Here is a 69548-nt window from a genome sequence, read left to right as displayed (position 1 = left end):
ATATCCCTATGAATAACATAGTCGCATCTTCGGAGAAAGTTGACCTGTGATTACTGATGTTTTTCTGGGTCAGATGTAGAATAAGATTCTAACGTATTCACACTGCTGCTTAGGCTGTCTCCTTCCATGTCACCTTTAAAACTGGTGGAGAACCAAGCCCAGCACTAGGTAATGCTTTAATCTGAGAGTGCGTGGCAATGCCATCAGTTGTTTAAAGATGTAATATTATTCATAGACCATGAGCATATCAGTTTGGAAGATTGTTTGTTTTCATTGTTCGGTTTGGTTTTAATCACTAGGAGGGTGCGTAATATAATTTCTGTCATTACTGTATTTGAGGTTAATAATACTTTATTAAAAGGAAAAAAAAAAAGAGCATGTAAATTTTGAATCCTCTTAAATTGTACTCGGATGTTTCTCATTTCTGTCAACATGATAAAGGAGGATCGAAGCCATAACATAATCTTTCAGTTTGAGCTGCATTCACTTTTGAAGTTCTACTTGCATTGTGCAAATAATAATATTTATTATGCAAAACCTACCATGTAAAATATTTCAATTTGTGAATAAAATTGAGTCATAGTATGGATTATATGAAAGGTTTTAGGCGTGCTATTCTACACATTTTCATATGCTGTTTTCATGATCCTTGTTGTGAGCTTCTGTAATTATGTATGTATATATATATATATATATAAACAAATATTTTGGCAATAAATATTTCTGAAAAGAGATGAGTCATACTTTGTGACGGTCTTTCAGTCTTTCAACCAGTAGATGGCAGTAAAGGTGCCCAACTTAAAACAAGTTAATTGTGTGGCTTTGGTTAAGATAAGGTGAGATGATCCTTTATTAGTCTCACAAGTGTGAAATTTACTATTGTCACGGCAGAAAGTGGACCGTACAAGATAAACACAGCAAAAAATAATTCCATAGACAAAATGCAGACTATATTATATAAAGTTCAATAAACTTTTTTGGGCATAAGTATAAATTGTCTATAACTATTTGCCCCAGCCTTGCAGAAGCACAGATCATGGGGAATGTACTGAGGATGCATTTGTGAGCAGTCCAGTTCCAGCAGACCCAGTTCGTGGGGACAGCAAGTGCGGAGCTGAAGTGGAGCTCTGCTGAATTATATCAAACATCCACATGCACGTGTGGTACTTTTTGCCTGCAAGACCAAGGCTCAAGTTTTGTGTGGCTTTTTGTCGTAATTACCACTGGGTGGTAGTAACCTAATGGGTAACAAAGTCACCTATGAACCAGAGACCCAGGTTCAAACCCCACTTCCTACCATTTTGTCACTTAACCCTGAGCTGCTCCAGGGGGACTGTCCCTATAACTACTGATTATAAGTTCTCTGGATAAGGTAATCTGATAAATGCCCTTTTTGTTTATGGGTAATTCTAATTTTCTGAAAATTCTAAAACAAAGATCCCAGAATAATGTTTTATACTTTTTATCATGGTGAACTACTGAATGTAAGTCGCTCTGGGCGTCTCATAAAATGCGTAAATGTAAATGATTAGAATCTAACAAATATTTACAAATAATGATCCTTATTTACATGTCACGCACAAAGACCTGGACAACAGATGCTGCTATAAAGTCCACCGCTGTGAAGGAACGTTAAGCTTTTGACCTGTAAGGTCACATGGAGCCCGAAAGCGTCGCCACGCGACGCGGACGCGTCACCACACGTGCTGCACTGCGGCACCGGAGGTGGCACAGCGGCAGCGCGCAGGACACTCCAGCGAACAACGATTGGCCAGTTCCGCCGCTGTGGGCGCTTCAGCGTCTCTGATTGGTTCAGCCACCTGCTTTATAACTGGGAGGCGGGGCCGAACTACTGCCGTGCCTAGCAGCGGTGCGCCGAGCCGAATTTTCTTTTTTACTGCGACGTACAGCCGGCAACTTTAGTTTATATACCATTAGTTATTTACAAAAAATAATAGATATAGAATTCATAAATGTCGGGATAATTCACTAAACCCGAAATTGTTGTGTGTTTCTTATGAAGCAGCAGTTTTTTGTGATTTTATTTTTAACATTAGCCTGCTAGTGTTCATCTGTAGCATCGTAAACCGCGTGCCGTGTTTGCAGGGCATCTGCGTGTCGTCATGTTTTAGTTGCATGGCCGAAAGCAGCCCAGGTCCAGCAGACCCAGTTCGTGGGGACGGCAAGTCCTGAGCTGAAGAGGAGCTCTGCTGAATTACATCAAGCAGCCACATGCAAGTATGGCAAAAAAATTACATCCACATGGTTTACTTTTTGCCTGCAAAACCAAGCCTAAATATGATATATGTTTGAATCTATAATGTATGGCGTGTGCATTTTTGTCAAAATTATTTTTGTACTTTCTGTTTACGGATAATTCCTCAACTGTGGTTCATTTTTTTGTCTTTAATACCATTAAAATAAAACCACTCTTTTCTGAAAATCCTAAAACAAAGATCCCATAATACTGTTTTATTCTTTGGGTACAAAGGCAGGATAGTAAAAACATTATTCCAGGGACACAAGATATGCAATAGTTGAAGAATTACCCTTAAACTGTATTTCCGAACAAGACAAGAATATTGCCGTTTACGGTATTGCCTCTGCTGATAGTACCTCACAAAATCTAATTTTGGAAGACCTTGTCGTGTGTGTTCTTGTTCTCTCTAAGAAATGAGTCGACTCTGCTCAATCAACAATAATTTCCCATATGACAACAATGCTCTGGTCCTGGATATGGTTCTGAGTTCTCTGTGGGGAATGCCTCAACCCATTAACTGGGAAAATGTAGCCAGGCTGGTGCCGGGATTCACCCCCAAGGAGGTAAACTTTACATCTGTGCTTGAATTGTGGTGCATTTTAAACACAGAACCTATAATACTGCAGTATCCATGCCATATTAATCCAAATCACAATTCTGACCCTTTACCATTTTACTGGATACTCGTTGGTCTGACACAACTTACATGGACAGGGATGGTCTAATATCTTTTTAATGGCAATCTGTGTTTTCTTTGTCCAGTGTGCCCGGAGGTTTGAGGAACTGAAGAGCACGGGCGGTTTCCCCCTGCTGGATGATCAGTGCAACTCACTAACCACAGGTGGAAGCTCACTGTCTGAAACACTGTCCTCCTACATCAAGGCAACTTTGCTTGACAGCAGCGGAGAGGTGGTGGACACACGGACCAGTCAAAGCACCCTCTCAGTCTCAGGTGTGTATGAAGAATGGCCACAGTTCCCTGAAGTGCCCCAGCGGGTTTTTAATGATCGGCCAGTCCTCTTCTGAGCTGTGATTCTGCCTTTCCCTAAGGAAGGGGAACAGCAGCGGAGCATGAGAGCAGTGCCGCCCCAGAAGAAGGAGAGAAGGTTAAAGGCACAAGAGGGTACACTGCTGTAGCAAATTGCTTGTCCCAAAATATCAGGCATTTCTTTTACTATACATTGAAATCAATCTCCTTCTGCAGTCCCAATATGGTTATCCATGTCTGTGATGAAGCTAAGAACCTGAAACAAGACTTTGTGTGCCCCCGCGACGTGTTGGTGAAGGAGATGCGCTACTTCGCAGAGTACCTGTCTGTGGACGCCCAACGCTGGGACGAGGTGGACATCTCTGTGCACTGCGATGTTCAAATCTTTGACTGGCTGATGAATTATGTGAAGAGGCAGGCAGACGTGCAGGGTCATCACGAGAAACCCAGACTAGGTAAATACACGTAACCCAGCTCCTGTTTAACGTGGATGTGGCTGCACCCTTTTCAGATTTCTGTGGATGCTTGTTCCATGTTTGGCAGCAATGGTGATCACTGTTGACAGCTGTTGGTCTCAGATGATTGTGTGTGTTGTGTGTTTTTCGTTGTTTTTGTCATTTGTTGTGTGGTGTTTGTCGGTTACAGAACCCAGCAATGTGATCTCAATCCTGATCTCCTCCGAGTTCTTGAAGATGGATGCATTAGTAAGTGTAGGAATGGAGGCTGGGTGCTGGGTGACCAGCGTTCTGTGCATGCTGCATGATGGCTACATGTTCGTTTATTGATTATACTACTCTCATTTAATCACAGTATTTTCACCTTTAATAACACCAAAAAAAATGTCATTTTAAGCGCAATGATGTACTGGTTTTGTAGGTTGAGGAATGTGTCCAGTACTGTCACCAACACATGAGTGCCATTGTAGCAACACCATGCAACATGAACTGCATCAACAGTAACCTCACCACACGCATAGCAGACCTCTTCAACCACAATGAGGCAGATGAGATTAAGGACAAAAAGGACAAATTCAAAAGGTATTGAACAAAATATATTACTTTCAGTTTGTGCGCAGTACTTTTAGTGAACACACACTTAACAGTGACATGTAATTCCCAGCAAATTGTTCCAGAAGAAAATTGAGAGGCTTTTTGATCACGATTTTAACAACCCGGATTCTCCTGGGAATGCTGCTACTCTTTACAGGTGGGTTTGCCCTGGGTTTGTACCGTTGTTACGCATCTAGCTCACATTGTGTCCTCTTGGATCTAGATGTGGTCTCTGCTTTAAACTTCTAACCAAAGACACCGAAAGAAAGATCAGCTGTATTCCTGGCAAAATCAACGTCGACCCTCATGGAAACATCATGTACAGTCACACCAGGTAATTGGAATTTTCCCTCATCCCTCATGTCCCTCACTTCTTAACCCTTATTAAAATGTCTTTTTCATGTGTGTGTGTTTTAGGCATAAAAGCTGGGAGGTCCATGACTACCTGAGTGCTCTGTATGAAGAATTAAAGTCTTGGGTTCTGGTATACTGGAGGATCTGGGGAACAGTCAACCTCCTCATGTGCTCTTGCTGTCAACAGGTGGTTTTAACATGAGAGTTTTGTCTAATGAAAGTGATTGTTTTTGTCATTGTGATACACAACATGGCAGAGTCCTTAGCTGCTAGGCCACCACTGCCCCATTAGTTTCACATATCCACAAATAGTTTTGATGCTATTCTTTTAAATCAGGTAGTCAGAAATTTGGTTTGAATCAGGTAAACCGATTGCTCAGTATTATAGAGGTTAAAACTATACTGTCGTTTTTTTGCATTCATTGATTCAAATCTATTCCTACTTGTCTTCCCAATACTCAACACTTTATTAATTTTAAATTTAGCATTTATTTTTCCACTGCTGTTAGAGGAATTCTTAGAACAGGGTGTGAATACTGATTCCTGTGTCCTAACAGACATTTCTGTGCACGGAGTTGTCCCAGTGTAAATACCACCCTGAAGCTGTACAGTACCCAAGCTTTGGGACTGAGCAGGACTGGCATGGCACAGGACTTTATACCTGCTGTAACCAGAGGGTCTTGCGGTTTGACCCCACAGGCATGCCAAAGGTGCTCTCTTTTTCTTTCTCTCTTTTTCTCTCTTTTTAACTGGCTTAAAACATTTAACACTGGTAAATATCTCTGTTGTGTCTGATAGATTTGTATCAACACAACAGAAATATCCTAGTAACACCTCAGTGTCACCACTGTGGTAGGCATTGTCCCCACAGATAAATAATATCTAATAGGTGGCTAATAAATGAGTACGGCAGCAGATGGTCTGCAGAGTGTAACTCTACACCTGTGTGTCTGTAAGGAAGGTGAGGGTGGAAATGATCCAGGGGACTGAGGCTTTTCTGAGAGCACAATGCAAATTGCATGATTAAAACTAAGCAGGAAAAGCAGGATGTGATCATGGTCATTGTGACCAGCTACATCCATAAAAGGATGGTGCTGTGGATGGTGCAGTTTATCGGATGCATGCAGCTACCTTGCTACGAGCTCTTGTCACAATGAATGATGTCAGCATCCCCCAAACACAGCGTTTAAAAAAAAAAAAAAAAGACTCTCCTTGCATTATGTAGTAATTTCGGCTAGATCATATCCTGGATCAGCTCAGTGTCTCTTCATCTGTTCCACCAAACATGTAGTGAAAGTGATTTGTTTGACTTGTGGTGTGTGTTTTTGTAGGGGTGTAAGATGAGGGATCATGTTGTGCGTGCCATGGATGGCAGAGGCTGTGGAGATCAGGTGAACTCCGCACAAATCAAAGTCCTCAATGACCTGCTGCTGCACAGAGATGCTGTGTGTGTGAGCGGCGCTCCAGGGCCAGAGAGGTCAGACTGGTCAATGCTGTCATTGTCCTTTTTTTTCCAGGGACACCGTGTTCCCATCAGTCAGGGCTACTTTAATATTACTTTTCAAATAGTTTCATATTTGTCTAAACTTTCCTTAATAGGGCAGTTCGAGCATGGAGCTATTATTAATGTATAGAGCTGTCTTTTATTCATAATAAGTGCTGATATTAAAGTCACCTCTAGTGTTGACTGTGTCCCTCATGTGTTGTCATATTCAGTGGCAGCCCTGAGGAGCCACCTCCTGTTGGAGTGAAAATTGTGGATTGTAATATTCTGCTGGAGCCTGGGGTACTGGCCTCTCACAAACCAGGGGAAATCGCAGCTGTGGGTTTCTGTCACCTTTACTTGTGACAGTCTTACCTGTTATCATTTCCCAATTCAGTTTCATTCTTACAAACTGACCTGTTTTGTAGTTTTCTTTGTTGAAAAACTGGAGTCTACAGCTGGTAAGTGTCAAAAAGTACCATAACCAATTAATACGTCATTTATAATCATAATTATGTTGGTCACCTGCTATCATTTTTAACAGCGTCAGCAGTCACTTCTCTCTGAAGATGAGGATTACACCACCGGTTCAGAGGTTACTGAGGATGAGGTTGGGGATGAAGAGGAGGTTTCCAAGAAACAAGGTCACTTGCAATAGCAGATAATGCCCAGCAGGTGGCACTGCAAGTAATTTTCAGAAGAAAAAGACCTTTAGTTTGTGTTTTGTATGAATAAAATTTGTACTCTATGTTTAGCTGCAAAGAAAGCAAGGAAGTGCAGTAGACCTTTGAAAAGACAGGTGTCCTCGCCAAATATTCAGCGTAGAGAAAAGGCTACAGAGAAGGTATTTCTCCCCCACAAAACTGACCTCCTCAGTCTATTGTCAGAATCATTCCATTGTTTTTTATTTCTCAATGTTGTCAGGCTCTTTCCCGGGACTCAACACCATTTACGTAAGTTCACACACTACCTGCAGTTTGGTAATCATCTCACACAACAGATATGTGTATTCAACTGATAAAGAAATAAAGGCTGTGTCTATACAAAAATAATAAGGATAGACGTACACGTCCATTTGAAGTGATGATTTCTCCACAGAGTAAGTATTCAGAAGAGCAAATGGGACAGCTCACGATCAATGCGTTTCAACCAAGATGCTCAAAGAGAGGAAGGTAAATTTTGTAGCACATAACAGACAATGCCCTAGAAAAAGTAAAATGTGACTCAGCACATCTTTATCATGTAATAACAGTTCACAAAGGTAAAAATAAGATATTTGCTAAAATAGATACTTAGTTCTCCACGCATCTTTGTTTTGATGTCTCAACAGAGACTTTTCTTTTTTTATTTGTTGTCTAGACCAGAGGAGGATGGTTGAAATCATAGGCCATCTAACAAAGCTGAGGTTTGGTGATGTAGAACAGCACAGATTGAAGGATGTGAAAGAGGTAAATGCATCTGAAATCCTTTTAATACCCATGAATTTATTCCCATATGAGCATTTCCCCCTTCCAGTTCAACTATCACAATTTATTTTATGGACAAAAATATTATCTTTGCTGCAGATACTCATTTTATGCTGACTGGCTTGTAAGGTCTGCATTATTTGTGGTTGAACCAGTATGCAGGTGGGATATACAGCAGACTTGAAGCTCAGTTTAAGACCACTGCCCAGGGCGGGGGTAGACACAGCACATCTGACAAGGCCCTGAGGTACTTACTGTGCTTTTCTCATCATATTTCACTACTGGAAATAAGTAATTGTTGAGACTTTTATTACACTGGTTGTTTTCTGTCTCTCCATGTCTTAAGAGCAAAAGGGCGCTTTGGGCAGTCAAGGCCAACGTGAGAGCGGAAGAAAGGAGGCTGGAGGACTCTGCGAGCCGCTCAGTGAAGCATGGTCCATGAGTGCCTGTCACACTCTGCTTGTTCTCCACCCTTCTGTGCCCCTGTGTCTGAACCATCCATAGGCCCATCTTAATGCCATTTTCCTAAGATCCTAACCTTCTTGTATCTGCAGTAGTCAGTGCAACGGTGACCAGTGGTCCTGACTCAGGTGACGTCATGACTGGTCACCTTCACTGCATTTTGGTGTCTAAATCATGCCCATCATAACAGCGTGCGTGGTAACACATAAGAATGGTCAGCTGTCATGACTGAAATCTTCTCTTTATATTCTAAGCATGTTAGACCACCAACATTTTCTGTACCACTGGGACAACATTAGAAATAAAAGTTGTGATTGAAAGTGTGAAAGGTATGATCAAATGATCATAAATCTGTTAATGGCAATTGAGGTAATGTAGCAGGTCCTGCATTGACAAATAGTCTAACACACACAGATAATCCAATTCAATGTGCTGTACAGACATAAAACACAACAATAACAGTCCTACAATCATTTTTAAATAAATACACATTTAAATCTCAATAAAATCTAACTTTGATTGTTCCACAATCAGTAAAAGCCAATGAAAATAGGTGGGATTTCAAATAGAAAGGGAAGGAGCCTGCCTAATACAAGATAATCACATTTCCAGTAACTGTAAAGCTTATTGATTTTTTTAAGACTAGTAATAGCTCCCACTTGTCTATTTGATTTGCCTGTGGGCTGAAGTTTTGCCTACTGTATTTCAGTCACTATCACATGAATCCCACCTCACTTGGATTTTTATTTGAGTGGGAGGTCTGGCAGTCTGCTGAAATGGCAAATATTGGCAAGAGTCCAGTATAATGTCTCTAGAGTTCAGCTTTACATAGTAATTATGTAATTGCACAGTAACACATATAAAATATTAATACATGCGAAGGTCTCATTGTGCAATAAATCGGTTGCGCCCTAAACTTGAAAATCCAGGGCGTGTTTAGCAATGGTGTGTTCAGTGTAAATTAAACCTGATCCTGCCTCTCCACGGAGGTGCAGCGGTATCCTCTGCGCTTTACCGGAGGGGGAGGTCAAGCGCCATCAGCGTATATCTGGAGCAGGCTATGTTACCAATCTAGGCCTCCTTTGCATGTGTCTTAAAAAACTGGCTCACTTGCTACAGCACAACTGTAACTCAGCGCCGTAGACCTGGGACTGTTGAACTAGAAATGTACACTCTGCGGCAAAAAGAAAATGACCTCTGTTTCTAAACACCTGAGCAAAGATAAAGGTGAACAGTGTCTACATTTGGTTACATCCGGCATTTGGCCTTTGTCTATTGTTTATTGCCCGTGAAAGCTTTGCTTCATGCTTTTGTTAGTGTTGTCTGCCAAGTAACCGTGTTTCAAATCATTATTCACAGCTTCACATTACATTTGTTCTCTTTCATAAGTTGCTTACAGTAAAGTGACATCGTCATACTGCGCATCTCTCTCTGGATTTTGGGACCGCCCCTCACCCAGGTCCAAACTGGGTGGTAGTAGCCTAGTGGTGACACACTCGCCTATGAACCAGAAGACCCAGGTTCAAATCCCACTTACTACCATTGTGTCCCTGAGCAAGACACTTAACCCTAAGTTGCTCCAGGGGGGGACCTTCCCTGTAACCACTGATTGTAAGCTGCTCTGGATAAGGGCGTCTGATAAATTCTGTAAATGTAAACTTGCAGGATCTCCAACCACTAACATGGAGTTTTCTGTTCGTCCACTAGAGGACGCTGTTCGTTTGTTTTGTTTAGCAATCAATTTACAGTCCTGTGGATAAAGTTTTGAACCCCGATCCTCGTTTACTTTCACTTAGGGATGTGTATGTGTCTGCTGATATGCATATAACATGCACGGAGCACTTTTTTTTTTCTGAATAGATATTTTGTTTTTGATTTACTCACAGATAATACATCTTTCTAGCACTAGTGATTAAATATGCATTGTTTTGGCAAGCCTAGCATACAACATTCCTTGTTGTTTGCCACTGTATAATCAGTAGCCAGTAATGCACCTCAGGACGTACAGTGTTTTGCTATGTTGACGCCGCTGCCTGCAACAATACATGACATGTGCAGCTCCCAGCACAAAGCTTCTAGGTTTTGAGCTAGAAAAACATCACGTAGTGTGAAGCCACTGTAAGGTCAGCCCCCTACTGTGGTGTAATGATGTAATGATAATGTATGTAAATGACTGCCAAAACCAGACAGAACGAGATTTGACCAGTCCAATCCTGAATTCACTTCCTCACATTTATTCTTGTCTGTGTGTGATGTTTTTTTTTTTTTGTAATTAGATAACTTCCGTCAGCCATGGTGCAAAAAAAAAAAAAACTCACTTGTTCACTTTTTCAAAAAAAAAATACCTGCCTGGCAGTTTAAGGTGATACAGAATTATATGGTATATAATGCAACAAGCACACATATGTCAAAGATGCCACTAGATCTGTTCAGTCTCTTGGACAGTAATTAAAAACACTTTTTTTACAGCAAACTCCTTCCTCAAACCTGGCACCTTTCAAAAGTTCAGAGAACCCTGTTCAAAGTTCCAGGAAAGCAGATTGATCTGAATCATGGGGGTTGTGCTTTACACTTTCGCCACTCGTGTTGCAAAGGAACGAATGGGCCAAATCCAGTTTATCAGCAGCCATATGTATTCTTTTCTGTCATCAGCCACTTGTTCAGAGTTCAAAAAAAAAAAAAAAAAAAAAAACCTTGTAAAAAACGGGAATGTGCATCAGGCAACGCAGTATGGCGTATGTATTTAAGCCTGTACTAAAATGTTAACCTTGACACACCCTTTGACATTTTCAACCATAGTGCAAAACAATTGTGTATTGTTGTTTTATGCACATTTATAAAACATTAAGATATGTTTGCAGTAAAATCAGTGTTTATATATATATATATATATAAGTGACACAGTAATGCCACATTTTCTCAGGCTCTGCCCTACAGTACACGTTGCCTAGAGAAAGTCCAGTATTTTTCCATCAACTGGCGTAGCATCACGTGACAGGAGGAGGAAAAAACCCACTTAATATTTTTGCATACGACGCAACGGCACGTTCGAGTCGCTTAATCCACGAGCAAAAGTTACAATGAACCGAGATTGCGTTCGGTTCTACGCTCCTGCGCACCTTTGCGGCGGCCAACTCGGAAATAATCGGCCATCGATTCCCCTTTGTGCCTTTTCCCCCTCCTTGCCTCGTGCCATGCGCCCAACATGCCCTGTCTCAGCGCGACCACGCCCCTTCGTGGCTAGTGGAAAATTACCAGCTTACAATCACGCGACACGCGAAGGCAACTGTGCCCGCTAAAACACGCACAGAGCGGCATTGCAATCGCATGCACTCCTCGGGGGGGAAATCTCAGAAGTGCGCAAAACTGCGCGTTAAAATCGCTGTTTATATCTTTTTTTTTTTTTTTTTTTTTGCAAGAACGTTTCCGGCGCGTCGTTCGGCAAGCGCTAAGCCAATCGCGGCCACACTTGGCGTCCCGCCGCTCGGCTTCGGTACTGACGGCGCGGCGCGGCGCGGCTCGTCTGAGGGAGACGCGGACTCCATTCTGCCGATTCTGCTGGGAGTCCGCCTCCTCTTTCCGACCACGGGCGGAGCGAGCTCGCGTGGGCGCCCGAAAGAGTTGAACCTGACCGACGCGCCGGGCGCCCAATAGCGGCCGCGCAAGGGCGGGCCAGTTGGCCCCGCGACCAATGGGATCGCGAGGTGGGCGTGACACGGGGTCCAAACTTTCCGAGGCGCCATCGGCTGAAAACTAAACCGAGATGGAATCTCCCAGTCTGAACCGGTTTCAACCGGTTATGAGTTCGTTGCCTGTGAGGAGAAGAGGCGCAGGCTCGCAGTCTCTCAAACCGCCCCGCTGCAAAAAAGCCTGGTCTCAGTAAAGAAATGCTCCGCAAATCGGCCGCGCGGTACTTCGTTTCGTAAAATGAGCCGGAGTAAGAAGCTGCTCAGCCTGCCGTGATTACTGGTGCGGATACCACGTTGGTGTGTCTCCTCCAGCCATCGTTGCTCACCATAGTGGAGTAGTCTGTGGCTGACTTAGTGGGGGGGCTGTAATAACTGTTAGCAAACTGCGTCTAAATATTAACATTCGGGCTCTTGGCTAAAAAAAAAAAAAAGCCTCACTCCTTCAAAGCAGAAGCTTGGACTTTTTGGTAGGTAATGCTGGCTGGGTTGTTAACTTGACAATTTACCTCCGACCGTGTGTTTGTTTGGGCGTGTAGAGATTTTTTTTTGTATAATTTTACTTGCGGAGTTAACGACAGAAAGAAATCCGAAAGGAGCGCATCACGGAGTTACCGCAGGTAAGTAAACGCCCGAGAGGGTGCTGCGGGGTGTCTGGCGCCGTGAAGGGACGGTCGTGGGAGCCTCGAGTGAACTATACGTGAATAAATCTGCACCACGTCTGGAGAACGGTAGTTCGCTGGGCTTTGGTCGCGAACGGGTTAAATCGCGTCAGATAATCTACAACACGCGAGAAGAGTAAGAAAAAAAAATGGAATATCAAATGGAGACTTTGGTTTGTCCTTAACGAGTGCAAAAGACGCGGTATCGAAACGACCCCTGTGGTCGAGTTCATGTCTGCAGTCTTGGGTGCCTGTGTTAAAAAAAAAAAAAAAAAAAAAAACTGTTTTATAGAGACAGAAGGTTTACCCCCCCCCTCCCCTTTTGTACAATTTACAAATAACCGGGGCTGGTGCGAACTAGCTTAGCACAGCAGCCGGAGAGTGTCATTTGTTCGGGCCCTTCGGGGAAGATGGCTATTTAATTGTCGACATTTTTGCAGAGTGTCGCACAAACCTTGCGGCCGGTCTTTAAATGTTGTATTTGTAAATCCGTCGCCGTCCTTGGCAGCATGTGTGGTGGTGTTTTTAGTAAAGGGTCTCAACAGGTTTCGCTCATTTAGTCAGGTGCGCGGGTGATTGGAGCGCTTTCGCCAATTCTGCGTTTAGGAAATTATTATTCAACTCGCTTGTCTAGCTTTTTCTGTAGCTGTTTACCTCCGCGCTTGATTTGAACGCGTTCTTCGCTGGGTTTTGCATATCGACGAATGGGAAGGGAAGGAGACGTGCGTAGCACAAGTAGCTGCGGCCCCGCCTATCGCCCTTAGATGTAAACAGCGTGACGTCAGGGAAGACGCGGGGCTGCACGTGCTTCTGTTGCTGGGACAACATTTTATAATTGATTTAGTGCTGGGTAATGACAACTACTACGTTTAAATTCTACATATGGTCACAGTAAAATTAAATATTGCTATTGCCAGGGAAACAAAGTAAATAATTATGAATAATGTTGAGTAGAAGTATAGTTTGGCTGTTATACATGCCATAAAATAGGCATTATGATGCATGTATCATATTACCATTTCTTTAATATGCTCATTCAGACTTTACCAACCTCGAAGGACCCAATAGTAACAAGTCGGTCACATAAAGGTTGTTGATCCCTGTCGCGGTGGAGGTGTGGGTCAGTGGTTTGGAATGGTGTGCCTGATATTTTTATTTTTTTGCTCACATGACTTTGTCTGCTGGATATTTTCCCTGCCCTCATAGCCCCCCTCCCTGTCCTTGCAGAGCTCTATGCCAGCAATTATGACAATGTTAGCCGACCATGCAGCTCGACAGCTGCTGGACTTCAGCCAGAAACTGGATATTAACCTGCTGGATAATGTTGTGAATTGTCTTTACCACGGTGTTGGACCACAGGTAAGGGATGTTCATGCATATGTTTTAATGTGTAGAGGCATTGTGGTTTAACAAACCTCATATATTGACACATTTGTAAAATGTTCAAAGACATGCATCTGTTTTTGTGTTTTTTTTTTTTTTTTTTTTTGTATTTTAGCAAAGAATGGCACAGGAGGTTTTGACCCATTTGAAAGAGCATCCAGATGCCTGGACAAGAGTAGACACCATCTTGGAGTTCTCCCAGAACATGAACACCAAAGTAAGCCAAACACTGGGACACTCAGGTGGAGGGATGCCATTTCCCTACTTTGAGGAAGTCCTGTCAGACTTAACCAGCAGTACCAGCAAGAATATAGTCTCACCACTGAATGCTGGTCACCCACATTAAGTCTCTGTGGTATGAAAGGAGTGTTGTTTCTGTCTTTGTTCTTTTCATGGTATGGTCCATTTGGAGTGGTGACACTGAAGTAATCACTGATACTCCCCCTCACTACCCCTAAACCTATCTGTGCTACTCCCACACTATGAGACCCTCCTCTCTCAACATAAGGTCCAACTTGAAGTTGGCATGTGATCAACAGTTTACATTGAAATGCCTTAACAGGGTGCCTCATCTGTGAAGATGATGCAATGTCCTTACATTTAAACCTCTTAACCAACAGGCTCCTTTGCTCCAAATCTGACAGCTGATCTACGATTGAATGCTTAATGTCTACTTGGCTAAAGTACTACATTAATTTGGTCATGTTAAGATGGGCAAATTGAATGTAACCCATTTTCATTATTTTGTTTTAGTGTTTGTGTGCTGTTGTTGGGGTGGGGGCTACTTTATCTAGATACTTCAGTGTTTTGAAGACTTCCTCAAAGTAATGGTAAATCAGTTTGCCTTTTTTGTTTGCCTGTAAAATTGCTCTTAACACTGACAGTCATTACTAATGTTTGAGTTGATTTATCAACAGTATATATTATTTCAAACACATAAGTTGCCCAAAAGTGAGGTCATTAGAGGAACAGAAAGAAAGCAGAAAAGGTAAACACTTCTTAAATTTGTCTAAATTAATTTTATCTTAATTTAGAGGACAAAAAAAGAAGACAAAAGTGCACTAGATAAGCACTTGTGATCCCTTATTTGGCTCTTGATATATATATATATATATATTTTTTTTTTTTAATAGATTTTTTTTTTATATCACAATACTTAATTGAAGTTGTTAATATTTGATATTAATCATAATGTTCCATTATGTTGATTGCTTGTAATAGGAAGAAAAGGGGTGTGTCTTCCTGTGCACCTTGACACAGCTAGGCTTTGACGGCAGGCCTCCACAAGGTCTACCCTTTTGATTCCCTTTGACTGAATTCTGTTCATCAATTTCTATTGCATTTGTTTCATTGGGAGGAGGGAGGGTTCCAGACTGCAGACAGACAGTCTCTAGACCTCATCATAGCCAGGCGTAGTGGCAGCTATTTCTACTGTAGGGATCATTGTCTCCTGTCTGCTCTCATGTGTTCTCTTCAGGTCTGTATACTCCCTGCCATTTCTGTAAACAGTCAAAACATTGCAACCTGTCAATGGAATGTCATGTTGCAAAGTTTTTGTTTCTGTTTTCCTCCTTTGTTTAATCTTCAATGGAAATTAAAGGTGCAACACTGTAAGGTCTTGTGGATCTTGTACTAGCTGCCACCAGTCATCCATGTACAGTAAGTGGTATTATGAGGGTAGTTTGGCCTTCAAGTTCACCTTTAATGTTTCCTTGTGTCTGCACTGGAAATGCACCCTGTGTCCCACTGCGTTGATTCTATTACCTTGTGGTGCATCTCTTCTGATGTTGTTTTTATTCATTTATTTTTAACCACCTCTCCACCTCCCCTTTGTTTGCGCCTTACTTCAATGATCCCTACAGTTGAAGTACTGTTGATCCAAATAACCCTAGTGACAATAACCAATACACTAACTATGTATAAAAAGCTTTTTTTTCCTTTTGAAAAGGGTAAAGTTTACAAAACAGTAGGAATGAGGGCTTATAAAATCAAACCTGTGGGTTGTCTTGCTGTTCTTACGAGACACACCAGCAAAAGGTGAAAACAGGGATCCGTTGACTCAGTACTTTGTCAGCTGAAAATGTCCGGGGCGTGGCTGCTTGTGTTCGATTGCTTTGGACCATTAGCTGAAAACGGTGTCTGAGAGAGCAGAGGTCTCCCCACTGAGTTCCTTTAATTTTGTTTATTTGTTTGTTTGTTTTTTTCTTTTAACTGCTTTGTAGTGCCCAAAGCCGCCTCATTTTGAACGAGTGTAGGTGTTCGCCTGTCTTCTTTCACTTTCTGGTGTGATACGGGAAACAACAGCAGGACTGCTCCAGGGTTTCATTCAAAAAGTTATATTTATTTAACCCACTGAAATCTGCATGAAACCTGTCAATCTTACCCCCCTCACCTTAAGTATGTTATACATTTCAGGCAGGTACAATTAAGAGGAAATTTGTAATATTTTTTTGTCTGTTTTTGTACTGAAATTCAAAGCTGTGGTGATATGAGTTGTGACCTTGTTTTTGTGTTGACTGAAGCGAGTAACATTGTTTTCTCTCTTGGCCTTACAGTACTATGCTCTGCAGATTCTGGAAACGGTTATAAAAACGAGGTGGAAGATTTTGCCCAGACACCAGTGTGAAGGTAAGAATCTCATGCAGTTACCCTTCCAATGGACGTCAAAAAAAATTAATAATTGCAAAAGCAAGTTACGGGCCTACAGTTAGTATTCTATTGTAGCTTTTTCCATCTACATTACATCAACCTAAAACTTTTGTCACTGTGAAAGGCCCTTGATACTGGAGCTGTGTTTGAAAATTGAACTTGGCATTGTGAGACTCTTGGTGGTTGCGAGAGCAGCGCATTCACGCTTACCAACCGATGTGCTGTTGCTGGGTTTAGGCGTATTCCCTGCTAAGCATGCTGCTGTGCTTTTTGCTTGGCTGGGGCCTACTGCTTCTTGTAAAGAATTGGATTCAGCTTTCTGGCAATTCTTTAAACAGCGGAACAGCCAAGGGAAATGGAAGAACACACTGCCCAGTGGAAAACTGCTGAAGGACCCTTTCACGCTAGACTTGATATTTTTGCCTTTGGTTAATTTCTCACTTTAAACCTTTCAAAAGGTTTTATATGGCAATTTGATTCACTTTAGCACATAAAAAATGCACAAAAGATGCAATTAATACAATTAAGGTAACATGGGGGCCACTGTCTGTTTTCTGTTAATGAATATTTTGAGTTTCAACACTAGATGCTGCTGTTGTAAGCGGTGAGAACATCAGTCAGTGACTGTAAATCTGCAAGATTTCTGAAAGGACCTTCAGTTGTTTAAAGCTAGATATACATGTTCAAACATCTGCTTGGTGCTGTTATTGTGTTTTAATAAATGCATAAAAGCCCAGCACTTTGTATGTTTCCATGTTTTTTTGCTTTACTGCCCCCTACTGCTCGCCAATGATATGCTTTGTTTGGATGAATTTTGAAGAGCAGCAGTGTTAATAAATCATAAGCATAATGCTTGGAACATATTTTGAATCAGTTATAAAGACACCAGCTTACACAAGCCTTTTAAAAAGGTGCCACCTTTTTATAGTGATAGTGGGGGAAACCTAAAAGCATGGGACAATGTCTTTTGGTATTCCCACACCATGTTTTTCTTGCCTGTAGGTATAAAAAAGTATGTTGTTGGTCTGATAATCAAGACTTCATCAGATGCAGCAAATGTAGAGGTGAGTAAATGACTGTTTTACCTGCAGGATATTTTTTTTACCTCTCATTTTCTTAATTGAGTTAAATGTTATAATGTTCTTTCTGTTTTAGAAAGAGAAGGTGTATATTGGAAAACTAAATATGATCCTGGTCCAGGTAAGTTAAGTCACATAAACTGCAGTTAAAGACAGCCAATTCATATTTTGGTTGAATTATTTTGTAATTTTATTACCAATCCCATTGTGTGAGAATTTACAGTTCAGAGTTGATGATTGTGTGGTTTATGTGCATGTGTAGATTTTGAAGCAGGAATGGCCAAAGCACTGGCCCACTTTTATCAGTGATATTGTGGGTGCCAGCCGCACCAGCGAGAGCCTTTGCCAGAACAACATGGTCATCCTGAAGCTCCTGAGCGAAGAGGTGTTTGACTTCTCCAGTGGTCAGATGACCCAGGTTAAAGCCAAACACCTGAAGGACAGGTGAGATCACTGTATCGGCACTGAATTAAAACCTTAGTTCAGATGGTATGAGTATGTGAGCATGAGAGAGAGATCCTTATTTAACTAAAGTTGACCTGGGTTTTTTCCTTCAGCATGTGCAACGAATTCTCACAGATTTTCCAGCTTTGCCAGTTTGTCATGGTATGTACAATTGGGATTAACTATTACATTGAGTCACTGGTATTATGTGACTCTTACCTTCTTTTATATTTAGGAAAACTCCCAGAATGCCCCATTGGTTCATGCTACTTTAGAGACGCTCCTTCGTTTTCTGAACTGGATCCCTCTTGGCTATATTTTTGAGACAAAGCTCATTAGCACTTTGGTGTATAAGGTATGTTCCCTCGTGCCTATCTTAAATATGTAATTTCTGTATATGTAGAGCAGGATGTGATACCTTAGCTGAAGCCTGTAAGGCCTTTTGATCTCACAGGGTCATGGATGAGGGTGTCCTTTTCAGGTCAGTTCTTAACTCACATTCTGTCCTGTGATTTTGCAGTTTCTGAATGTGCCCATGTTTCGGAACGTCACGCTGAAGTGCCTGACTGAGATAGCCGGTGTGAGCGTCAGCCAGTATGAGGAGCAGTTTGTCACACTGTTCACGCTCACAATGATGCAGCTCAAGCAGGTAGGCAGAGTGCTGGAATGTAAAATAATAAGTGAGGGGACTATTTGAAAGACAATGTTTTTGTTTTCTCCATCATTTGGAAGAAGAAGAAATGGTTAATGAACATCATCTGTCATTACATTTAATATGAATGGAACACTGTGTACTGATCCTAGAATTTCCACTCTGTTATAGATGCTTCCCCTGAACACCAACATACGTCTAGCCTATGCCAATGGCAAAGACGACGAGCAAAACTTCATCCAGAACCTCAGTCTGTTCCTGTGCACCTTCTTGAAGGAGCATGGTCAGCTCATTGAGAAGAGGCTTAACCTGAGGGAGACTCTGATGGAGGTGAAGAGCAGTTGTCGTGATGTGTTCCTAAATGACGTCCATCTGAGTTTTCAATTGCATTCCTTATTGATCTGTTTCTATGACCTCAGGCCCTTCACTACATGCTGCTGGTATCAGAGGTGGAGGAGACTGAGATATTTAAAATTTGTTTGGAGTACTGGAACCATCTGGCTGCTGAGCTTTACCGTGAAAGCCCCTTTTCCACTTCCACGTCCCCTCTTCTCTCTGGGAGTCAGCACTTTGACGTTCCCCCAAGGAGACAGCTCTACTTGCCCGTCCTCTCCAAGGTAAGCGACTTTTCCAATGTCTGTGTAAAGAGTCAGAAGCATAGCATACTGATACAGAATGCAGTTGTGAGACCATTGTTTATATAATGAACGATGGCAGTCGTTTTATTACTTTAAATTGTCCATATTAGTGTGCACCCTATGGTGAGCACAACTTGCTCCCAGTGTCCTGGGATGGGCTCCAATAGCCGTGACTAAGGCTTGTTATGGCAAATGAAATTGATCACAATACAAATAAATTTGTTGTTGTTTTTTTTTTTTTTTTTTTTAATCCATAATTTCACACAACCCTTAACCGTGACCCTACTTATAAATGAGCTGTTATGGAAAGTGAGTGAATGGAAAACAGGAGCGGGTTTGTGAGTGGTCCAGTGGGTAAAGATCCAAATACTTGGCTGTATTACTGTTTTTGAAAAAACAACCTTTGCACTTGAACAAGCCTTATGATGGTTGAGGTATGAGGGGAATTACCTACTAAAGTTCTAGTGCCTGGTGGACAAGTCTGTTTGCTTTGTAAGTGTTGTGAGTAAGGTTCTCCTTCTTCACAAGTGGTCTAGAATCATAAACAGTATATTGTCAAACCTATACATTGAGCAGAAGATTGTAATATCTGAATTTACACATTACACATTTCTCTTTGCTGGAAAAAAAAAACATTGAGCAGCTGATGTTTAGGATGGAAACAAGAAAAACGTTGAATTCCCTGATGCTCCGATAGGTTCGTCTGCTAATGGTCAGCCGAATGGCTAAGCCTGAAGAGGTGCTGGTGGTGGAGAATGACCAAGGAGAAGTAGTCCGTGAGTTCATGAAGGATACAGATTCAATCAACCTGTACAAGAACATGAGGGAAACACTTGGTGAGTCCAGATATGTTAACATATCAACATGTTAATGCCACAAGTATTAAAAACCTGTAAAAGTCATGAAATTTGAAAAGAAAATTTTTTCAGGTCTGGAAAAGTTTTGGAATATGAACTATACATATAAAGTTACGCGAAAAGTGATTGGCACATGAATGTATAATGAAGCACATGTAGTATGAAGTTCCTGTAAGACTGCGCAAGAAATGTTTCTCTATGTTTATAACAACAACATTTAAAACTAGCACAGGTCTACAGTGTCTTTGCTAGCTGTACATAGTGAGCTACTTCATGTGGTACTGTGTAAAATGCTTCCAAGTTCCAACACCTCCGCAGGAACTTGTCTCCTTTTGAGTCACATAATTTACAGCCGATGATCTATGTTTAAACCTGATGGAGGCCCATTTTTCTGAGTTGGGCCTGCACGAACTTGGAGGAAGAAACACTGTCGATTAAATTTGCGTAATTAGAGTAATTCAAAGTTATATTGTAAGAATGTGTAAGAACCCTGCACAAGGTAAGACCAAGAAGACTCACTCTGTCACTATTTTCCATCTTGGCTGTAGTGTACCTGACTCACTTGGACTATGCAGACACCGAACGGATTATGACTGAAAAGCTCCACCACCAGGTCAATGGGACAGAGTGGTCCTGGAAGAACCTGAACACACTGTGTTGGGCTATCGGTTCCATCAGTGGGGCAATGCATGAGGAGGATGAAAAGAGGTTCCTCGTAACTGTCATCAAGGTGGGTTTGAATCTCTTCTAGCCTATGTAGGTGGTTTTATTTATTGACTTTAGATTATTTGTTTCATTTTGTTCTGCAGGACCTCCTTGGACTTTGTGAACAAAAACGCGGGAAGGACAATAAAGCCATTATTGCATCTAACATCATGTACATTGTCGGCCAGTACCCACGATTCCTTCGAGCTCACTGGAAGTTCCTGAAGACTGTCGTTAACAAACTTTTTGAGTTCATGCATGGTGAGGGAGATGCCCATTTTAAGGTGCATTGCAGAGTTACTAGTTTAACTGAAATCTTTAGATAATCTGAAGATAATTTAGCAGTAGGTCGGTATAAACAAAATCTCTCCCATTGGTTAAATGTATATCGCATAGCGTTTATACCATGCAGCCCTATGTGACCAGATTGCTTATTTTAAGTTTTCACTGGTGCCAATATTTTACTGTTCTGGCACATTTGCAGTTATGACAAGAACTTGACAGTTTTACTCAAGTCTCCTGTCTTATGATTAGAGACCCACGACGGTGTGCAGGACATGGCCTGTGATACCTTCATTAAGATTGCCCAGAAGTGCAGGAGGCATTTTGTCCAAGTCCAGGTTGGCGAGGTCATGCCCTTCATTGACGAGATCCTCAACAATATCAACACCATAATCTGTGACCTCCAGCCACAGCAGGTTGGTTGGGTTTTTGGGAATTTAGGTTGTTATAGATTAATGTGGATGTTCTATAGAATCCCAGCAGGCATTTAAGGTTTAGATCTGGCTCAAGTGGCTGGAACGTACCTAATTTGCTCTGGTTCAGTGTTTAGTGTTCTTTCTGTCTCTTTTCATCAATTCCTGTAGGTTCATACGTTCTATGAGGCTGTTGGTTATATGATAGGAGCGCAGACAGACCAGGCAGTGCAGGAGCACCTGATCGAGAAATACATGCTACTGCCCAATCAAGTGTGGGACAGCATCATCCAGCAGGCAACTAAGGTAAGACAACCACCTATATCTGAGCTCCTGTGTTAAGACGTTTCCTCTCGCTGTTCAAAAGCATGCACACTAAGTGAATTAGATTCTCCATAGGTGTTTGGCAACCATGACTTAGATTATGTAGATATTAGCGAGGGATGAGTAGTTATTTTGCTGCATTAGACGCTAAATCAAAGCAATTTCTGCTTGAGATGTGCAATTAATTGCATAGCTGATGCTTCCAGTATGTTAATCAGGCAGCTATTATTCTAAACAGCATCACTCACTCAGCTGACAGGTATCAAATGCTTGTCACTTCATGATGTGATCAATGAAAGAAAACAATAAAGTCTACTGATTTTGAGCACTCCTAGAATCAAACTGCAAGTTCAGTGTTGTATAATTAAAATAGTTCATATAACTACACTGCTTCAGCTACACTAACCTCTTAGCAGTTGTGTGTATCATGAGATTAGGCCTAAGTTAATGCATGTAGCACATGATTCCATTACTATTTAATCCCCTGGTAGAATGTAGACATCCTGAAGGACCCTGAGACTGTGAAGCAGCTAGGCAGCATCCTGAAGACCAACGTGAGGGCCTGCAAGGCAGTGGGCCACCCCTTTGTCATCCAGCTGGGTCGCATATACCTAGACATGCTCAACGTTTACAAGTGCCTCAGCGAGAACATTTCTGCTGCTATCCAGACCAATGGTGAGTGAGTGAGTGAGTGAGTGTGTGTGGGCTGGGTGTAATGGTGAATTGTAGTACTTCACTTGCTATGATAACGTCCATGGGGGCTATAAATAGCCAGTCATCTGGAAGTGTGTGATGAGTGAGTACTGAGTGAAGTGACAGGCGCCCAAAGAGTGTCTGACTACATAACAAGTGCATAACTTAATCTAAACATGACCTGTAAAATTCTGTCTGCTGTATTGTGTATTAGCGTGACCACGTCTCCTAATTTTTCTTGTTGCTATGTTTCTGTTCAGGAGAGATGGTGACGAAGCAGCCTTTGATCAGGAGTATGAGGACAGTCAAGCGTGAGACACTGAAGTTAATATCCGGCTGGGTTAGCCGCTCAAATGACCCACAGATGGTGAGAGCACTTCTACAGATGAGACTCCTTAACTCACAGAATCTATATCAAGCACAAATGGTCATGTAGTCAAGTTATGGCTTAAGCCCGTTTATTAAGATAAAGTTCTTTTTACAGCCAATATTTATATGTGTACAATTACAAACTGTTGCATTTATTGCTTCAGTCACTGCTGGGTAGAGAGTAAGGCATCCAAAAACATGGTACAGCTGTCCTGTGCTGAAGCACTATGGATAGAAACATTTAGAGAACTTCTGAAGCTGTGCCTTTAGGGGGAAGTGTCTAATAAAGTGGAAGTTGAATGAAACAGTCAAATATGCATAAACCATATTCTCAGATTCCTCTTCTGAGATTATTCTTGTTGAAAGGCAAGGAATGTGCTTCTGTTCTATTAATGCCTGTGTTTGTGTGTGCAGGTGGGGGAGAATTTTGTTCCTCCTTTGTTAGACGCTGTGCTAATTGACTACCAGCGGAATGTTCCAGCTGCTCGTGAGCCTGAGGTCCTCAGTACCATGGCAACCATTGTAAACAGGCTGGGCGGCCACATCACCTCGGAGATTCCTAAAATTTTTGATGCAGTCTTTGAGTGCACACTGAACATGATCAATAAGGTAAGTTACAGTCTCATGTTTTAGGATTAATTTGGTGGGTATATTACTTTTTTTTTTGACCATGAGCAACATACGTTTATGGCATAATATTTGTCAGACGCCCTTATCCTGAGCGACTTACAATCAGTAGCTATAGGGACTGTCAAGTTCAAAGGTTCATAGGCGAGTGCCAGGCTACTACCACCACAAAATACTTAACAAAATTGCACCCACTAGGTGAAAGGTGCTGTTCTGGATTTAAAATATCAAGATGAAAGTATGAATGCCTGTCAATGGGAGAATAATGTGGATAGAAAAAATTGCAGACAGATATTGCGGATGAGGAGATAAGGATCATGTGAAATTCACATTCTGTTGTTTCTCCCACTGTAGGACTTTGAAGAGTACCCTGAGCACCGGACACATTTCTTCTACCTTCTCCAGGCGGTCAACTCCCATTGTTTTCCAGCATTCCTGGCTATTCCTCCAGCACAGTTCAAGCTTGTGCTGGATTCCATTATCTGGGCCTTCAAACACACCATGCGGAATGTGGCTGACACAGGTGAGCCCAGGAGGCCTGACCAAGTGGGGCAGTGGAGAGCTAGTGGTTAAGGAAAATGGCACCGTAATCAGAAGGTTGCCGGTTCGAAATCTGATCCGCCAAGGTGCCACTGAGGAAAGCACCGTCCCCACACACTGCTCCCTGAGTGCCTGTCATGGCTGCCCACTGCTCACTAAGGGTGATTGGTTAAAAGCAGAGGACACATTTCATTGTGTCACCGTGTGCTCTGCTGTGTATCGCAACGACAATCACTTTACTTTCACTCATTCATTCTGAGTAATGAGATACCTGAGAACCAAGTTCATATCCTAATATGCTTACTGCTATAATAAATCTACAAACATATCTGTATCTCTTTTGGCAGGTCTGCAGATCCTCTACACTCTGCTGCAAAATGTGGCTCAGGAGGAGGCGGCTGCTCAGAGTTTCTATCAAACATACTTCTGTGACATCCTGCAGCATATCTTCTCTGTGGTCACGGATACATCGCACACTGCTGGTAAGGGAAAGGCATATTAAAATCATGAGTTCTCCTGGTTTGACCTTTTATCCTCTTTATTTGGAGTGTGACTGATGGGAATTTTTTTTTTTGCCTTGCAGGTTTAACCATGCACGCCTCCATTCTGGCCTATATGTTTAACTTGGTGGAGGAGGGTAAAATCAGCACAACTCTCAATCCTGCCAACCCTGTCAACAACCAGGGCTTTATTCAGGAGTATGTGGCCAATCTCCTGAAGACTGCATTCCCACACTTGCAAGAGTAAGATGTTGCTCAGATATGTAATAATCTGCAATATCCAGTGTCATTTGGCAAGATTTATCAGGCTTAAAATGACTCCTTACTTTTACAGCGCACAGGTGAAGGTATTTGTGACAGGACTCTTCAGCCTAAACCAGGACATTCCTGCCTTTAAGGAGCACCTGAGAGATTTCCTGGTACAGATTAAGGTAAGAGTTATTTCCTATTAACTATTACTTATCAATGTATGTAACTAACGTTTGTTGGTTGTTAATTTGTTGTATCTAATGTTCAGATAATTTTGCCCTTATTGATATATTTAACTTTTCAAACTGATGTTGCTCAGCCCATACAGTACAGGCCAAAAGTTTGGACACACCTTCTCATTCAATGTGTTTTCTTTATTTTCATGACCATTTACATTGGTAGATTCTCACTGAAGGCATCAAAACTATGAATGAACACGAGGTAAAAAGTGAAATAACTGAAAACATGTTATATATTCTAGTTTCTTCAAAATATCCACCCTTTGCTCTGATTACTGCTTTGCACACTCTTGGCATTCTCTCGATGAGCTTCAAGAGGTCGTCACCTGAGCTGGTTTTCCGACAGTCTTGAAGGAGTTCCCAGAGGCGTTTAGTACTTGTTGGCCCCTTTGCCTTCACTCTGCGGTCCAGCTCACCCCAAACCATCTCGACTTGGTTCAGGTCCGGTGACTGTGGAGGCCAGGTCTCCACTTTTTGTTAAGCACATAACTCCACATGTGTTCAGTCATAGTTTTGATGCCTTCAGTGAGAATCTACCAATGTAAATGGTCATGAAAATACATTGAATGAGAAGCTGTGTCCAAACGTTTGGCCTGTACTGTACGCGTGTGTGTAAAAGACTAAAAAAGCCTTTTGAGGAACAGAGCTGCCATGGAAGTGCAGTGGGGCAGTGAGTGTGTTTGTGGTAACTAATTCAGCTCGTGTGTTGGAGAGGAGAGTAGGATTTGTGTGTGTGTGTGTGTGTGTGTGTGTGTGTGTGTGTGTGTGTGTGTGTGTGTGTGTGTGTGTGTGTGTGTGTGTGTGTGTGTGTGTGTGTGTGTGTGTGTGTGTGTGTGTGTGTGTGTGTGTGTGTGTGTGTTGGAAGAGCTGACAGCTCTCTGGCAGTATAACTCAGAAACTGAATCCTCTGAACCTCCTGAGCATCTCTTTCCTCATCTCTGGCCTCTTTGCAGGAGTTTGCTGGTGAGGACACTTCAGATCTGTTCCTGGAAGAGCGTGAAGCATCACTCCGTCAGGCCCAGGAGGAGAAGCATAAACTGCAGATGTCTGTACCAGGAATCCTCAACCCCCATGAGATCCCAGAGGAGATGTGTGATTAAGCTGCTGGCAAACCTATACATCTATACATAAAACACAAACAGAAAAAATAAGGAGACAAAACCAGCCGAGTGTTGTTCTGATCCTTCCACAGGCAAAGTGTGAGTGTGGGGGTGTGTGAAAGCAAGCCTGTGTTGTGTAGAAATGATATCAGCTCTTGGGTGTTTGTCGACCAAACAATGCTAATGTAAATGATGGATACCTGGTGACCCTTTTTACATAGTAATGCATTTTATATGGACACCTTTTGTGTAATATCTTTCCATTGTTAATTAAATCAAGCCTATGGTTGCAAATGCATATATAGAGTTGCGTGAGGAATGCTATAGGAAGGAAGTATTTTATTTCTTTATTATTTTTATTCACCCCGTCCTTCACTCTCTTCTCATGTAAGCAGCTAAATGGAGCAGAGGCAAATGTCAGTTCATCTGCAGTGACCCTATGACTGTGAACAAGGTCTGGAAAAAAATGCTGCTTTTTTTTTTTTTTTTTCCCCTTTCTTTCTTCTTTCCTCTTGTTCAGTGGAGATTAAGTTAGGCGCTTGCTTGTACTTGGCTGGAATTTAATTTTTTGGTCAAGACTGTTAGCGGCACATTTATCTTATGTGCATATCATCCCAAATGTATAGCATCTTTATACCATGGGAACATAAGTGTTTTGTTTATTGTTTTTTTTTTTTTTTTTTGTTTTGTTTTTTTGTGTGTGTGCGTGTGTTGTCGCTGAGCCGACATCAAGTTTCTGTTCTCCTCAATGAGGATTGTTGCTCATTTGTGAGCTTTCATTAAATCGAAGTATAAGAAAGTGGTTTAAATATTTATGGGTTAATGTAGGTTACACCTTTTTAACTACTCATGTTAACTCAGATGGCTTTTTTGAGAATGAATTGTACTAATTTACATTGTTTACCATGCTGTAGTGCTTCAAGACACTACTTAGAGCAAAATAAAACTTGGTTTACATCTAATTTTGTATTTTTTGCATTTCATTTATTCTGCTCAAATAAAGAAAATGCTTTCATCAAGAGAACGTGATTGCCAACGGTTTAATTAGGCAACGAATGTATAAATCCAAATATTGATCATTAATGATGGTCCCCTTCTTTTAGTGTTTCATTTGATGTGACTGCATTTATTAAAGTTGGAAGAATTTAATTTAGTCTGAATTAATTGTATTTGATTTCAATGGTTTTATGTTCTATTGAATTTTTTTTTTTTTTTTTTTTTTTTTTTTTTTTTTTTACAATAATTCATTGATTAATTTCCAATTGTGTGAACGTAATTTTGTTGTATTCTGGTCACAAATATGTTCTTGAATATTTTGTTGCTCAAATGGCAAACAAGTATTACAAATCATAAAAAATGTCTATTTTCCTTAAATTTGGGTAAAAGTGAGCAAATCGTGCACTATTTAAAACCATATAGATGACCGGGTCTGAGGTTTAACATTACATATTGGTTACTGTAGTATCATTAAACCTGAATGATAATGAAGCAAAGATTTATTCTCTTTCTTGGTGTAACATGTTTGTATAGGTGCACCACTCAAAAATACTTTGACATTGAGCTCACATTCGTTCATGCTTAGTCCAAGAAAAAAAAAAAAAAAAGCATTTCTCTTAAAAATAGTTGGTATTAATGTGTTGTAATATGAAAAGAACTTACCAACATGCTTAGCAAAACCTATTAAGTAGGTAATAATTAAAACCATACTTTAATCATAGTGAGCTCTCCTATCAGGCCACTGCGCTGCCCCCTCTGCCGTCTACAGGGCTCTCTTCACTATATGTAGTGTGTAGTACACACACGCACACATACTAGATGTCACATTGAATTGGGCGTCTATGGAAGTGAATGCGAATGAGTGTCTATCCCTGTGTAGGGATCAGGACCAAGGTGGAAAACGGAATTAAAGGGCATGGTTCAAATGTCAGATATGTATTTACGACCAAGCTGCAAATGATTTGATAGACAAGCGTTTTTTGAAAGCATAATTTTATGATCAAACTGCTATCTGCATATAGGTATTTTTTTCATTCGAAATAGACTTAAACTACACTCTTACTACATGCAGAACAATGCAGATACAAATGCCACGAAAAAAGGCAGCACTGTTAGCTGAAAAACCCAGACACTCTTCATAATAAGACCTGGAGTGCACTTATACATTTATATTTACACGTTAAAAGGGCATTTGCATGGATTTGTAGAGAACTATAGACAATGACAACCACCAATGAAAAGGCATCCTGCAATTATTTGCATTTTTCTGCTACTTGTAATGAAATCTTCCAAAACTGTTGTTGACTCCATTCATAGGAGCTTCATAGGAGGATTAGTGGAATGCCACTCTTACACTCTTACCAGTCTTCAAAACTTGAGAGCCCTCCATCTAATTAGCCTTTACCGGCTACTCGTGGGAATCATTTTTGATGTGTCAACAAGTCTTGGATTTCTTTCTAAGCATTTCAAATTTGCTATAGGGTTATTTAAATAAAAGGATGTCTATGACAAAGCTATTCATTTTCCTGTGAGTAAATCTACACCAGCAGTGAAATGTACTGCGATGTATGGGGGTGCCACGATTGGGGGTATTTCTACAAAGCTGCAGGGCTATGGCATAGACTGGCCAATAAGGAATTAAGCAATTCTACATCATTTGATGGGGTTCCTGCTGCATGTTCTATCCGGACATGCTCATGTTAACTTGTGTCGATCACATTTTAACACTCTTCTGTGTGGTGATTCTTTGCCCGGCTTCATTTATCTAGGCTTCGTTCTGAGCTCGGGGCAGCTGTCAGTAAAGCCGTGCCCGTGCCCAGCCGAGTGGACAGTGTTCCAACATTTCGGTTCTACGCGGCCTCGACAACTGACAAATCTTAATTCGCCTGGTCTTGCTGTTCACCGTTTAAAACAAAGCGCTTATAAAATATACCGTCTTTCGCTCTGCATGTGATTAGCCCGACACAATGGGCAGGTTGGATCAGATAGATAAAATAGATTTTCAGCGTGAGAAATCTGAGGTATGGCGTGAGAGAGTGAGAAGGCAGTCAGATGCACGTGTCTCACGGTCATTGTGTGAGAGTTGGTGGCCCTGTTCATGTTTTTACATTTACATTTACAGCATTTATCAGACGCCCTTATCCAGAGCAACTTACAATCAGTAGTTACAGGGACAGTCCCCCCCTGGAGACACTCGGGGTCTTGCACAGAGACACGGTGCTAGTAAGTGGGGTTTGAACCTGGGTCTTCTGGTTCATAGATGGCGTGTTACCCACTGTGCTTTGCATGTTCTGATTGAAACTTCCTTAGCTGTCTGAGCTCCTCCAACATTCCTCAGTTGTTCCTGTGGCATAGCTCCACTTCCGCTTGGAGACAGCCTGGTGAGGCTGGGCCTGCAGTAAAACGGGATGCACCAGCCGCTCGCTCATCACTGCTAACATACTGCTATTTGATTAAGGCTGAAGAATGGCGACGGGAGGATTCAGTTTCTCTGTTGGTGCAACATCTTTGAATAGGAGCACCACCCAGGTTCTCATCCCAGGAAATCAATGACTCTTTTTGTCGTGATAAATGGGAAACCACTCACCAGGCCCCCACAGTTGTCCAAATACATCACAGTGTTGGCTTTGCGTCCAGCTCTGATGCCCATTATTCATTTCCTTCGCGGTTGTGCTGAAATGGGCACCGGCCCTCCCCACCCCAAACCCCTCCAACTCCCTTCCCCCACACACACGAGCGTGAGATTTGCTCTGAGGGAAACACGAGAGCTAACTTCTCTTGACCCACTTTGAAGGAGCCATCCATGGAATTTGATCTGGAAGGTACAACCAAACCGCTAGCAGAAACGCTGGTTCTGTGCCAGATTGGACTTTATGCTCAGGTCGTATAAAAATATCCCTTCACTCACCATGAAGAACGTTGTCGCTGTCGTTGGGCTTTCCCACATAAAACGTGCTTCTTCCAGCAGCTTTTTTTATACTGAGAACTGCAAGGTGCATTTTGTACAATAAAGATGTTGCATTTTTATTGTTTAAATATTGAATTTTATCATGGTGATTAGGCAATCAATAGGGCCATTTATGTCAGATCAACTGCATATGTTTTATGATGTATAATGGCAATGTTGCAAGAGATGATTTGTGTATATGTGTTGGGGTTTCAATTGCATTCTATTTTTATTTTCCATTAGTAGTTGGAACCCTATGGCTACAGTCCAAAGTTTATATCAATTATTTGCAGTCCATGACAGTACATGGACAAAATGTGGTGAACTCACTCACTTTCCATAACCTCTTAGTTCTACTCACTGGCTTTGCTTTTGGACAGAGGGACAAAACCAAAGAAAATCAATGCCAACTTGGGGAGAGCATGCGAAATCTGCACACACATGGTCTGTGCTGGGATTCAAACTCACAACGCTGGAGGTGTGAGGCCACATTGCTAATGGAAATCAATGAAATTTGTGGATGAACATTATTACTAAAGATCAGATTATCAGTGTGAACCTTTGTCCGTCATTTACTCTGTAAATGAAGGGTGGTAGTAGCCTAGTGGGTGAGATTCTCGCCAATGAACCAGAAGACCCAGGTTCAAATCCCACTTACTACCATTGTGTCCCTGAGCAAGACACTTAACCCTAAGTTGCTCCAGGGGGACTGTCCCTGTAACTAATGATTGTAAGTCGCTCTGGATAAGGCCATCTGATAAATGTTGTAAATGTAAATGTCACACTATCCAAAACAGCTGAATCCAGAGCTGGCCTGTATGTCCAATCATGGTCATGCTCTTGAAGTAGAACTTTTGGTGAAATGCTTGTTTGGATGAACAGCATTTACAATCATTTCCTTGACCATTTACCTCTTTAGTCCCCTGTCACAAAGCTCCGTGAATGCCTGAGGTTACCACCATGCTCAGCACTAGTGAATCACTGCAAAATCCTTTGTGCCCTTTGTGCTTTGTGCCATTAAAATATGACAAAATCAAAAATCATGCTGCCCCATATTCTAACCTTTTTTCAATCCAGTTTAAGAACTTTGATTGGGCTAGGATTGAAATTATCACCACCTCTACTGACTCTGCCCTCTGGTGGATTTATGCAAAAATGCAACAGAAGGCTGATGTCACAAACGGCACTTTTAAATAGACAGTAAAACAAACCTAGGATAGTGAATACACATATCACTATACAATAAAATGTATTTTCATATTTTTGCTGCCTTGTACTGCTCTCTGTTGATTTATTTTCTAGTGCACATCGCATATTATGTGTGTTAATGTTAATGTCACTCATAAATTTGATTGCAGTAGTATAAGCCCACGGGCACAGTCAGGGCTCTTTATTTAGGAACAGCTGGCTTTGTCAGGTCTAAATCACTCACCACTGCATTGACCGTTGGTATAAGGCGACCAGACCCACCAGCCTGGGCCCGTTCACAAGCTCTTTGCTTTTCCCACCTTCAGTTATCACGCAACAACATTACTAATAAAATATACAAACTTATTGTATTCGTCGCATAAATGTGAGACTTGACTTGCATTTTTGTCACATTGCATTTCCAGTCCACCCCAAAAACATATTCTACTAGAAATATGTAGAAATAGCAATGCAACGTTATTGAAATCATTTAAGTAAAGTTTTTTCAGAGTGAAACATAGTACTTTGTATCTATGTAACATTATTATTAACAGCAAATTGCTTCATAATGTTGTTATATTTTACATTCCTAACATTTGTTCCTTTAACATGCATACTAATTATGTAAAGCAGCACAGATTAATATAGAAGTGAAAATGACTTTTTGAGAAGATGCGCAGCAGGTCCAGAGGAACAGCAGACGAGCCTGGTCAGGGAGTAAAGCAAGGAACCCCACCAAGACCCAGAGAGGAGGTCAGGGTGGTGACGTTCCTGTCTGCTTCTCAGGCAACTGCTCATAAATTCTTCAGGGAAGGAGGGTGGGGGCTGTGTCAATCCGACCAGGGAGTCTATATAAAGCTGTGTGAGCAAAGCCTGCATCACTTAACAGTGGTTGCCTCCAGTGATGATATCCTCAACCTCCCTCAGCTTTGTCGTCCCAAGTTTCTTTGTTCACTGTGTCTCAAGGTAAGCGACCACCAGCAACATTAATTTCCTCCCCTCTCACAAAGTTCTCTGTCTGTGCCGAACATGACACGACACGTGCTTTCTTATTTTCCAGGTAATCAGAGTTGGACTGGTTCTAGATGCGCTGCCAGGCTGCAGATTTGTGAAGGAGCTGCTGTGTCCATCTGTGTCTGGTTCACCTGGAATGAGAGCAGTTCACTGGAGCAACTGGAATGAACAACCACACGCAATCTGAGTTGAGCAAAAAAAAATTTCATTCTTAAGCACTTACTATATATCCACTATTTTATCCCACAGACACTACACTTGAGTGTAAACATTGTGTAGGGATGTGCAAAATGTGCTTTGGGTCAGAATAAAACAGGCAACACCCGATGAATCCAATGCTGCAGTATGCAGAATGGAATAGATATGAAGATTGTGTTATGTAGTGAAGGTGAAAGCAAATACTCACTAACCTATGAAACACCAGGAGACACAAACGTGAACATCATTTCCCCTGTGCAGATGGTACTGTGTGAGGACTCCAGCCAATGATGTTCCTTATATATTTTTGACGTCTGTGATGTAAAGTTGTGTTAGTGTATGTGTACAAATTATGCTCATCCAAAGGTTGTAAATAAGAGCTAAACTCTTCCAATAAGACTGATCATGCTTGTCCAACCATTAATTACATAAAGCCTGTATGTATTAATGAAACTTGCTGTACAGTATGAGAAACCCCATAATAGGAATAACCATCTTCCTGATAGGCAAAAGGACTCCCAGAGCTGTGGAGCAACTGTCAGGAATACTAAGCACTTCCAGGTTGTCATTCGACTGTGTCCTCAGGACCAGAGTCAATTGCAGACAGGTAATCTGATTGTCCATCTATCATTGCATGTTTATACTTTCAATCCACTTCAGGATATAAATACTGATATGTATCAGTCAGTGGACTGTACACGACTGTTTTTGGTATGATCAAAGTCAAAGTAAATTTATTGTCATCTTAGCTATATACAGTACAGTACAGTATGCAGAAAGATGACACAACAAGGCTCCAGTTACAGAAGGAAAAGAAACAAGTAGGACACAGAGTAGATATATTTACAAGGAGTATTTACATGGAGTAGGCACTAGAAGTGGAATAAATATATGTAAATGTTTAACTGTTTAATACAGCAGGGTGCAGTACAGTCAGTTATCAGTCTGATGACTTGTGGGAAAAAGCTATTCTGGTGGATTGGGCCCTGATGCTGAGATAGAAGGAGTGAGAAGAGTCCATGTGACGCTTGTGAGGGGTCAAGCACGATGCAGGAGGCCCTCCTGGAGCAGCGCTTGTAGAAGATGTCCTGTGGTGAAGGAAGAGATGTTCAGATGATCTTGGCAGCTGCTTTTACAGTCCTTTAAGCTGGTTTAGATCAATGACTTTGCATTTGCTAAAGCACACTGAGATGCAGTTGGTCTCAAACCCTCAATGGTGCCCATGTAAACACAGTCAGGATGGGTGGTGGAAGGTTGGCCCACTCTCAGGAAGTGGAGATACTGTGATGGTTGAGGTGTTGGTTGTCCAGGTGAGGTCGTCCAAGATGTCACCAGATCGGATCTGACAGGAAATCCATTATGCACTTACATAGAGAGGCACTCAGTCCCAACTCCCTCAGCTTCACATACAGTTTTGGGGGAATGATGTGTGTTGACTGCTGAACTTAAGTCTATGAACAACAATCTAACACGGATGTCTTTCTTGTCCAAGTGCAAAATGTTGAGGTGGAGCAGAAATCGACTCAAACTCAATCGACCTCTTTTTCCGATATGCAAATTGTAATTGGCCGATGTGCAACAAAAAGAGCAAGAAAACAATGTAAACAACATTTGTTATTGAGATAAAGTTTATTTTAAGGAAAAGAAATCAAATAAAATGACCGTAGCCCACTGTGAGGTAAAAGTACACTGAGCACTAAAAAAAGTGTTTTTTTCATTTAATAAAAATGTTTTTTAGTGTGTTAAGGTTTGCAATTAATCAAGACACCATAAACCATTATTTTGTTCTTAAATTACTTCCCTTTAGTCTGGCATTACTAAAAAAGCAAGGTAAACTAAATGACTGTGAAGACGTACCTTGGTCTCCATAAAGACAATATAAATTGCATTTTGGTGAACATCTGTACCTGGTCGATAGGTTGGACGGTACGTTAATGTACATTTTTGTTGGATTTTTTTTTTATCTTTTTCAGGGTCAGGGGGAAAGCATTTTACACATTAGCATTGAGGGCTACCACGCCGCACTTACTGTGTACGTGTCCTACACACGCACAGACACTGTTTGATACTTGTGGGAACTTGCATTTTAACATTTGCTCACATTAACAAAATCCAACCTTTTTTTCCCCCCTTCTCTATAAAAACAACCATCCCCTCATGCTGAACTCCCTCAGATGGGTCAAGATACTCCATCAGCGTGGCTGAACCGAGCAGGATTGTTGTTGACACGGGCCGGGTGAGTGTTAGCGGCCAATTTAATTAGAGCAGTGACCTTACATACCTCCTCGTCTCAGAGAAGGGGAGAGGAGATGGAGTGTGCGTTAAAAGTCTGCATGCACGAGTGGGTCGTGATAATGGAGGTGAGAGTGACTCTCTGCAGGCCGAAGTCATGTGCCTGATTTCCAAAAAAACTATGCAATGTACCTGATTGCGTTTGAATAAATGCCCCATGAGCTAGATTAGTATTTTTTTTGTTTTCAGCTGCTTTTTAATGTTAGCAGCTGCATTTTGCAGGGTCATCAGCCACATTGCTTAGACTTTGATGCAGTGTGGGATGTGTTTGCGACACAGAAGGATCTCTATGAATCAACAGCAAAGGTCAGAAAATAATACTTCTCTCTTCTGTTTCAGAACGTTTCTTTTCTTGTTTTCCATACCTTTGTAGCAGTTTGTAGCAGAGTTTAAAATAGAGTATTTCTGTCGACCAATTTCTTTCCTGCAGTAATGCTGAGTGGTATGAGTTAGGGTTACCCCAGGATGAACAGCGTCACATCCATTTTTACAAAAGTGCTAGTTCTCCAATCGTGTAGCTAAAAGAACTCGGGTAATATAATTTCAGTTAACAAATACTCTCCAACTTTACTTATAATGTCTCTCTTGTCCTTCTAAATTTGTCAAAGATATAACATCTTACTACAGCATGAAGTTTCATACTATAATATGGATGGAATTAATTAATGCTCAAGTTTCTATGTTGTTTTGAAACCTTTTCATTATTTTCTGGTCCCTGTTCTCTATAGGTAGCTGTACTCATCCATCCATGGCACTGTAAAACTGCATGTGATTTGTGCTTTGCTCTAACTCACTGTACACATGTAAAGTTAGTTTCATTACATTTACTGCATTTATCATACGCCCTTATCCAGAGCGACTTACAATCAGTAGTTACAGGGACAGTCTTAGGGTTAAGTGTCTTGCTCAGGGACACAATGGGTAAGTGGGATTTGAACCTGGGACTTCTGGTTCGTAGGCGAGTGTGTTACCCACTAGGCTACTACCACCCTCTCTGAGTTTGCCTCTCTGTGCCTCTCTGTTTCAGTCTCTCGTGGGATTCCTCTTGCAGGGCTACAATGGCTGTGTCATCGCATATGGCTCCCCTTGCAGTGGAAAGACTTACACAATGATGGGCCCCAGCTTCACTGGCACGAACCGAGGCATCATCAGCCGAGCAGTCGAAGACATCTTTAACTGTATCCTTCTTCCAGGGCATTCAATTGCTCCATCTCAGCCATTCCAAGTGCTTAAACTGCCCTACAGGGACGTCACAAGCTGTTCTGCTAAACCATCAATTGCACTCCAGGCTGGAGGACTGTTTGCTGTTATTGGCTGTTTTGTAAGAAGGAGAATATGAGAGGAGATTGCGGCTTCAGCCATCGTATTTCATGCTCTTGGTCCCTTTGCTGGGATTTTGGTTGTCAGTAAGGGGTCATTTCCTTAATGAAGTACAATGCCCAGCACCACAGGCATCCAGTTGCAGAGTCAGAGTGTCCTTCTATCACATCTCAAATGAGAAAATATATGATCTGTTGGTGAGATTTTTATTTAGTCCAGTCAGCCAGTGAAGCCTAAATTAAAGGTACATGCATGATATTTTAAGTTATGTTCTTCTGGTAAACAATGCAGCAGGGATCCAAGCTTGAGCTCTAGCAGCTTAATACGCCTGGAATCCTGGCCTTTTTATACTTTTCATCACTCTTAACCAGTTATCCCATGTAATACATATTATATATTTAGGACCAGTCAAAATGTCCTTCCTACTCTAACATAGTTAATGTCAAATTCTGCTCTTGGGATAAAGTAATGGCATTTCACTTTTTATCACCTCAGGACAACCAGCCAACAGAAGTGACTCGTATCCATGATGGGGAGGAGGCAGTGGTGCTGGAGGGCTTGAAGGAGGTGGAGGTGAACTCCCTGCAGGACCTGATTCAGCTGTATCGGCGTGGGGCAGCCAACAGGCAGGCAGGTGTGAGCACTCAGCTTTACTCTACTCCTCCCTTATGAAAAAAATATATATGAAATAAATATGAAATAGTGCATTTCATATCCTAGAAGTTTAAAATAAAAACAAAAACTCATAAACCCATATTTTTTCCACAATAGAACATAGAAAACACATACAATTGAAAGAAAATAATAAAGTTATGATAGTGTCATGTTCACCACTGTGTAGCACCCCTCTGCTTTGAACAACAACCCAAAAACATCTGGGAAGGGAGGAGACCAGTTGTTAGAGATTTAAGATAGGAACATTGTCCATTTTTTGTGTGATATGGGATTTTTTGTCTTTCATTTTATAATACACTAAATGTTTTCAGTCTGAACTTCATGTTGGGCCCTTCAGCACTATTGGGCCAGCTGAATTAAGCATTGATGTCAATGGTTTACAAAAAGAATGTGTCTGTCCATGGAAGAGTCGTCCATTTTTCCTTACTTACTGTCCACTTAGTTACACTATTTTAAATACGTTTTGACCCAGAGAAGACAGCAGCATTCCTACATCATAGGATCATATGGAAAACCTATATGAATCAGTTCTATGAGACTCAGTCTAACATTTTCTTGAGACATCAATTTCAAAATGAATATTTTCATGAACTTTTCATGCTCTGTTTCAGGGGTCACAAGGGGTGAATTTGCCTGCAGGAGTCACACAATATTCAATATAATGGTGATTAACACAAAAAGCCAGTTGAATCACGGTAATAGGGAATTTCAGTCTAACATACACAACTAATGCTTAATTGTTGAGCATATATTCTTGAATGATCAAAAATATTAATATTAATCTTGTTTTGTCTATTTAAAGGTCCTTTATTGTGAAAATGGTTTTGCTTTCATATCGGTTTTAGTGCTCCCCTAATACTGTATCTGAAGTCTCTTTACTAGATTCAGCCATGGTGCAGAATTACAGCTACTTTTGTGACTTTCAGTCACACAATGAGTGGCTTTAAATGCCAAAGAGGAGGAGAGCGGCCTATACAGAAGTGAGCGGGCGTTCGTGGGAAATTACGTCATCAACATGACGTTGTGTATGCATTTTTCCAGAAAAAAATAAATGAACTCACTGGTTGAGTCTCGTGTGATGGAACTAAAAAATAACATTTGTGCTCATTTCTACATCCACTCACCAAGCAACTGCAATGCTTCACACATTTTCAAGCCACAATGGCTTGTGGAAATAATTTTTTAGATTCCCCTTATGACCTTATGACCTTTCCCCTTATGACGACATAAGGGGACAAATTCCAAATCGGACTGTTTGAGCTGCCACTGTTTGAACGGCAAAGCACAATGGCCAAACCTATCTACCTATCGCCATGAACAAGTAATAACGTTAAATAATTTCGTAAAATTTTCATAATAGCGGACCTTTAAAAAAGTCTCATCTAATGTTGTGTGCAGAAATGTAAACTGCATGTACAAAACACGTATGCGTAAAGAGATATGTTTGTAAGAATTATGTGATGATGTGTGCTTTAGCTCAGGAAGGTGGATTCACAGCAAGCAAACTCACACTGGTGAGCACATTATTAATCACAACGATCATTTGATCACTGTTTGTAACAAACCATTTCGTACAGTGTTTTTCTTTCCTTGTGCAGTAATATTCAGCATGTGTTTGAAATCCCTCTCTGGTCAATTTCTTTCTTTAGGTGGATCTTGCCAGTGCAGGAAAGGTAAGGCCCATGTCCATTTTGTAATATATTGGAATACAAACACATAAAAATCATAATATCTTCATGGAATATGGTGTGTTAGGACCACAGTCGGACAGTGTGGTGGCACTGTGGGTAACACTATGGCCCCACACCTTCAAGGTTAGGGGTTTGATTAGGAGTCCTGACTTTTTGTGTGTGGAGTTTGCATGGTCACCACTTGTTGGCATGGGTTTCCTCCAGGTTCCCTGCTTTCCACCCACCGTCCAAAGGTATGCAGAGTTGGTGGATTGGTGACTCTAAATTGGCCATAGGTGTGAGGATGTGAGTGAATGATGTGTGTGTGTGTGTGTGTGTGTGTGTGTATGCACCTTGTGGTGGTCGGTGATGGCATCTGCAACCCCACTGTGGATAACTGATAGAGAATGAGGGGACCACTGTTTGATAAATCAATTCTGCATTAATGATTATTTGTACTTTTTGCTAACATTTTCTGAACTAAATTACTTTGTTGAAGAAACATTTGTACTGATCAGTGTTTTCAGTCATCAACTGGAATGTTTGTAATTGCACTATTTTCATAGAAACAAGAGTGTGTATTATATAATTTTATTGTGGTAAATATGGTTTTAGGTTTTTACACTGTTATAATTAGTTGATTTATTTGTTATCCTTTTTGGTCTATGAAACTAATTTACATTTTTATGATCAATCGCAAAGCCTTTTTGTCGGAATAATGCTGCCATGGAGCTGAAGAAGAGTTTCCAAAGTGTTCAGGAAAACCCACAAGAGGCCAAGACTCTCAAGCGGTCCCTCACAATATTTGGAAATGTAAGTAACATTTTTTTGACATCACTCTGTACACCCAGGCACCGATGTGGCCTTTCTTCATAACAAGATGGTCAATTAAAGCAGAAAAATAGCACACAGAGTGAAAAATATTTGCCCAATTTTCTGGTTTAGAAAATTTAGTTTGTCCAATCACATCATCTTTATCTTTGTCAACACAACTTTCCCCCTACACAGTGAAATGCAGGAAATTAGGGCTAATCGTCTCTCCATTGGACAGGAAATGTCAAATCCCAAAAAAGTGAAAACATTTAATTAACATTAACATTTAATTATCCACAATTACAGAGGCCCACTTCCACCCCCAGAATATTTTTTTTAAGTATCGCAAAGGAAGTCAACAGAACATGACTTCCAAATTGAAATGATAAATTATGCAGAGAAGATTTTTTAAGCAGTTCTGTTACTGTCATTTTATTGGCTGCATTATCAGCTGTCTTGTCGTTGCTCTGTCACTTCTTTACACTCATAGGTGATTCTGTCTTCTGCATTCTGTCAAATCCTGTTGTGTGGATTTTTTTATTGAAAATAAATCGGCTGTAAAAAAAAAAAAAAAAACAGGGCTGGCGTAAGGACTATGATTTTATTCAGGGATGGTGTTTCAGGTTATCTTTGCTCTCAGTTCATCTGGTCATCATGTGCCTTACCGGGAATCCAAGCTCACCAGGGTTTTGAGAGACTGGTAAGATAAAATACAAATCATTTGTACCAAAATATAATATTTCATTCGTTTATATATCACAACAAATGAAATATTATATATATATGTGGAAATGATCAGTTTGTTTCTGCTGTTTGGCTTTACAAACATCTTGCTTATTTGGGTCAGCTTGGGAGGAAACTGCAGGACGTCTCTGGTTGTGACCGTGTCATCTCACGTGTCATCTGTGACAGAGACACTCAGCAGTCTGCAGTTTGCCTCTCGGGCCATGGCCGTCCCAGCGAGACCAGTTCACTGTTCACAGCTCCAGTGCACTCCTTTGCGGGTAGAGACTTGCATCCACAAAGGCTTTCTTTTACACTCTTAAATTGCCCTTATACTTCATGCTGAAACTGGAGGTGTTTCTGAAGCATTTCCCCATCTCTGTGCAGGACACAGTTACTGAGAAAAGTGGGTCCTCTTTGGCCAGATTGCACACGCAAATACCCTGCAGCAGTGACAAACGGGTGCGTATCTGAGATGAATGAACTTACTGACCTTCCTCATAAGTGCGAGCACAGCAAGACACATTTTTAATGTGTCAGGAATCCTGCTGCGTGGGGAGAGCTCATAATGTGTTGGCTCTTTACAAGAATTTTTCAGGGTCTTAGGCACTGTCCCCATAGTTATTGGGTCTTTTATCTTATTAAAGGTGTGAGCGCAAGAAACAGTCTGCATAGTTTTAACTTTGATTAAATTAAATCTATCAGTGTGAGAGAAATGTGTTATCACTGTCGACTTCTCTTAGGGCCTGCCTAGGACCTGCCTGCCTCCCATACTGTCTGGCCTAACGTCTCCCCTCCGCCTCAGCCACAGATGTCCTGATGACCCTGAGCACAAAGCATTCCTGCCCCAGCTGGAGAAGCTGAGACCGGGAAGCAGCAGCCATTTTGGCTCTGCAGGAAGAGGGAATCATTCGTCTGAGGAGAGAGGTGTTGCTGGGGATGTCAGGTTGACTCGTTCCCTGTCCTCCCGCCCACGCTCCCACTCCAGTGGGCTGAATGTATTCTCTACACCCCAGGAGCCTGGCAGGCAGGACAGGGTGGGACAAGCGGAGATGCATCTGTCCTCTTCCAGGCGATCTGTGGAGAGACTGTCCTCCTGCGTCCCAGCTACTCTCGCCACTGCCCCGGCTGACTGCCCCAACTGCAAAAGAGAGAAAAAGATCAGAGAGGAGTATGACCGGTTCATTGTGCAGGCGCGCAAAGACAGGGACTTTCTGAGCCAGAGAGTAGCAGAGCTGGAGGCCACGCTTCTGAAGAGTGAAAATGCTGACAAAATTTCTAATGTAAGACTCAGCAAACATTACTATAATAATTTCAATATTTAAGCTCAATTTCCAAAGCGCTAATATCACATCAAGTATGTTTTCAGGACAAACAGAAAGAACCTCTCCCCAGTACTGTATCAAGGATAGGAAGAACTAACTACCCACACAGACCTTTCACATAAAAAGAAATAATGATACTGTATGATTAGTTTTTCACTCCCATGACTGCTAAACAAACTTAATTAAAAATTAAAAAAAAAAAAGTTTGGACACACCTTCTCATGTGTTTTCTTTATTTTCATGAACATTTACGTTGGTAGATTCTCACTGAAGGCATCAAAACTATGAATGAACACATGTGGAGTTATGTACAAAAAAAGGGGAGACTTGGCCTCCACAGTCACCAGACCTGAACCCAATCGAGATGGTTTGGGGTGAGCTGGACCACAGAGTGAAGACAAAGGGGCCAACAAGTACTAAACACCTCTGGGAACTCCTTCAAGACTGTTGGAGAACCATTTCAGGTGACGACCTCTTGAAGCTCATCGAGAGAATGCCAAGAGTGTGCAAAGCAGTAATCAGAGCAAAGGGCGGCTATTTTGAAGAAACTAGAATATAAAACAGTTATTTCACATTTTTTGTTAAGTACATAACTCCACACATGTTCATTCATAGTTTTGATGCCTTCAGTGAGAATCTACCGATGTAAATGGTCATGAAAATAAAGAAAACATATTGATTGAGAAGGTGTGTCCAAACTTTTGGTTTATTAAAAAATGCTCCCAATCTGGCATGAGTAGCCACAAGATCTTCCTCCTGCATTCCACTTTGTTTGCTCATAATATCACGTGTTCATGGCTCGGTCAGTGAGCATGACAAACATGACATCTGCTGTAGACAGACTACATCTACTGGCAAACCAAACATGCAGACTGTGCTTAGTGCTTTATTACAAAATGCTGATTGGCCTGCTGACATCACGACTGTGCCCTTTAACAATGTCTACACCTGAGAAAGTGAAATTGTGTCCTGTACGCTGTGATGGTCATTTAGCAGGAGGACTCTGAGGAACATGCTGAACGTCAGGAGGAAGGTGAGGGCAGCACGATGTGCAAATCCCAGTTGGTCCATCTGGAATCTGAGGGCAGCAGGAGCGGTTTTCAAACTGTGCGTAAATCCTGCCGTTTTAAAAGATCACTTAATTAGCTCTTACTTGATGTAAAACCTTCTCTTCGTTCTGCAGAGTGAGTTGGGGCTGCGTGAGCAGCGGCAGCACAGCACAGAGAGGGAAAGGGCTCTAATGGACAAACTGCAATCAGAACACACCAGGGCCGAGCAGGAGCTCCCATCTGACCTGGAGAAGTCCAGACGTTCGGACAGACAGGAGATCTGCACCCTGCGTCAGCATGTGGTACAAGAGCCATCGCCAGAGCCTGTGCTGTGGAACTAAACTAACAGCAGGAGTCCAGGGAAGAGGTAACTGCATTTCTTCTGAACAGAGTCCGATCTTTCTTCACTGTTTAAGGAGAGGCTGCTGTCAGAGCTGGAGAACGCTGCAGCCGAACAGGAGCGATTCAAAGGGAATGCTGCCCTCACTGTAGCCCAGCTGCAAAAGGATAAGGTACCCTGACATCCTGTTATAAGATTATAATTTACTATTTCCTGTGTGGCTTATCGTTCAGTTTTCTGTCCTGTTTCATAATTTGTGTGGTTTTTTTGCTAGGCTGAAATGATGTCACATATTGAGAACAAAAAAATTTACTATGAAAAGGTACGCTGCAGAGTGAAAAAATGGTTTTCATAAAGTGTTGGTCCACTGACTGTTAATCCAGTTATAACATATATTTTATGACTTATACGGATCTCTAAAAGTATTCAGAATCTGTAGGTGACACAGCAAAAATCTTCTGCCCCCTGCAGGTTAAATTGGAGAATGCAGGATTAAGAGAGCAGATGGATGCCCTGCTCAGTCAAATGAACTCCAGGCCGTACTACAGCCCCCATGGCAGTGGTGGTCTCCCTCATGTCCACACGGTCACCACCAACACCGAGCTGCTGCTGCTGACCCAGCACACATCCCAGCAATGCATGACTGACCTGCCCACAGGCATGACACACTTTTTTTTTTTTTTTACAAACCTGTCAGAAACCCTGAAGCTTTGTTCATCTATTGTGGATGCTATTGCATTAATTAAACCATTTTAAATTCCCAGAGAGAAAATGCTGTTTTAATGGCTGTAGTGGCTTCCAGGACGGCTCAAAAACAGAGAAATGTTCTGAGCCCTCTAACATGAGTGAAGATGAATCTAGTCTGCAGAAGACAAAGGATACTTTCAAGCAGCTGTGAGTAACATCAGGCATTTTAACTGGGGTCGACAAGCATTTCCCATAAAAACATGTCATTTAGTTTTATTTGTGTTTAATTTTAGAGCTTCGAAATCTGAATCATATAGGCTGAAATCTGTATTTGTGCATTTCTGCAGGAGAAGAGAACACAGTCTGCTGCTGGATGTGATGCTGATCTTGTACAAGAGAGAGTGGTTTGCGGAAGAGGCAATGCCCTACGTCAGACGAACCCTGAGCAAATGTGGCATGAGTGTGGAAGGGATGGACTGAAGTGGAAGAAAAAAACTCAGTGGTCCAAAATGCTATTTATTTCTATATATTTAATTTTTTTCTTTGCGTTCTACATTTTCATGGTATTGAACAACAACATTCTAAGAAGTGATGTGCAATTCAGTCTTAACTTTAACTATTTTAACAGTATTTATAGTAAACATCTCTAACACACTGTTCACAGTGGCTACATGGTTTTTCTGTTTATTATGTGTTTGTATATTCAAGTGCTGGGTTGGTGACTGCATCTCTGTCGCTATAGTAACATCACTCCCCCGTTACCCCGCTCTTCTCTCATACGCTAATGTAATCATTCTTGCAAACTATCTGCAGCCCCTGGTTGGCTGATAGTGAGGAATTGCAGCTGACGCTGGTCTCCCAGATGGGATGGATGTAGGTCCAGTCCCTCTCCCAGCTCTTCCTGCTTTCTGGCTCCAGGTCCACCAAGGATGGTTTCTTCTTCAGCCTCCAGGTGGGCCCATCACGTTGCTCTTCACCCTCTTCAGCCTGGCTTGCATCATTTTCCTCCTCTCTCAGAATCTCTACAGGTCTTGGGACTACTTTGTTGTGCCTCTGAAGTTTTGTTTGCCTCTCAAGAGCCTCATACTGCTGGTGCTCTCTGGAGCTACCCCTGTACAGAGACCTGGGCACAGGCCTGGCCTTGAAGGTCTTGTGCTCCTCTTCTGGCCTCAGTGCAGCGTCCAGCTTCCGTTCTCTCTTTCTGCGCTCCCGTTCGATGAAGCTGAAGGGCTGCAGTGACAGTCGACGACTACAACGATTACCTCCAGCGTATTGGTTCCTACAGTTGCCATGATCACTGGAGAGTCTCCGGCACTCTTTGGGGTGCTGGCTGATAACTTCACAAAGGGACAGGCGTGTGTGTGGTGGGGCTGGTGTTGCACGGAACTTCTTCCCACACTCCCGGAGCTCCTCCAGCTCCTTCTTGAGCATCATGTTCTCCAGCTCCACCTCCGAGCGTGTCTTCATGTTACGCCGCTTCTTCTCCTCTTCACGCAACATCATCTTGAATGGTCTGGGTACAGTGACCTTGGCATTTCTCCTGGAGCTATCAGCCTTCAGTATTCCCCTGCCTCCACTTGGAGATCTAGGAGGCCTAGTCTGTTTCTTTGGAGCAGAGCTGGTAGAGGGGTCATCTGACCGCTGCTGAAAACTCTTCACTGAGTTCCTCCATCTGTTCCGCAGCTCACCATCATTGGCTACTTCTGACGTGCTTGATGTGACCGAGTTCTTCTTGGAGCCAATTCTAAGCTCCTGCTGTGAGATGGTGCTCTGTACATGCCTGGATGTCACTAAGCTGCCATCAAGCTGAATACTGCAGAAAGCAAATGTGTCCAGCGAGGGTTACTATAGTAAACTTACTATTGCCAAGAACTGAGACACTTTTTAATAGTAAAACAAATAGTTTGTTTATGCTATAGGAATCTAAAATGTGATCTTGTTTTATAGGCTTAGGTCAAATTACAGTAATTGTCCTGTATCTGCTGATGAATACAGACCTGTTTACAGACATGTGTGACTCCTCCCTTTCTTTTCTCTGATGGCTCAGCTTCATGTGGCTCTTCTTCACCGTGTGTTGGTTCATGTACATCCTTTCTAGCTCGACTATGTTCTGCAGGTGTGTTCTCTTTAGTTCCTCCATTCTGGTATAGTAGTCCACATTAGAGAAACACACCTGGGTCTGGTTACCCTCTGCCACCATTCCATAGCTTGGTGCTGAGAGAGAGCCGCACTCATGATTGTAATCATCAAAGTCCTGCGAGCAGGCAAAAACAAGTCTGGAAATTCTTTATATTGAAATAAGCAAACGTTTACCACAGTTTATGAATATCTAGTGTTAAACTGCACTGAAAATGCAGAAGGCATGGTGAAGCTAGATCCAAAGCATAAAGTATTATCTTGCATAGAATCCTCACCCCATTCTCAAAGTCCTCTCCCTCAGTGCCGAGGGCATACTCCAGCTCTCCTCCTCCGCACAAAGCCCACACTTCGCTGGCCTGTAGCTTGGCTGCCTGTACAATCACAGACATGCTTGCATTGGAGCCCTCTGTCCGCACTCTCCTCAATGCAGCTTTCTATTTTATAACTTCCACTGAACCTTCTGCAGGAGCAGCTAATCAGTAACCTGGTGAAGAGCAGTGAATCAGTTGGTGCAATGGTGCCCTGAGGTTTAATTCAAACTAAGCCACACCCCTCCCACATTAGCAAGGCTCATCCCCTTACCTTTAAGCATCATGTGTGATAAGTCCTGGCGGCATGACCCCATGCATCAAGGCTCCATATGTTACTCCTAGAGCTTGCTGGAGATTCGAGTCATCAGGCATGATTTGAAGTGAAATGTGCAATTGTCACCAATCAGCTTTAGAGATTAACACCATTAATTACAATGCAAGTGCCTATGCTGCACATAGCTGGTTACAAATGGGTTTTAATGTGAGAATATTACACTTACTGCAGTTTTATAGAGATTAGCTAAATGAAAAGAAAATATGGTGTTGGATTTAAAACGGCAAAACTTTGAAGCCAGAAAAAATATTTTTTTTTACTTGTGCAATATATTTTTATATATTAGATATCTGTGTGGGATATCTGTGAATTACATTTGTTCATTTCTAATAAAAACATTAAGCAGATCTATATTTTATATCTATTATTATAAGCGACAATGCCCTTATTTACTGCTCTCATAGACTGTATTTGAGAAAAATCAAGAATTTTAAATAGTCCTTAGTCGTGTTATAATAACAGAAGGTAGTTTCAGTGACAGAATCCTTTTAAAAAATGTAAACTTACATCATGGTCAACTACTCGATGACGTCTGACTTAATAAGTTTAAGCAGGTTAAGGTACAGATTCACTTCTCAGACACGAACTGGTTCCATCTGCCCTGTCTGCTGGCCCATCTGCCCACCTCTAGATTTACAAGAGCTACCAATACTGTAAGAAGGGACAGGAGAAGTGATGCTTCTGTGGAAGCATGGTCTTATGTGATATAGCTTTTGTTCAAAACTGTAGTGTGAAATGTTTTGTCCATGAAAATAAAATAAAATTTTTAAAAATGATGTGCCTCAGCAAATTTAGATTTGAACATTTCTTTTTAGTCATTTTGTAAAATTTCTATTCAAACCCATTTCATTTTTTTCAACAAGGATATTTAGTTGGTGATAAATTATTAATCACTTCTGCAATGCTGAAAGATGGTAAATCCACAAGTGCAGTTATTTTTATTATTAGAATAAACACGTTTTATTGTGTGCTCTGTGTGCTGTGCTTGCTGTGTATCACAATGAGTAAAATAATCACTTTCACTTTCTGTATAGGAAACTAACTACTGACAGACTTACTGTATCTTTTTTGTACTGTACGTGGGTGGTAGAAACCTAGTGGGTGACACGTGCCTATGAACCAGTGACACGTGACTTTATGAACCATAAAGTCACAGGTTCAAACCCCACTTACTTCTATTGTGTCCCTGAGCAGGACAGTTAACCCTGAGCTACTCCAGGAGGACTGTCCCTGTACTGACTGTAAGATGCTTTGGAGAGGGGCTGCTTATTGTTCAGACTGAATTGTTCTCTTTAAGGTTGTATCCATCTTAATATTGATTATGTGTTAAAACAAATGTACATGCAAATGGAAACATTATTAGAAATCTGACAAATTAACTCTCTTCTAGTTTTATGGCACTAGTCTAATGGAACTAGAATGGCGCTGTGATTGATGACTATTTTCATGTGTCCTGTTCTTAACCCTTGTTTCTTGACAGTAATCATTACATATTTACCTACTCTTGTGACTGCAAAGAAATTATAATACATGATGGTAAATGTGTATGACTGTTTTGAGGCACCAAACATAATCAGAAATTCTAATAGATTGTTATAATGTGAATTACAATGTGAATGTTTGCTCACAAGGTGGCGCTGTTACACATAATCTTTTTACATATACATGACGAGCGGCACTTTATCTCTTGACTGTAGCGACACTGCTTCAAGATTCAAGATTGGTTTATTGTCAGTACAACAGTATACACAGTATACCGTGTATTGAAATAATGGGCAAACAATTGGACAAACCACAGCATTTAAATATCGGGTTCATCTTAATCATTTCATTTCAGATGCATCTCCGTAATGAATGACTTTGTGTGGCTTCTTGACTTCTTGTCTAAACTGTAGACGCCCCTAAATGAGTCTGTGTAATCTCTCAGAGATGGTTGCTTTTCTTTAGGATGCTTGCAATACTCATAAACTGCCTCTGGCTGGAATAATGTGTACCAGAATAAAGCCAAAAAGAGAAGCTATCTACAAACATGGTATCTGCTTACATCTAAAAAAAAAAAAGGAAATCACACGTTTATCACATTCAGCCTTATCTTGCGAATTTCAAATGCATGCATCAGCAGAGGCAATCAAAAAACAAGCTTGTGATGTTGTCATGACCCGACATCATATGATGCCGACCATGTGGCCGTGAGACTGTCTGATATTTATTTCATTATTTTCCCCAGCTCTGTCCCTTTCCAGTTGTGTGGCCTGTGCCTTTTTTTAATAGACTGTACAAATAATAGACTATGAGTCAATAAAGCCATGCTTGATTACTGTACTTTTCAATGTATTATTTATGTGTTGCATGCATGGTCTGTGAAGGTTCTGTAGGAAGAGGTTAGAGGCTCTATTTTTTTATAGTCATGAACACAATGCTTAATCCAAAAGTAATCTGCAAAAGCAGGGCAGACATAAGACTTGACCAGCACTTGTCGTCATTGTTTTGTAGCTGCCTGTTGGCTGCACTGAGATCTGCTTGTTTTGGAGGTCATATGAATGAGCCTTGTGTTCCAGTTTGTTCTGTTTGTGCAAACACTCCTCCAAGGCTGTGATGCCCCGGCGAACTGCCGAGGGAGTGAGAGGTGGGCCTTTCCTACTGAGATACCCTGAAAAACTCCTGGCTGTAAGAACCCATGAAGGGATTGTGACGCGTTTCAACGCTCACAGCCGTGTGCAGTAGTCGGCTAAATGAGTAAATTCACAGCGTCCTGTAAGTAAGGGCCTGCAGTAAGAGGCCTTTGTTGATTGTGGGTCCAGAGGAAATGTCTTTGTCTGAGCAGTGGCCTTCCTTATAAACATGTCACAGGATGTAAAACAGTCCTGGGGATTTCAGGATAAGTCATTGCTTCGAGGAGCACTGAAGCCGTGTTAATTACGCGCAATTGTTGCAAAACATAGCTGGGTTGTGGCTTCCAAGCCCATTCCAGGACATTGGCGGAAGGGTGGGGACTCACCCACACTCGCACCTATGGCCATTTTAGATTACACTTTTAGAATCCATGTAGTACATGCTTTGTGTGGTGAAACCAGAGATTTGGCTACGAAAAGTGTTCGAAGTAATGCACGTGGTGGTTAGTGACGAATTGTGTGTGTGTGTGATTTACATGCTCTCCCTGGGTTTATGTGGGTTTCCTCCAGGTTCTCTGGTTCACTCCTGGTGTATTGGCGACTCTAAATTGAACCAATCAATTTTTGGTTAGGTTGGTTTTGTCTACAGAGGCCGTACGAGATGCAAATCAGTCTCACAAATTTCACATAATTTGCAAAAAAAAGGAACACATAACAGAAAAATTGTATTTTTGTAAAAAAAAAAAAAATTTGGAAGTGCAAATGAACAAAACAGCATCAGTTGGACGGAGCTGGATTGCAGCCCAAACTAATTACTGTCATTCTCTACCTCTCAGATGTTTTGTACGATTGCTGTGCACTTCAGGGTCAGCATAGTTGCTGTTGTAAAAGTGGAGCAACAGCGTAAGAGGTCAGAATAGATAGCTTTTCAAAACCCCCTTCTTCCACTCAGCCCCCTTTTGTGGTCAGGCATGTGTGGTTGACATTTTCCTTTAACAACGCATACTACACAACACCACCTGCCCCTTTTACCCTCTGTCATGTCTTTTCTAGATACCACTTGTGCGATATACTTCTCTACAGTAAACAGTCATGTAAATGTAGAACATGTAATGGTTAAATCACCTCCTAAGAGGCTTGTGGTACATCCTTTTCTCAAGCATCTTCTCAGACTTGGCTGATGTTTACATTTACAAGAACTTGCGTATTCCTTGCTTTCCTTCAAGTGAAGAGATGGAAGTACACATTTTTTTAGGAGATGGGAAGAAACCAACTTCATGCCGTTGGCAGAACCATATATGTCCAAAAACATATATGTATTTATGTAATATATGTATTTGTCATGATTTGACTCTGGGGATCGAGGGACTCCAGTTCTGCAGTTAGGCCTAGTTTTGTATTGCCTTTGTTGTATGGCTGGTTGCCCTGGTTTGTTACAGCTGTGGTCTTGTATAAATGTTTGCCTATTGTCTCATGTCCTTGTCGGCTTGTAAAACTGTTGTCCTGTATTGGTTTGTGTTAGTGTTTCTTGTAATAAACCCCCCTTTTTGATCTCAGTCGTGCGAATACATCCACTCCTGCACTCCGTGGCAGTGACAGTATTGTCTATTAATTATTTATCTTACTGATTGGTTTGACAGGGACAACATTTATCCGTTGAGACAGTTCGCATTGTTTCAATTTCTTCAGAGATATGTAGTTGTAGTTGTTTCTGAAATATAGTCTTCTGGGTAGGCTGTACAGAGACATTCCTATTGTATACTGTAAACACCCTTGGCTTCAATTTATTACACATTCAGCATATAAAAACTTGTCCTTGTGCTGGAACCATCGGTTGTGTTGCCAGGGACCCACATGCTTTTCTCTGGTAATATTGAAACCTACCTAACCATTTACTCAGAAACTGCAGTTTCATTTCTCTAACATCCTGTTCATTCATCAGAAGGCAAGGCAGTGCTTTAAACTCACTGGTACTTTTCCACCCACACAAGCAGGTCTTTATGTGGCACAATCCACAAAAGGATATTGGCTCACAAATAGGAGTTAATGTCACGTCACATTATTTGGAAAGTGAGGAAAAGTCCATGGGTGAAATTTATTCCTTTCAGGGCCAGTGTCTATGTACATATTTTGTGGGTTTTTTTAATACATATTGCACACATAAGCATGATTCCAAGGCAAATATTTAGGCTTTAAATTAATTTCCAAAAAACAAGTGTCAATTAAGACAACCTTTACTAATAATGCATTCCATCACTACTTTCCACCTAGTCTCACTAAGAGGCAAAGAAACAGCAGTCAAAGTTTGAGGTATGATGATAGTTTTGTAGAATTCATGACACCCTTCTCACCTTGTTGGCAGAGCATTTATGAAATGCTTGAGCCTTCTGCTGGTTCCAAAGCATCAGCAGTTTTGAATTTCGTGTTTTATTTCGCTGCATCAAAAGATACTGTGAGGCTGCTGTCATTCTGGGTTCAGTACAAGGGCATATCCAGTTGGGGTCGTACCCCACTCTAGATAAATCTGCTTAAACATATTAAATCAATATTATTGATTTTTTTTTTGTTTCAAAAGAATTCCCTTCATTGGCTGAGTTTGACAATGAACAATAAAATGACAATTTTTTTCTCACATACACAGATTTTCTGACCAAATAAACCTGTGATGTGAGAAAATAGTTTGGGATAAGATGTCTGCCCCTCCTATCTACTTTGCCTGTCTTTCAATGGCAACACCGAAGAGAATTCGCTTCGACTGCACATTTTGGATACTTGATCAAGATTTCAGGACGTAGTATCAGCACATTGCTGCCTCTGTAGCCTGACCTGGTTGTGTTTCTGTGTGCTTTTGCACCATCAGATGGGATTGGATGAGCGATTATATTCCTTCTGTGTCTGTCATTACTCAAAGGTGGGAGGTGGGGGGTCTGACTGACTGGAGGGGTTCAGTTTATTAAATAATAGAATTTATTTAGCAGTAGCAGTCTTTTTTTTTATCAATTTTGATCATTTTTTAACATTAATTTACATTAAGATGATCTGCAATTGAGAATATTGCTATAATTATTGCAAAAGAGCTCTTGCCAGCAGAATGCAAGGAAAATCAGGTTAGTGTGAATTAGCATAAAACATAACAGAAAACTTCATGGTTAATCACAACGAATACTGCTGCAAAAGCAACCACTATGTATGATGAGCTTTCTTCTTTTTTATGCAATTTTGTCTGTGGAACCATGACATTTTATATGTTTAGCTCAGACTGCTAATAATAAAAAGAATTCTTTATCATTCAAAAAATTATAGCTCCATTCCTACTGCATAGTGTTTCATGTCTTATTTCTGTTTGTTCTTTATTTGTCCGAAAGCCACTGCGTGCCACTGTGCACGGTTGTGGTCAGTGTGCAACTGCTGATTTTTTTGCCAACTTTCCCATAACTCTAATGTGGTTGTGCGGAGCATGTAGCTTTCCATCTGACTCAGTTTCACTCTAAAATCCAAAGATTCGGAAAACTATAGCAATTTTTGAATGTTAGTAAGACCTTACCTCTGGCAACATGAAAGTTGTAAGTGCTGTTGATAAAGCCCAGGATTACAGGTTACTCACAGGCAAAGATCTGGTCAAAGAGCAGGTTTCTAACTAAAGTCAATGAACAACATAAGGATTCAGGGGGAAGGAGGTGCCTGCTCTCTGATCAGTCAGTCCACAGTGTAAAAGACTGTGTTGTCAGACAAAGCAGTACAAGGGAAACTCCTAACATAGGGTTTAACATTTCTTGGAAGAACATAAAACCATGTTTAGTTCTATGGTCAGAATGTTGTGGTCACACTTAGTGTTACTGTAACTGCAACTTTTCTTTTTTTTGTGGGGGGGGGATTACTCAGACTGCCTGCTGTCGGACCACCGAATTCCAGTTTAATCTTTTGTTCACAAGGAATTTGATGCAAACTGTTTTATGGCAAAATCCCGCAGTGGCGATAATATGCTGTTCTATTTTGAGACATTCCATCTTATTAAAAGTGGCCTATGAGTTGATAATGAACAGGATCCCTTGTGAAAAATTGTATAGATTCATTTGGAAAACTGACTTGTCCTAGAAACAGAATAAATGAATTTCTTAAAATAAAAATGTATGTGTGTTTCTTCCATCTTTTAGCACTCGTCCTTTTTCAGGCCAGAATGTTTGAACTTATTTCAGTCTAAAATGATCTAAATATTTGGATTATAGCTTTATTCCCCAGAGGAAAGTTAAGATATAGTGTACACAAGTGTCCATGCCAAAGCTTATATTTCAGAATAATACATTGCGCAGGCTTAGTCCTGCAACCAAGGTGACAGTCACAAAACTGCATACTTTCATTACCCCCCACCAGACTAATATTAAACGTGGGAGAGAACAGAAGAAATTGTTTTAAAGGGAGATTATTCCTGCTGGTTTGCTGGACGTCCTGAAGTGTCCCCTGGCATCTTTGTGATCACAGAGATGCCTCATCTTTATCTCATCAGGTTCTTGTGTGAGGTTTATGTTAATTACTCAGAAGGCAGAGGAGTGAATTGGTTCAAATGTCACTTTTGGAAGAACCTGTTAGTTTTCCATGTTTACTCAATTAAGTCTATTTCTCTGAGGTATGAGAAGGTTTTTTTTACAGTCTACATTGGCACAAAGCGTCAAATATGAATGAGGTTCAGTGCTCAAAGCTCGTAAGAAAAAAAGCTAAAATGTAATTATCCAAGCACAATCACCAGCACTGGCTTATCTGGATAAAGTGTGAAAAGGTTTGAAAAGGTTTGACTCAGATGTCGACCTGGGTGTCAAGATACAAATAGAAGTTTATAGCTGTAGCTGTTCTACACTAGCAAGGCAACTGAGTAGAATGTAGTGGTCTATGTTACTTCACTAAAATCTAAAATATAATTCTGCTCAGGTGACAGGAGGAAGTGGTTTATTGAAATGCAGTTTCTGCACTGTGTATTTTAGGCTAAAAACAAACCAAATTTTTTCCAATGTTTCACAAAATGTTCAGCAGAGTACAGCATTGCCAACATCATTTTAGGAATGGAAAGTTGTATGTGTTACATGTCCTGAAATTTTTGTGCTTCAAGTCTGGTTTTAAGAATGAAAGGCCTGTTGTTCCCCTCTGTCTGCTTTCAAACCAAAGATAAACATAGCCTCCCATATCTACACACATACCACATCATGCAACTGCTGCTGATGTGGCTTTGAAGAACTCAATAGAGACTATCTGGTTTTAGATAAATGTAGCATGACTAAATTATTATCATCTCAAAGTGAGCAACACGCTAGCTAACAATTTCAAGGGCAAACAAGTGAAAATAAAGACACAGTGTCCATAGAAAAAAAAATGTCATGCATGACAGGGACCAGATCTTAGGTGACGTCATTCGGCTTTGTCACCTTTCCCACCACATGCATTAGGGAGAGCCATGGCTGCACAGAGTGTGGCTGCACAGAAATAGCTCCGACCGAGCACCTGCCTCCTATTGTCCATGTAATTTCACCGTGGTTAGGTTTCAGTGCGTATCTTTTGAGCGTGCATTGGTTTAACAGGGTGGGTCACTGTTGATCAGAGTATTAGGTTGAGCACAACGCACACAAGCTGATCCTCACTTTACTGGGACAAGAAAAGGCTGTCTGTGTCTTTTTCATTACATAACCAGACCCCAACACAAAAAGCCAGTTTGTTCATACAAAGGCATATTTCTTTGTACTTATACAGTATAGGCCAAAAGTTCTCATTCAACGTGTTTTCTTTATTTTCATGGCCATTTACATTGGTAGATTCTCACTGAAGGCATCAAAACTATGAATGAACACATGTGGAGTTATGAACTTAACAAAAAGTGGAGACCTGGACTCCACAGTCACCAGACCTGAACCCAGTCGATATGGTTTGGGGTGAGCTGGACCGTAGAGTGAAGGCAAAGGGACCAACAAGTGCTAAACACCTCTGGGAACTCCTTCAATACTGTTGGAAAAGCATTTCAGGTGACGACCTCCCAAAGCTCATCGAGAGAATGACAAGAGTGTGCAAAGCAGTAATCAGAGCAAAGGGCGGCTATTTTGTAGAAACTAGAATATAAAACAGTTATTTCAGTTATTTTTAGTTAAGTACATAACTCCACATGTGTTCATTCATAGTTTTGATGCCTTCAGTGAGAATCTACCAATGTAAATGGTCATAAAGAAAACACATTGAATGAGAAGGTGTGTCCAAACTTTTGGCCTGTACTGTATATGGACTTCTGTTAATTCGATTTTTAAAAAATCACACCATTTAAGGCACTCTGAAAACGTGATTCAGGTCTGTTTAGGTGGTTTTTAATGTGCTAATAATGGAGCCCGTGCAACTGGTTGAGCCACACATTCATGCGAATTTCCTCAAGTTCCCGCCATTCACTGGTTCCTGTGTGGGTTTCGGGGGCTGGGGCGTGAAGAAACGACTCCCCCAGTATCTGCTCTCCGGCAAAAGAGCTGTTTTTTTGGGGCGCCGCCTGGAGCTCGTCGGCGTCGCATTAACACCGGACGACCGAACGCGAAGGTGAAGCCCGCCGCGCGCTGGGAGGCGGGCCGGGACTCGCCCCGCCCCCCGCCGTCGGCGTTACGTCACTCGTCCCAGCGAGAGCGTCAGACAGGCGGGGAGCGCGGCGTCCGCTCCTTCCTTCGTCGGTCCTCCGCAGGTAAACTTCACCGACGACAAATACGCACTACTTTATCCTTTTATTTTTTTAAAGTTGGGGCTGTTTAAAATGTTTCTCCGTCTGTTGGGGTTTTTTTTTTGTGTGTTTTGGATTTTTTTCTTTAATCACGGCGTTTCACTCTCAGTTGCTACTGAGACGTGAACTTTATTCCGACGTTTTTAATGATTTCCGACCCTGCCGCCTTTTTTTCTCGGCCACCTGCCGCCAGCTGGTTACCTGTCACCTGGCCTGAACCCCGTGGACGTGGAGCCTTGCCCCACGTCGCGACGTGATGTGTTGCCGCGCACCGCTTTGCTAGTCGTGACCCGCTCGACCTTTCTTCGGCGGAAGGGTGGAACGAGGAGGGGGAACGGACCGAAGTGCTCGGGTTGTGGCCCCGTTTCCGGCGGGGTGACTGGTGTTGGGGTGAGAGGGAAGTGGGATTTTTTTTTTTTTTTTTACTGTTAGACGTCTCCACCTCTTCATTCTGCCTGAGGTCAAACGCACTTTTCAACAGATGGCCAGTAGCACATCTGTGTGTGTGTGTGTGTGTGTGTGTGTGTGTGTGTGTGTGTGTGTGTGTGTTTTTCCCCCCCAGTCTTTTGTTACGCTGTGCAGAGTGTTTACATGACTCTACCTTCCACGTGTGCTTTGAAGAGGGATTCCTGTTTAAGGCCTCGTGCTTTTCCTCCCGAGCTGCCCGTCTCTGGAGAAGCTCGTATCGGCCCGTCTGAAGAAGCTTCGGCGCGGCGCGCTGGCTGTTTGTGGGGCTGACGGCTTGATGTACATGTAAATATTTACACAACATCGATTTCCTTCGCAACGGCTCCAGAAGCCCTGCCTGTGCCCGTGTACTTCGGCCGCAGGCCGGCTGTCGTTTTGCTTTGGTTAAAACTCTTTGTTGGTAGCTTTCGTTCCTCATACTTGCCTCTAGAGAAGTTCTCGTGCGCATTATAAAGCGAGCCGTGATCTGTCCTTTTTCCAGAGGAAGGGCCACTCGGATGCTCAGTACGCTGATCGCATTAGAAGTAAATTTCCATTTACGTTGCGGTGCCGCTGTGTCTATCGACCCTTCCGTGCCTGAAGCCGCTGTGGCTTCGAGCTACGTAGCTCGAAAGGAGAATAGACCTTACTGCCTGGTGCTCATCCCTTTATTCTCACAAGCTGTTCTTTAATAAATCTGGGCTTCAGAACCATTGATGGTTTGGTTGTCACAGCAACATACGCACGATCATACTTCTCAGGTCTATTCAGTGCAAACAAGATCACTTCGGTGGTGTGTTTGCGGAATGTCGCTATTAAGGAAGAAATACAATTCTCTAAATGATAAGATTATAAAACCAGTGGACTCATAAAGGCTATGAGACTTGTTTGTCTCTTCTCATTGCCTGATTTATTGCCATTTTATTCTGTTATAAATCCAATATCTTTCTTTTTTTTTTAAAAGCTGTATTAGGCTGTGTTTTTATGCTATTCATCTTGCATGTTTTCTGGCCATTTATAAAAAACGATAATTCAGAATATAACTACCATTAAATAAGGTTTAGTTGAAAAGATCAGTGTTTCTGAAACGCATTTGTTTAATTCTTTCAAATGAGCTGAATTTGCCAACCACTCTTTAATTTTACTGTTAACCACACGGCTTCAGGGGATCTATGGTTATTGAATTCAATTTGAATAGAAGAACAGAACAAACCACAGTGTGTCTTTGTCCTTCTGTTGAAAGTTTCCTTTTTTTACAGCATTACTTTCTTCTGTGTTTGCTTAGAAAATACATGTAATTAATTATTAACAGACTCCTGAATCTTGTCAGGCTTGACCAAGGTTTCGAGGTTTGGCGCAAGTTCAGTGACTGTGTGTACCCGGGGCATAACATTTTTGTAAAAAGGACAATGTTTGACAGCCGGCATATTTTTAACCTTATGTAAGACTGCTTCAGAGTAAATATTTGCACAGTAGAGGCTTGGACAAAATTATAACAACATACTTCAGCCATGGTTTATACTAGCAGCTCGCTTTATATTAATACGTATACCTATTGAGTAATGCTGTTGTGACTGAAATGAAAGCCTCTCAGTTAGAGCTTCTTAATGTCTTCTTTGCTGTTGCATCTGGTGGAGCTTGGTCTTGGCAGGCCAGGATAGAGGAGGGGCGTCAGCAGAGCATAAATGTTCTTTGGGACGGCCTGGCAAATATTTTCTGTTTCCACTCAAATGCAGCGCTGACTTGCATTGACTCAGCTGAAAATATTTAAACCTTCATTTACATTTACTGCATTTATTAGACGCCATTATCCAGAGCGACTTACAATCAGTAGATACAGGGATAGTCCAGGGGGGTTTGAACCTGGGTCTTCTGGTTCCCCATAACTAGTGGTCAGAACGATGAACAAGTGTGAAATGTATGTAGTACTTGTCGTGCCTTACTACTGAGTAGTTCAGTATAAAGTTATGGCAAAAGCCATTCAAGCAGTTTTAAATCTTTCCATGTGATGCAAGGGACACAGAAAACTATTCTCACTTGTTAAAACGAACATCCACAATAAAATTTCCATAAACTGCTACAGGCATTCAGACAAAACTATTGCACCAAATATTTTAATGCATAATGGGTGTATAAACTGTGCAGCAGTTACCAATATATGCAACTAAAATAACCAGGATGGTGTATCTATGTCAATGGTCTACAAGCTACACGAGTGCTGTTAAGTTTAGCACATGCTAGCCAGTAATTAGAGTTAAAATGTGGTCCATTCCTATGAATATTCTAATAAAGCCAGATGCACTATTCAATATAACATATATAAACTGAACTTTGAATGTATGGGTAATGATAATAATTTGCTTTGAATTTCACATCGCGAGAGGTAACAGTGTTTCAAATTAAATTAAATGATGTTCCGACCATCTTAAGTATTGGACAAGTAAGGTGTACAAATACATTTTTTTAGCATTTTGGTTTTGTTTTTCCAGTGAATCGCCCCAATGCACAAACAACACGACAAGGACAAAGACGTCCCTCCAGTAATACTTGTGTAACTAGCTGACTGCATTCATATGAGGAAATTCTCAAATGCCACAGGAATTGAAGGGAAGGTATTCTGTCTTTAGGCAATACCGACCCTTCCTTCATTTTATCACTGCAGATAAAATGAAGGAAGATATCACTGCTCTTTTTTTTCCCTTCTTCTTCTTTTCTTCCCTTTCCTTTCCAGTAGCGTTCATTGTGTCTCCATCTCAGCAGTCCTCTGGAGGTCAGGATGAGGTCAATTAGACAGGGAGGGAGGCAGTTGTCCCTCTATGGCACTACTGCTAGACACACAACTGTGTCTCTGTGACTGAGCAAAAATCACAAGGACATGGTTGTTTGGCAATGTTTGTGTTCTTAACCTAGTAGCCCTTATGAAGTAGAGTTAGGAGGAACACACAATGGTGTGTAAAAGTGAAATTGTGTTTGGCTGTCCAGTATTCTCTGGCTGATTGATCCCATTGCATAAAAGGTGATTTGACAGTTCAGATTTGTGTCTACAGGGTGCTGCCTTGTTCTTCCTGCCGAATAAGCTCCAGACCAAAGTGGTTTAACCAGAGAATGGGGTAATGCCTGGCCTTTAGACTGGAGTGACGTTAAAAGGAGGAGAAGGGGAAACACTGTGGCTGCCCAGGTAATTTCACATTTTAATACTTATCTGCCCACCATGGATTATTTCAAATAAATGTTGTGATGTGCAGCGGGGGACAGGCCACATTAGGTATGTGAGCCTTCTAATCACCTTTTATAAGCCTTAAAATTGTTGACCTCATTAACTCATTGAACAGTGAAAAGACAATCATTATGTTCCTATTTATTAACTCTCCATAAGGTCAACAAAGCAGCATTGGTCTATATACCTCTGTTCTAGGTTTCCTTTTTGTTTTGTAAACTGCAAAACTAGGAAATGTCTAGGAATGTCTCTATAAATTATATGTATTGTTATTTTTTTTATTTTTTTTTTTGAAACCTTCTTTAATCACTCTTGTATCATCCACATAATGAACAAGACATTTACATTACAGCATTTAGCAGACACCCTTTTCCAAAGCATCCTTATCAGTAGTGACAGTGACAGTCCCTCTGGAGCAACCCAGGGTTAAGTGTCTTGCTCAGGGACACAATGTTAGTAAGGAGTGTTTGAACCTTCTAGATGAATGTGTTACGTGCTTGACTCACCAGTTCTAAAGTAGTCTGAATTGGAACATTCTGCCAGTGGTGTTTCCAAGAACGGTCTGCCTAAACTGTGCTTACGCCCATACCCAACCCAAGATTAGATATCCCTTGTAAGTATATAAGAGCAGTCATAATGGTAACATTGATTACCCCCAATACCTGAGTTTTGGATTTAGTCAATTATAAGCAGATTAGGGTTGTCAGAAAAATAAATTCTCAGATATTACAAAAATTTTAATTTCGATTCCAATTAGCACTGGTTTTGCTTCTTAAATTCCAGTTTTGCATCGCTGGCAGATTACAACAGTTTTCAACAGGCATTGCAGTGGGCAGCCCCTTCCCCAGTGAGTGAGACACACCAACCTTGCTACAAAATGTAAAAAGCAAGAGCAAAGTATTTCGGTTCGGGTCTGGTTGGGTCAAACTTGCATGATAAATGATTGGTCAGTAAACACAAACTTCTGGTCCATAGCACATATCCTTTCCCTATGATTCGCTGCGTATGATTCGGTGATTGGTAAAAATGTTTTGCATGTTGTAAATATCTTTTATAAAATGTTAATTTGATCTGCAATTCTCGGCCAGGTCAGGTGATTCGTTTTAATAGTCGCGTTTTTCTTCCCCCGAAAATAGTATCGGGTACAATCCTTATCGATATCGGTATTGATTTAGTATAGTGACAAAGCCAATTGCAGACTAATCGTGACCCTTCAAGTCCATGTGTGTTTGTGTGTTTATGCGTAGCCAGGTTTGTGTATATTCCATGGCTCTGGTCTTTAATGAGAGACCTGGCGTCTCCTCTGCTGTGTGACTGTGTGCTGGTTGAGGCTTCACCCTTGAGAGAACCAGCTGTTGGGGTTGTGCAGAAACGTTGCTAGGAAGCGTGTTTTAAAAAAAAAAAAAAACAGAAACGGTAAGGATGAGTATGGGTGGAGCATGAGGCTCTCAGAGGAAGATGGAGGAGGTGATAAGAGGGTTTGGAGAAGGAAATGAGATTAGAGAACAATTGGAGCAGTGTGTGGATGAAGGGGTTTATAAGCACAGACAGCAAACAAAGGCCTAGCGGTGATTACTCAATTACAAAATGGAAGGTAGACCTCACTGTTGGTGTATATTGACGTTACAGTCCCAATCAGGAACTAGAAAAAAAAAAAAAAGTGGTTTTAACACATAGGCAAAGAGCTCGGTTTAAGGTGGAAAATGGAGACTGTTCTTCTGTTTTTGCTGATTGTGTGAACTTCCTCTGCGGTTCTGTGCACTTCCCCTGGGAGGAACGGTGTTTGGTACCACAAACAGTTTCATAAGTTTTTTAAAAAAATAGTTCTGCATTTGTGTTTTTCCAATATTGTAACATGTGATTACATTTGATGATTGCAGTGGAGTCCAGGGTACCATTTCACTTCCATGCAGAGAGGAAACTTTCATCATGATTAATGTTCGTGGGACTGCTGTGTGGGATTCCCCAGCAAATCTGATGGCACCGCCCTTTCTCAGATGCGCTCAGTCTGCTGCTTTTCTTTCTTTAAAAAGCAGATGGGGGTGGGGGGGAAGGGCGTAGGTTTTTATTTTGCTTAAGTAATTACTTAAAAGAAGAAATGTATTTATTCACCTAAAAACTGTGATTATAGAGTGGGTGGGGAAAAAAATAACCTGCAATATGACTAATCACATTTAATCACTCTTCAAGAAAGTGCTTGGGCATTTGCTCTTTGCTTTTGTAAACCATTTGCATATAAATATGTGCATTTTACACAAAGAACTATTTCACAATAGCACAATAGTAAAATAAATGTTTAAAAAAAATGAATCAAATAAATAAATATTGGGGAGACCTGGAACACAAAAAAAGTTGTGCCCACTTGCATAATGAACTGGAACCATGATATCAGCTGATTTGCTAGTCGAATTTCGTAATTTTCTGAGGACATCTGTCCTCCAGCGTTGCGTATGCGCGGAACCAATCGGGCAAGTGGTCCGGATTCGGCAAAGCCTCTTCGCCTTTGCTAACATTGCGATGGTGTGCGAAAGTCCCACCCTAACTGGAAACACGCTCAGTGGGCTGCTGCGGCCAGAAACACAAATTATACACAATTCTGCCTTTTATAGCGGCTTCATTTTATTTGTTGGATTCTGCGATTCCAACCGCGTTTTCTGCATAGTGGAAATCATAGGGCCCTAACTTGCTTAACTTTTTGAGCCATGAAATTCACTGGTGAAAAGTGCCTCAGTCCTCTGAGAGCTGAATTATTGAGGAGTTAGAAAAAGTGAAAGTGATTTCGTCACATGTGACACACTACAGCACAGCACCCAGTGCACACAGTGAAATGTGGTCTCTGCATTTAACTCACCCCCCCACCACTGCCCCCGAGAGGTGAAGGGCTAACAGAAGGTGATCTCTGTTTGAGGTTTCCTAATAGATGCCAAAACAGTTATCCCAAAGTAACGGTTGAGAAGAAGATATACCAACAGTTAAAGGCGATATGTATAAAGAGTGCTTTGGTCATTCTGTTTCGCCGTTCAGAGAGTGGCAGCTCAGACTGTCTGATCCAGAAAGGTTACCTCCTGTTTTACATGCTTTTCCCGCCCAAAGAATTTCCCACCCCTTCCCTAAACAATTATCTCCACTGACCATCATGGCTTCCAAACGTGCGAAGCATTGCAGCTTTTTTAGTCCAATCACGCAAGACCCTGAAGAACCGGGGGTTTTTTTGTTTTTTGGAAAAACTCTGACGCGACTTCCTGACTACACCAAACATTGTGGTTGGTGAATGGTGTTGATGACGTAATTTCCACGAAATTACGTCATCTAATTTCATTAGAATTTAAAGCTACACACTGAAACGGCGTGTGCTGGGGAAATCTCATTGTGGACCTGGCTAAACGTGGCTGCAATTCTGCACCACGGCTGAATTTCAGAAAGAGACTTCAGATTCAGCAGTAGGGGACCACAAAGACCGATATAAAAGCAGAAAATTAATGTCAGGGGTAAAAATGGAGCTCAGGGCACCAGTCCGAACCTCTCTGAGGATCTGGATAAAAGTTAAGTTGTTGCTCTACATAAAGATGGCAGAGACTGAGCTGCACTTTATGCCCGAGTAGACATGGACTTTGGTAACGTTGTCCTTGTCAATTTCGATAACATGTGCTTAAAATCAACTACCAGAGAGATTGACGCTGAGCATTTTATGCTGTCCGTTATGAACTCTGTGTCTATGTTGTCTGACATTGCTGTTGAAGTTCTATTGTGACCTTATTCTCCAATTTCTGTTTCCTTCAGGTGTGGAGTCAAGGAGCAATGAACACGTGTCGTAGGAACATGAAGGTCTTTGGGACCTTTGTAATGGTCAACATATTTGTCTTCATTGTGGTAGTTTCACGCAGCAGCCAGGGCAAGAGTGGCCAAAGCAAGGTGGTTGTCCCCAACAAGACCTTCTGGAGCAAATCAGTTGCCAGTGAGGCTTATTGGAACCGCGAGCAGCAGAGATTGGATCGGTTTAATAACCCAATTCTAACCAACGGTACAGTGCCAGAGAAGCTGCCTGACTGGATGAATGACTCCATCGCAGAGGAGTCCTGTGAGGCAGATCTCAGAGTCTCCACGCTGGTGAAGGATTATAATTCACTTCCCAAACGTTTCAAAGATTTCCTGATATACATGAGGTGTAGGTCTTATCCCATGGTGGTAAACCAACCACGCATATGCAAAGATAGGCCTTTCCTCCTGCTTGCCATTAAGTCGTTGGCACCTCACTTTGATCGGCGCCAGGCCATCCGAGAGTCGTGGGGTAAAGCTGGTCAAATAGCCAGCCGAACTGTGGTGACTGTGTTCCTCCTTGGCAATGCCACCTCAGTGGACCACTTCCCTGACCTGTCTGCAATGCTGCAGTACGAGAACGAAATGCACAGAGACCTTCTCCAGTGGGACTTCAGGGACTCGTTCTTCAACCTCACCATCAAAGATGTGCTTTTCCTAGAGTGGCTGAACAGCTTTTGCTCTGAGGCCAGCTTCATCTTCAAGGGGGATGATGATGTTTTTGTCAACACCCTGCGGATATTAAAGTTCCTGAAGGGCCTGCCCCCCTCCAAGGCCAAAGACCTGTTTATTGGGGACGTCATAACTAATGCAGGACCTCATCGTGATAAGAAGGTTAAGTATTTCATCCCGGAAAGCATGTTTTTGGGGATGTACCCCTCTTATGCGGGTGGTGGGGGGTACCTGTTTTCTGGTGATCTTGCACACCGCCTCAATGCTGTGTCACGACAGGTGCCCCTGTACCCCATTGATGATGTCTACACTGGCATGTGCCTTAGGAAACTGGGCCTGGCTCCAGAGAAGCACAAAGGCTTCAGGACGTTTGACATTGAAGAGAAATACAGAAACAATGCCTGTGCCTATAACAGCCTGATGCTCGTGCATCCCAGGACTCCTCAAGACATGATCAAGATCTGGGCGTGGCTCAATGACCCCGCTATGAACTGTCAGTGATCTTGCTCTGTTCTGTGGCCTTATCCTAACCTCATAGCTGTAAAGCTTTGGAGGTCAAACTCTGGCAGCTTTTATTATTATTATTATTACTACTACAATAATTTGGTGTCATTATTAATTTCATAATTCGTTATTGGCAGGGTTTCCTTTTTTTCCATTGAAAAAGGAGTTATGTTTGGAAGGTTTTGTGATTCATGTTATCATGCACCCATGTGCCTTCAGAATCCAAACGTTCTTGTGTTCTTGATGTGTCAGTATTTATGCAGAATAGCAGTGCTTGAACACAATGGCTCCTATTTGGGAGAGGCTATACAAGGAGATTCAGCCGGTCTGGACTAATTGGTTGGGCCTGGCTGACAATGAAGAACCCAATTGTCGTAGGTAATAGTAGGTTTGCATAATTTAATAATTTTTTTTGCTGCATAATCTATGTTGGAGGGAACTTGTTAACATAACTTGTCAGTGAGTAGAGGGTGCCTGCTGGTTTCAGGTGTATGTAGGTAGGCATGTGCCATATGCTAGTTCATGCCATATCATGAGCTAAAATAGACTTATTGAATATTTATATTTAATAAAGTGACACATGTTTAAAAGTTTGAAGGAGAGATTCATATGGGTTTGTTACATCATTTTTATTTATGTTATCTATGGACTGCAAAAATGTGTCATGTTGTCAGTATGAGGTCACTTTGAATGGTTGTGTATGTCTTGCTGCTCATTATCCAAACGTCTATAGACTAGTGCTAAAGAATTGGATACATGTCTATGGTTACAGTAGAGTACCTGATTGTGCTGGTAGTACTCTACAACTGTCACAGATAGATAAATGTTTAAAAATAAAACCGTTTATTAGAGTGTGAATGTGTGAAGGGGATTTAGAAATGTATATTCCATGCTATTTTCATAAAATGAAACACTGCCAATAGCACAATGTGAATAACATGAAATGTTTTATGTAAGGTATGATTTTTTTTCTTGCTGATTTTGAAGGACCCCTTCTCCCCCACCCCCACCTTTTTATAGGCACTTTTCTTTGTTAAAACATGACTCCTTTACCAATTGTTGAACATGACAAATCAATAGTTTTTTTTTATTAAGAGTATTTGTTCACTGATTACTGCTGGAAATTAATGAAAATTTTTAAATGTAGTCTTTAGTGCCATTGGTTTAATAGTCTTCCCCACCTTGTACAGAGCTGAACCCAAAAAAAAAAGAAGAAGAATGAAACATCTCAATCTGAAACATTGATTGATTATTACTTTTTGTACAGTTAGGTTTTTTTTTTTTTTTTTTTTTTTTTTTTTTTTTTTTTTTTGCAAAAGTCTCACATTTGTTACTACCACATTTCAAAATGTGAAATGACCCTCAACTGACCTTGTTAGACAAAGTACAGTGGTGCTGAATGCTTTCTCTGGAATGTTTTGTTTTACTCCCACCAAGAGCCTTAATGTAAAGCCAAATGTTGCTTCGGTGTACATGGAATGTTGGATATTTATTCAGATGCATCTTATACTTCAGGACTGACCTAAAAATTGTCCTGTTGTACAAAAGAATGGCATTATGCACAGAATGTGCACATTTTCCAAGTAGCAACACTGTACCAAATTCATACAATACACCTGATGGTGGACATAGATGTTTTATGCATTTGCTTTGATTCTTTCTCATTCATCAATCAACCTATATGAAATAAAAAAGGCATGCTGGAGGTCAAATGAAAAGCTTTTATTGTTTGTTACTTTTTATGTTTGGGGGGGAAAAAAGCTTGATTACGCAACGTGTACGTTACTTCTTAATATTTAAAACACATCACAGAGATCCTTGGATTCAGTTCTCTCTTTTTTTCTTTATTTAACTCCTACCTATGATCCCCTTCTGTAAATATTTGCATAATCTGGCCAGTGATGTGTATTTCCACTATGCATTTGCTGGATGTGCTCACTAGTTTTCAATGGCGTTCTCTGCACTACTGCGAGCATAATCGAAATGTGTGGTTTTTTCTGTTTGTTTGTTTTTTTTAAAGACCATAATAATGTGTGGTTTTCACTTCATGAACCATCTTTTATGTGTTTGTTTGCACCTGTGTTTTTCTAGTTAGGATTTATTGCAATAAATATATTTTGCTTTTTTGTAAATCATGTCTTCTGAATATCTTTAAGTCTAAACTGGAAGGTATACTTAATTGATCCTGGAGGAAATGTAGGAGAAATAATCAGCCCTGTGATCTGCCGGGTCCCAGAAGCTTGATAATGGATTAAGTGGTTGAATAGTGTGTGAGTTCAGTTCCACCGCTTGTATTCTTATGGATAATTAAAACCAAGCTTTGTGTAACCACTAGAGGGCAGCCGAGATAAAGATATACTTGTCTGCTTAGAGAAAAAACTAATTTGTGTTGAATTATATATAAATAAAACTCCACAAACAGTTGACCAGAATTTTAAATAATTAGTTTGAACTTGAAAGTGGCTTCTTCCCTGAAAACATACTTGACAATACTATAATGATGATAGCAAAGACCCTTGTATAGTTATTGATTTTGTATGTCTATCATGCGTTAATCTGAAAGTTGAAACAGCTTTGTGTATTTTCTGTTCAGGTCAGTTTCTTTTTGTAGTTTCCTATTGACCAATCTTAGAGTCGGATGACTGAGAAATCTTACTTTGTCGCATGCTTAGTCCTTTGTTTTAAGACCAAAGACACACATCACCCCTGTCGCCAAGGGATGCAGGAAGGGAGGAGAAGAGTTGCCACGGTGACAAAATCTCATGACGCAGCTGTCTTCCTCAGGGTTCCACTAATTGACTACAGTGATTTATAGATCCTGTCCTGTTTTTTTTGTTTTTGTCATTATGCTTGCGCTTATTGTGACTAAATATATTTATATCCAGATGTGATTTGTCTTGTCATGTCCCTGACATGAATAAGTGCCTTTAATCCAATATATTTTATTTAATTCCATAGCATTTGGTCATTTCACTTTCAAAAAAATTTGAGTCCAGTTCTGGATGTACTGTGGTCTGTCTGTGGAAGACCGTGTCACTGTCAGACATGTAGGCAACTGTGTGGAACCAGAAGATGTGATGAAAGGACAGTGGGTCCACTGGAGGGAGGCGAGGTCTTCAGCAGAGATCCATGCTCGCAGACAGGAAATTAGAGCATGATCCCATAGACCTGCGGTAGAGTCTTCTCTCACCAACCGCAGAGCTTCCAGGAGATGAGCTCTTCATTCTGCGGCACTAAAATGCAGCTAAATATAATGTACAGCTTGCCAATGACCATTGCATAAGCATTCCTGCTGTGGCAATATGTTTGCTGTTGTTTTGACTGGATAAACACCTTCGTTTTTTTCCCACCCGTCTATCTTTAATGCTGACACAGTTAAAAGCTTCCTTTTAATTTTGGTGGCAACCCTGAATTCCTTAGTAATTAAATTGTTATGTTTTATGAAATGATTCATGGTTTGAAATGCCCTCCATTATCCCTGGGTGGCAGGATCCTTCTTTTTAAATCATAAATTGCAGATCATTTCATTTCATTATAATCACTCAGACTTCCATTCAGTCTCTAGACAGAAATGACTGTGCTGTTTATAATTGTGAAACCCCCCCCCCCCTCATACAGCCGCCCAGGTACACAGAACAGCAGCTGTTGTTTGTCAAGAGTTGCTTTTTATCTGCTGTGAAGAAAAGGGTTTTTTCGGACTAGGTGTACTGGTACCCAGCATTCCAGTTTTATTCCTCTGCTAGAATAAAACCATCTGATGGGATACACAGATGCAATAACAGGGCAAATGAGTATAGAGACAAGAATTCATGAAGACACAGTTTGGACAAACCTACTACTTTGTGGGTTTTAAAAATAAATCTTGTGATTTTAGATTCATTATCGTTATCGCACATATTATTCTTGGTCATCATTCAGTTATATACTTATATAAAAAAAGAGTGTGTGTCGTTGTGTAGAGTAGAAAGAATGTTAGAAAATGTGTCTGAAACCATCTCGTCTGTTAGTGCCTCTTTTAGCAGATATCCCATTACCCTAGCAGGAAAGGATAAAAATATAACTGTTTATGGGGCACTTTTGCAGACACAGGTTAGACTTCAAATGAGACTAAACCATGCTCTTAAAGGGGTACTATGACAAAATATTCACTCAGGTAGACAAATGGATATGGACAACAGCACATGGAAATCAATGTTACAACTAAAAATATATTCCTGAAAAAATGGTCCTTAAATACTAGGCATTTTTAATTAAACTGATCTAAATTAAAATGCACTGACCACAATTTAACTAACGAGTCTCTCAAAGTATGAACGTATTGTATGATTGCATTTCTAACCGCAGACTAAGAGCTGATGAATGTATTCAGCGTGAACTAACTAACTAAAAATAGAAGCTGCCAAAAAATTGATAATTGAAGCTAGAGTACCAAGCCTGATTTATAAAAAAGTAGAGTTTAAAATGCATGTATTTAAAAATAAGTGCAAAAAGAAGCATCAATAGCGTCAAAGCTTTTGTGCATGTCAGCATGCATTGTTATTCTGTTAACGGTAATTATATGCTGTGTGCCGTCTAGAGTTGCTGTCAGTCCAAATATGGACAAGCTGTTGTCATCAATAAGTACAGACAAGTAAAATTTCAGGAGGGCGTATCTGTGGGCATATCTTGTGCCCCAGAAATTGTAAGTATGTTCCTATCATAGATGTATTTTAAAGGGGGTGGTGGTGAAGAGGAAATACTGAAGTTTATCCTGGTCTTTCCTGGCCTATTTCGAAAATCCCATAGCAGCGAAATGCTGTTTCCATTCTGCCAGGGCAGTAAGGCTGCTGGGAACTGGAAACTGTAAAACTGTCTGCACTTTTGCCTTCACGCTAAAGAATGGGACTGGAATGTATTATTTTTGAAGCCGTCTGAAGTAAAATGAGCACACCAGAAACAATAAAAGAACTTTTGGAACAAATGTGATAAATTTAGTGAAGTGAAGTGATTGTCATTGTGATACACTGCACCACGGCACACTGTGCACACAACGAAATGTGTCCTCTGCTTTTAACCCATCACCCTTAGTGAGCAGTGGGCAGCCATGACAACCTTCGAACTGGCAACCTTCTGATTCTACGGGGTCGCTTCCTTAACCACTAGGCCACCACTGCCCACTGCCAACCATTAAAGGCAAAACCTGAATAAATGAGAACAAAATCTATTTTTAAGGGGTAATTTTGATGTCCCCATCTAACAAGGTACAAACAGCCTAAGTCACATCATTTGTCCATCCATAACCAGGTCTCTGCTAAGCAGAACACCCAGAGCAACAGTGACATAACACTGATGTTTCCATCAACACTTTTGTCTTTAATTTGTTACCTGTCTTAA

The 69548-nt window shown here is 41.2% G+C and overlaps 6 protein-coding genes and 1 long non-coding RNA gene across 10 annotated transcripts in view; 5 read left to right on the top strand and 2 right to left on the bottom strand.

Moving 5' to 3' along the window:
• pex13 (peroxisomal biogenesis factor 13) overlaps positions 1-732 on the top strand; it is a 4309-nt gene extending 3577 nt beyond the window's left edge. The window contains exon 4 of the mRNA XM_028989505.1: positions 1-732. This exon is cut by the window's left edge and continues 297 nt beyond it. Within this exon, the coding sequence (XP_028845338.1) occupies positions 1-50 (50 nt within the window). The 3' untranslated portion in view covers positions 51-732.
• A 1123-nt stretch (positions 733-1855) lies between these two features.
• sanbr (SANT and BTB domain regulator of CSR) lies at positions 1856-8390 on the top strand. The gene is made up of 21 exons (XM_028988902.1): positions 1856-2238; positions 2672-2823; positions 3023-3212; positions 3311-3383; positions 3465-3703; positions 3894-3952; positions 4125-4285; positions 4368-4454; positions 4521-4631; positions 4715-4838; positions 5209-5361; positions 5983-6128; positions 6368-6473; positions 6563-6595; positions 6679-6778; positions 6890-6978; positions 7059-7087; positions 7233-7306; positions 7494-7582; positions 7756-7847; positions 7947-8390. Exons 2-21 carry the CDS (start codon positions 2674-2676, stop codon positions 7981-7983), a joined length of 2142 nt encoding a protein of 713 aa, XP_028844735.1. The 5' UTR covers positions 1856-2238; positions 2672-2673; the 3' UTR covers positions 7984-8390.
• On the bottom strand, positions 6650-13083 carry LOC114795520 (uncharacterized). Its single transcript, XR_003750519.1, has 3 exons — positions 13065-13083; positions 7202-7337; positions 6650-6815 (listed from the first exon to the last, which is right to left on the bottom strand). It is a non-coding gene; the product is annotated as an uncharacterized LOC114795520 (long non-coding RNA).
• On the top strand, positions 11760-27225 carry xpo1b (exportin 1 (CRM1 homolog, yeast) b). 3 transcript variants are annotated; one of them, XM_028988898.1, is made up of 25 exons: positions 11760-12218; positions 13638-13769; positions 13909-14010; positions 16349-16421; positions 17445-17506; positions 17598-17642; positions 17784-17965; positions 18079-18127; positions 18201-18320; positions 18486-18614; positions 18789-18947; positions 19037-19234; positions 19953-20091; positions 20661-20842; positions 20922-21078; positions 21352-21515; positions 21684-21818; positions 22328-22511; positions 22790-22896; positions 23313-23507; positions 23880-24048; positions 24413-24547; positions 24649-24808; positions 24900-24996; positions 26007-26153. In XM_028988898.1, the coding sequence occupies exons 2-25, from the start codon at positions 13644-13646 to the stop codon at positions 26151-26153; spliced, it is 3216 nt and encodes a 1071-aa protein (XP_028844731.1). In that variant the 5' UTR covers positions 11760-12218; positions 13638-13643. The 3 variants fall into 3 exon arrangements, with proteins under 3 accessions (XP_028844731.1, XP_028844732.1, XP_028844734.1); XM_028988899.1 differs by lacking the exon at positions 11760-12218 and adding an exon at positions 12229-12368; XM_028988901.1 differs by lacking the exon at positions 11760-12218 and having other exon boundaries at positions 13644-13769; positions 26007-27225.
• A 4843-nt stretch (positions 27226-32068) lies between these two features.
• On the top strand, positions 32069-45387 carry LOC114796217 (kinesin-like protein KIF3B). The gene is made up of 23 exons (XM_028990206.1): positions 32069-32250; positions 32345-32485; positions 33003-33103; positions 34671-34732; positions 35011-35094; positions 35816-35966; positions 36232-36305; positions 36604-36742; positions 37395-37478; positions 38260-38297; positions 38433-38456; positions 39156-39266; positions 39890-39966; positions 40114-40270; positions 40377-40451; positions 40733-41272; positions 42308-42421; positions 42498-42665; positions 42780-42875; positions 42978-43025; positions 43175-43361; positions 43468-43597; positions 43738-45387. The coding sequence occupies exons 2-23, from the start codon at positions 32463-32465 to the stop codon at positions 43868-43870; spliced, it is 2616 nt and encodes an 871-aa protein (XP_028846039.1). The 5' UTR covers positions 32069-32250; positions 32345-32462; the 3' UTR covers positions 43871-45387.
• LOC114796218 (protein FAM161A) lies at positions 44063-52405 on the bottom strand. Its single transcript, XM_028990208.1, has 5 exons — positions 52331-52405; positions 46112-46188; positions 45805-46013; positions 45388-45644; positions 44063-45203 (listed from the first exon to the last, which is right to left on the bottom strand). Exons 3-5 carry the CDS (start codon positions 45916-45918, stop codon positions 44165-44167), a joined length of 1410 nt encoding a protein of 469 aa, XP_028846041.1. The 5' UTR covers positions 45919-46013; positions 46112-46188; positions 52331-52405; the 3' UTR covers positions 44063-44164.
• Positions 52406-55419: 3014 nt separating this feature from the next.
• b3gnt2b (UDP-GlcNAc:betaGal beta-1,3-N-acetylglucosaminyltransferase 2b) lies at positions 55420-65406 on the top strand. Of its 2 annotated transcripts, none has more exons than XM_028989375.1 (3): positions 55420-55483; positions 59014-59144; positions 62964-65406. In XM_028989375.1, exon 3 carries the CDS (start codon positions 62982-62984, stop codon positions 64170-64172), a length of 1191 nt encoding a protein of 396 aa, XP_028845208.1. In that variant the 5' UTR covers positions 55420-55483; positions 59014-59144; positions 62964-62981; the 3' UTR covers positions 64173-65406. The 2 variants fall into 2 exon arrangements, with proteins under 2 accessions (XP_028845208.1, XP_028845209.1); XM_028989376.1 differs by lacking the exon at positions 55420-55483 and adding an exon at positions 56148-56272.
• Positions 65407-69548: the final 4142 nt, after the last annotated feature.

Source organism: Denticeps clupeoides, chromosome 8 (genome assembly GCF_900700375.1).
Source record: "Denticeps clupeoides chromosome 8, fDenClu1.1, whole genome shotgun sequence".
NCBI lineage: Eukaryota > Metazoa > Chordata > Actinopteri > Clupeiformes > Denticipitidae > Denticeps > Denticeps clupeoides.
Note: the sequence above shows the minus strand (reverse complement) of the source record. Positions and strands in the feature narration are given on the sequence as shown.

Coding starts and splice junctions, on each gene's coding strand:
- sanbr (XM_028988902.1), top strand. CDS start 2,674: ATGAGTCGACTCTGCTCAATCAACAATAATTTCCCATATGACAACAAT. Junction 6,129..6,367: donor GGCGCTCCAGGGCCAGAGAG/GTCAGACTGGTC, acceptor TGTCATATTCAG/TGGCAGCCCTGAGGAGCCAC. Junction 6,474..6,562: donor AACCAGGGGAAATCGCAGCT/GTGGGTTTCTGT, acceptor CCTGTTTTGTAG/TTTTCTTTGTTGAAAAACTG.
- xpo1b (XM_028988901.1), top strand. CDS start 13,644: ATGCCAGCAATTATGACAATGTTAGCCGACCATGCAGCTCGACAGCTG. Junction 22,897..23,312: donor GCTCAAATGACCCACAGATG/GTGAGAGCACTT, acceptor TTGTGTGTGCAG/GTGGGGGAGAATTTTGTTCC. Junction 24,809..24,899: donor GCATTCCCACACTTGCAAGA/GTAAGATGTTGC, acceptor TTACTTTTACAG/CGCACAGGTGAAGGTATTTG.
- LOC114796217 (XM_028990206.1), top strand. CDS start 32,463: ATGAACAACCACACGCAATCTGA. Junction 40,452..40,732: donor CCTGCAGCAGTGACAAACGG/GTGCGTATCTGA, acceptor GACTTCTCTTAG/GGCCTGCCTAGGACCTGCCT. Junction 43,362..43,467: donor CATGACTGACCTGCCCACAG/GCATGACACACT, acceptor TTAAATTCCCAG/AGAGAAAATGCTGTTTTAAT.
- LOC114796218 (XM_028990208.1), bottom strand. CDS start 45,918: ATGTCTGTGATTGTACAGGCAGCCAAGCTACAGGCCAGCGAAGTGTGG. Junction 45,645..45,804: donor GAGAGGACTTTGAGAATGGG/GTGAGGATTCTA, acceptor GCCTGCTCGCAG/GACTTTGATGATTACAATCA. Junction 45,204..45,387: donor TCACACATGTCTGTAAACAG/GTCTGTATTCAT, acceptor TGCTTTCTGCAG/TATTCAGCTTGATGGCAGCT.
- b3gnt2b (XM_028989375.1), top strand. CDS start 62,982: ATGAACACGTGTCGTAGGAACATGAAGGTCTTTGGGACCTTTGTAATG.